This window comes from Euphorbia lathyris, chromosome 9 (assembly GCF_963576675.1).
Source record: "Euphorbia lathyris chromosome 9, ddEupLath1.1, whole genome shotgun sequence".
Taxonomy (NCBI): domain Eukaryota; kingdom Viridiplantae; phylum Streptophyta; class Magnoliopsida; order Malpighiales; family Euphorbiaceae; genus Euphorbia; species Euphorbia lathyris.
The window spans coordinates 11,062,252-11,134,340 of NC_088918.1; the positions used below are offsets into that span (position 1 = coordinate 11,062,252).

General features: G+C 35.0%; 1 protein-coding gene and 1 non-coding gene across 4 annotated transcripts; both read left to right on the plus strand.

The window, feature by feature from the left end:
- Window positions 1–8,447: 8,447 nt before the first annotated feature.
- Window positions 8,448–35,177, plus strand: LOC136206678 (uncharacterized). 3 transcript variants are annotated; one of them, XM_065997822.1, is made up of 15 exons: window positions 8,448–8,661; window positions 9,095–10,065; window positions 10,342–10,715; window positions 10,812–10,955; window positions 11,061–13,380; window positions 13,474–13,570; window positions 13,656–13,841; window positions 13,974–14,770; window positions 28,899–29,411; window positions 29,515–29,586; window positions 32,957–33,001; window positions 33,162–33,374; window positions 34,052–34,169; window positions 34,541–34,689; window positions 34,816–35,177. In XM_065997822.1, exons 3-5 carry the CDS (start codon window positions 10,564–10,566, stop codon window positions 11,086–11,088), a joined length of 324 nt encoding a protein of 107 aa, XP_065853894.1. In that variant the 5' UTR covers window positions 8,448–8,661; window positions 9,095–10,065; window positions 10,342–10,563; the 3' UTR covers window positions 11,089–13,380; window positions 13,474–13,570; window positions 13,656–13,841; window positions 13,974–14,770; window positions 28,899–29,411; window positions 29,515–29,586; window positions 32,957–33,001; window positions 33,162–33,374; window positions 34,052–34,169; window positions 34,541–34,689; window positions 34,816–35,177. The 3 variants fall into 3 exon arrangements, with proteins under 3 accessions (XP_065853894.1, XP_065853893.1, XP_065853895.1); XM_065997821.1 differs by having other exon boundaries at window positions 9,095–10,715; XM_065997823.1 differs by lacking the exons at window positions 34,052–34,169; window positions 34,541–34,689; window positions 34,816–35,177 and having other exon boundaries at window positions 9,095–10,715; window positions 33,309–33,348.
- Window positions 26,115–26,221, plus strand: LOC136207672 (small nucleolar RNA R71). The gene has a single exon (XR_010676802.1). It is a non-coding gene; the product is annotated as a small nucleolar RNA R71 (small nucleolar RNA).
- Window positions 35,178–72,089: the final 36,912 nt, after the last annotated feature.

Sequence of the window (72,089 nt, forward strand, 5' to 3'; positions counted from 1 at the left end):
CGTTTTTCAGCGACTGATAAAGATGAATTGATTGCAATATGCCCCTAAATCTCCTAAATATATGGCTGACCCCATTTGATTTTGGCCTCAATGCTTGTTAATAATTTGGTTGATTGAATCAGGGGATGAATTGATAGCAATATGCCATATAGATGGTCATGCTCATGCTATCGATCTCAACATTAATAATCATGAACTAAAGCTTAATGAGTTCAAGGCTGAAGTGGCTGAAGTGTTTGGTTGCAGTATTAGTAGAATCTCTGAGTTCAAGTACTATCTCCCAAATAATGACACTCTCATTACTATCTCTAATGACAACAAGGACTTGAAGAGGATGATCAAGTTTGGATTCGGAAAGTATAGATATTTATGTAAAATGAGAGGATAATATATTCATGTATGTATATATAATTCTGCCTCATGGGTTTAACTTTTATAGAGTATGCTGAACAAGTTTATGATATAAATAAGGCCTAATATATCCCCAATTCCCTGAACTTGTCCAAAATAGTAGATTGGCTCCCTGGACTTTGCAAGTGTTTCATCAGCTCCCTAAACTTGCTTATTTCGTATCACCAGCTCCCTAAACTTGTCCATAAAAGTAGATTAACTCCCTAAACTTTGCAAGTATCTCACAAACTCCTCAAACTTGCTTATTCTATAACAACTAAATACAAAAACCATAATAATAACTCTCGATCGCCATCCATTCAATCTCTCAAACCTACAACACTAACTCTTATAATAGGTTGAAGGTAGGAGAAGCGAAAAAATTACATCTCGAATAGATGAAGACGTATTTTTAGAATTTAGGTTTAATAAGTTTTTGTATTTAGTTGTTACATAATAAGCAAGTTTAGGGAGTTGGTGAGACACTTCTAAAGTTCAGGGAGCTAGCCTATTTTTATGGACAAGTTTAGGGAGTTGTTGATACGAAATAAGCAAGTATAGATAGCTGGTAAGACAATTGCAAAGTTTAGGGAGCCAATCTACTATTTTGGATAAGTTCAGGGAGGTGGTAAAGTATTAGGCCTATAAATAACGATTTCATGTGCCAATTGTTTTCACATGTGGTTTTCTTGATTGGGATTTAATATAATAATGACAGTGAATATTTGGCACTAACTTATTTTACTAAATTTACGAAGGAAATAAGATCAAATTTAGTTCTATATTACCGAAAATTTGGAAAGGCTGGTTTGACTGTTATTTAAATGTCAAATCTGACCGTCGATCCTAACATTATTATGTCTAAAATATTTAATGTGTTATTAAGACAATTATAAAAAACATATTAAAATACTAACTAAGTCAGCAACGTATAAGTTAAGAGCATCTCCACCAGCCCCTTAGTTAGAGCATCTCCAAGACTTTTAGTGCACTCTTTATAAATAATATAAATAATTGATTCTCAGTGGTTTAAGAGTGACTAAGACATATCATCTCCAACAATATTCCTTATATTCACTCCTTATTTATTATTTTATCATTAAATTATTAACAATTATTATATTTACCAATAGTGAGGGGAGAGTGACTCCTTAATAATAATAAAAATGAATTAAGGAGGCACTAAGAGGTGGAGAGAGGTTCTCTATTAATAGAGATGATGAAGAGGCTCTTAGTGATTTGAAGAGCCACTAATAGGCTGTTGGAGCTGATTTTTAACTCTTCCTCCTCAATCTATCTATACTATATATAATAGCGGAAACAGAGAGAAATTATGAGAAGTGTTTTAGAAGCCTTTTTTATGAGTTATCAACATAGTAAAAAATCAAAATTAAAAATAACATATTTATATTTATAATATATTAAACAATTACTATCCCATTAATGAAAACAACAAAAGAAAGTAAAAGTTACAAGAAGATAAAAAGACACAAAGCAAAAGAAATCCAAAAGTCACAAATAAACTTCTATATAAAGCATGATAGATAGTATTCCACCATTATATTCATTGGCCATGATAGATAGTGTAACCCCCTCATTTGGATCACATGATATCTCACACAATATTGTTCTCGCTCCTCCTCTATACCCACTATTAAACCGACCACCTGAAAATCTGTTACTACCCACAGATGGAGCACTACTCAAAACATCTCCAAATCCGCCCCGTGATCTAGTCCCACCACGATGGATACTACTACTACCTCTAAATTGTTGAGAATAGCCTCTAGAAGAAACTGAGAATCCACCTCTCTTTGATGGCCTGCTAGACTGGCCTTCTGTATCAAATCTAGCCCTTTTAGTTACAAAACGTTGTTCTTTATCTTTCACAATTTCCTCCGCTCTGAGTGCAGATTCTACTAACAATCTAAAGCTCGTTTCATGTGCATGAATCCCCATTCTAACATCTGGGTGTAGACCATGTTCAAACCTGCGACATTTTGCTTCTTCTGTAGCCACATTTGCAGGTGCATATTTGGCTAAAGTGTTAAACTTAAGCTCGTATTCAGCCACAGACATATCCTCCTGCATAAGGGTCAAAAACTCTGTTTGTTTCCTATCTTTGTATATCTTTGACATGTACTTATTAGTGAACAACTTCTTGAAAATATCCCATGTTATTTCAGTTCTAATTCTTGTCCTTTTTATAGATCTCCACCATTCTAAAGCTTCACCAGTGAAAAGATTAGAAACATATTTGACCATTGAGTCCAGACGACACTCTGTGTTCTCAAGTACATCTTCAATCTTGGCCCACCATTTATCAGCTATATCAGGATCTGTGCTACCCTCAAACTCTGTTGCACCCATCTTTTTAAGCCTTTCAAAATTTTTATCAAAGATTGGCGCATCTCGACGAGCTTGAACACGTGGCTGAGGCTGACCTTGAGCCAAATAGATTCCCATCATCTGTTCAAACTGGTTGTAACCTTGAGGATAACCTGCATGTTCTGAAGCTCCTATATGTTCTGAGCCCCTAGACTCATGAACACGACCAACTGAACCATGACTAGACATATGACCGAATTGTCCATTCTCACCATCAGACTCCATAACCCTACATGAAACATGACCATGTCAACATGCTTTAGCATAAGAAAATATGATTATGTGGTCTTACCCTAGGAATCCAAAACAAGTCATACACAACCAAATCCCTAGGAAAGTAGACCCGCTCTGATACCACTAAATGTAACCCCCTCATTTGGATCACATGATATCTCACACAATATCAGTCATAGACATGTTTTCAATTCTCAATCATATAAACTTCAATCTCATATAAATTTTACATATTATACATAAGAGAAAGCATTTATAATTTACAATACACGTTTAAGTCATTATCCTACACAGAGGATTTACAAAACAAAAGTACATTCACAAGACTCCAAAATGCCTAGATGAGAATGGACTGACACTGCTGGTGCGACCTTAAGCAAGAAGAACTCCACCTAACCTGTAAAATCTGTTGGCAAGGGGTGAGCTGCCTACTCAATAAACATATTACACATATATGTATATACAAGTAATGTAAAGAGCACAAACCAAAATAGGTCATCAGTACCAAGTTAGAATTTATTCATTTAGAATAGTAATACTGATTTTAGAAAGGCCTTGCTATACTTAGACAATATATATAAAATGGTCCTTGGGCCCAATCTGTATTCCGGCTCACTAAATTCGGAATACAATCATCTGTGCTACGGAGGAGTTACACTCACTCACGTACTCATATATCTCAACACATGTGCTTCCGGCTCACAATATTCGGATAGCACTCTCAACTTGGACCATTTCACATATCCATCTAAGCAAGCTCATATTCATTTATAATCCAACCATTATTCAATTCCAGTATGTGCACAAGGCTTAACATGCCGTATTTACGCATAACACTGCAACATACTCAATCATAACACTTTCTTATCAATCATGACGTATCATAAATACTCAAACATTATCCACATCATTCACATCAGATTCAACCACATCTCACACTCAACAAGTCACAAGGCACAATACATTCATACACATATATAAGCAATATGCTTACCGTCGCACTTGGTTCGATCTATTCAACACGATCGGGTGTGCGTTCAATTGCACCTTGCCCTCCTAATGTCACATAACATTGATACAATTAGACTTAACATAAACTTAATGAAAATAGAAACTAAGGAATGCTATATGATTTACAAGACACTAATGCCACAAAGTTCATGCAATCTAATCCTTTTGTCTTAGATCATCACATGACCTACTTGCACACATTCTGCCATAACTTTCTGTATATGAATCCAAATGCCCTGATTCTTGAACCTACTGAAACTAGACATATATGGGTAGAACATATCCAAAATTCACTTTAATATCACTTCTACACAATATATGGCATGCAAAATGATTCGGTCCTGTTTCCAGCCAAGAAACAGACTATTCAGATTTTCATCTACCATAATTCACTCAACCTAGCTCACAATAAACACAATGGATTGCCAAATACTTTTACAGACATATACTTCAAGTCTTTAGGAACACTTTTGTATAAAGAAACTTTCTCCAATTCGGACTTTAAGATCCTCAAAATGCTACATCAACATGGCTGCCTCACATGACATTCAATTTCGAGGCAGTCATGATCCATCTAGGTTTTCTTCCTCTATATATGGAATTAAAGTCCCATATTTTACAGAGGGTTTCATAACACATATAGGAACATATGTTATTCTTTATGTATCTTCAAATTCGAACAATATCAATATGAAAAATAGGCTCCAAAATGACTGAAAGCAGTACCCTAGATTTCTGTTTAGGGTACTTGATACATATCTTTCATTTGGACAGCCTAAAACCAATGAAAACAACACCAAAACTCAACAAGCTCAATCACAACTCATCCACAACAAATTCTATGATCATACCTAGGTTTTTTCAGAATCTCCAACTCATAGAAAACAAGCTAAAACAACATACTAACCTTCAACTTGTGTCTATCACCTAGTATGCTTCCTAACTTGACTTGTTTGGCTTGAAAATGGAAGAAATTGGAAGAGTTTTGTTTGGAGGATGTTAGGGTATATCAAAGGAAGGTTTGCTGAAGTTTTGGTCGAAATTGTGGCTGGAAATGAGGAGAAATGAGTTGTATCAATCATTGTTAAAACAAAGAGGCATACTTTGTCTTACTTGAGTGACACCTCGTGCTTGCTCACAAACCTCCAATCCAGCCCTCCACAAATGTAAGTTAATCAATTTAGGACATGAATTCATTAATTCATTCATTTAAGTCCTAACTCAATTAACCAATCGTTACATCTTAACGACACACTAATCGCCTACTAATCGCACGATAATCGCATTATGCATACAAAACTTCTACTGACAATGAGATGAATCTAAAATGTATGTATTCAATCATGAAAATATATATGAATGTGGGAAGACTCATATGTTAGGGTTTTGGGGATGTTACAGATAGTATTATATTTTTGAAGGTAATTATTCGATTTTTATTTCATATGTTGTATTTATTTTGTTCTCAATTGTATTGTTATTTTATTTTTATTAAACAATAGTTGTTATAGTTTCATTTTCAGATCCATTTCTGTCGTTACCCAGATTCTATACCTCTCGCTACCTTATTGATGTTTTCTTTTTTTATTTGTCTTTTTTTCAAACTGATATCTCCAATTGAAGAAATTCAATATAAATAGAAGATGAATAGACAACTAAAATCGGAAGACACAAAAGTGTCAAAAATTACAAGAAATTCTTATGTTTCTCAAGGTAATTATTCGATTTTTTTTCATATGTTGTAGTTATTTTTGTTCTCAATTGTGTTATTTTCTTTTTATTAAACAATAATTGTTATAGTTTCATCTTTCAGAGATGAAATTCCATTTTTGTTGTTACTCATATGTTCCATATCTATCACTACCTTATCCATGTTTTCTTTTTTATTTGCTTTTTAAATGACTAAAATAAATTTTGTATATTTGCATTCTTTTTTAGTATATTTTTTATTTTTATATATTTTGGTACAAATAGATATAAAGTTTCACACAATAGTTGTTCATTGAAGTTGGAGACAAAAATAAATTTTGTATATTTGCATTTGTTTTAGTATATTTTTTATTTTTATATATTTTGGTACAAATAGATATAAAGTTTCACACAATAGTTGTTCATTGAAGTTGGAGACATATTGAATAAAATATTAAAGAGGTATTGAAAGATTATACTTACAATGAAGTTTATTTCAATTATAAATTATGTTATATTATTATTATTATTATTATTATTATTATTATCAAGAAGTTATTTTTTCCCATTTCTCTAGACAAAGAGATCGTAAGCGTCTAATACACTTGATAAGATGTTTATTCTTGAAGAATTTGGATTATGCTAGATAGGAATTCAAAATGAAGGTAAATAAAAATAAAATTTGATGCTCAAAATCCAAAAAATGTACATTAATTATGGGATATTGAGATAATTGCTTTTGCACTATTGGCTTATATAGTTTTTAACTATTATATTGTGCTTTGTACAAAATTATTGGTATTTCAAGAGTTGTTAACAGATGAAAATGAAACATGATTATAGGACAAGTTGTTGAAAAACATTAATTAAAAATATTATTATTTGAATCTCTTCAAATTCTCAAATGTTGAGCATAATGATTCTAACTAATAGAATTAATTTCACATATTAATTATAAACGTTTTTTACTGGGTGGTTACAATTATGATTTAATTCTATTTAACTAAAATTAATTTATGGACTTAATATTTTATTAAGAAAAAATAAAAATTTTAATTAATGGGCAAAAAAATATTTCTACTCTCCTCTTTATATGCTTATATCTTGACATTCTCTCTTATTTTTTGAAAAAAAAAAATGAGAGGAAGATAGTTCTCTCTTAATTATCTTTTTTGTCCATTCATTTTTATTTTATATTCTTATGTTTATTTTTCTTGCTTACGAAATTCAAGAATATATATGGTTTCATAATATGATTAGAGCAGCACCGGAACAAATTATAAAAACATTTTTGATGCACCTCTAGAGTTTATGGCAGGCTAGAAATACCCGTCTTTGGCAGTATGAGATTCGCACAACAGATCAAATAGTGGCTCAAGCTTGCACAGTACTTAATGATTGGTCAGAAGCAAATGCCTTGAGGAATCAGACTGGTATAGGAGAACGACGGATCGGGAATACAGTAGCAGGAAATGTTTCATCTGCTGGTTGCACGGCTTGGCACCCACCATCAGAAGGATTTCTCTTGTGTTGTGTTGATGTTGCATGCTTTAATGCTGATGGTCGTCCAGGGATGGGAGCAGCAGTACGAGATGCAAATGGGCAGTTTGTAATGGGGAGATGTGCAGGTTTGTTATGTTGTCCGACAACACGAGAATGTGAGGCCGTAGCTCTATTACATGCTATGTAATGGCTAAAAGATGATGGAATAAGGAATGTGGTTTTCGAATCTGATGCTAAACAAGTGATTGACGCAATAAATTCTAGTTCTGTTGATGATTCTGAATTTGGGGATAGAATTATTCAAATACGATCGATTCTAACATCAAATGACTCTTACTCAGTCAAATGGATACGGCAGCAAGCGAATGGGATGACACATGTGTTAGCACAGTCTTCTCGTTTATCCACTTGCCCTTCTTTTTTTAATTTATTACCGAGTTATGTTTCTGATTCATTGTTACAATTTTGCCATGATTTGGCTTATTAATTCATTGTGTTTTTTATTAAAATAAAATAAAATATTAATGAAGTCAAATAAGTGATATCTGCGAGCGTGACTGATATTCTATACAGTGAAAGAATGAAAAACAAATTGATTGAATGTCTTGATGAGATATTACAAGATGAAAATAGGAGAAATCATAATCTTAAGCTAATTAAATTGGATATATTGGCTTATTGTAGCAGAATAAATAATTGAATTCGAATACTTGGTGATCATGAAATTCCATCAAGCAAAATAATTACCATCAAGATGAATTTGTGACTACTTCTTATGAATTTTATTTTTTTTATATGTAACATATTGAATTGATAAACTTTCGTCATGTGCAACATTAGAAAAATATTGATTGTAATAGTTTATAGCATAATATATTGATGTTGCTTCCATTTAACATAAATTGTAATTCTTTTGTATCGTAGATATAATATTTCATTTTAATTGTAGTTTAATTCAAGTTTTGTTTAACATAGATTGTAATTCTTTTGTATCGTAAATATAATATTTAATTATACACTACAAAAAAAACTTACTATTGGGTACAATTTTCAAGGACAATCTAAATTTATTGTCTTCAAATCTTATTTCCAAATTAATGCTGGGGACTAAGTTTTTAATTGTCTTTAATTGTTTTAATTTTAGATTTTAGGGACAGTTTTATAATAAAATTAAAATCTATTATTTAATATTAATATAGAGGGGACAACTCAAATTCCACGTTTTCAAAATTTCTCAAAACTTCAGCCGCCTAAGACTCCTTCACCAAAAATTGTCGTTCTCCTCTCAATTATAATCGGTTCATGACTCCTCTCCTTCACCCTCGGATTCACCCATCACCACCTCCAGTCCACATCTCGTCCACCACTGAAGCGTTATCCAGTTCAATTCTCATCTCTCAGTCATTATGTGGTCGCCGGAAACTACCAGTCATTTATTTATTTCTGGTAATGCAATTAGTTTAAATCTACAAGTTCTGATTTCAAATCCATTTTATTTTCTGCAATTTTGTGCGCTTTAGGTATACGACTTGCTCCTAATTACAATAGATTCTAGTTTTATTGTACAATACCCATTTTCAATTTTGCATGTATTGCTCTTTTCCTTTTCGATTCAATCTCTCTCCCACTCTTAATTTTGATTATTTGGTCTTTGTTTAGTTATGTTAAAATTGATTAGGTATTGAAACTGGGTTTTTATTGCATTTGGGAAAGTTGCAACAATCTGATTTTGGGGTTTTAATTTTTTGGGGGTTTTAATTTCAGCGTAAGTATCTAGTTGATTAATTATATATTAATAAATTTGAATGAGTGAATCATTAGGAATCAAAATTCTCGTTAAAAATTATAATGCTAACACACAATATTTATATTATGCTAGGTGTGGTCATCAAGTAAACTTGGTGATTAAGAAATAAAGGACACAACATGTGTCAACATAATAGCCTTGTGATGGATTTGATTAAATGGATGGTGATGATTTGCTGAAGCCTTGATCAAGTGGAGGTGGTCCATCATAAGGAGGTGCAACCCTTCTAGAATGTGCTAACCATGGGAAATTACCATGCCGCCCCTGTTATTGTTGTAAGGACCAAATTGCCCTTAAGCAATTTGGCTTTTATTCCGGAAGATAAGCTTTGGAAATCCAAAAGCTCTTAACCCTCCTGACACAAGACTCTTCAAACTCCTTTGGTAAACCAAAGGTCTTCTTCTTCTCCCCTTTACTTATGAATCCGAAAAGCCTCCATTTTCTCTCCATTGTTCTTGAAGCTTTTCTTGTACTGGAACTTTTCTTGGATGAGTTTGATATCCTCCCTCAAGCTAAGCTTGGTACAGATTCTTCAAGCTTAGTTTGCCAATCAAAAACCTAAGCTGCGGAGAATGTTGTGCTTTTGTAAAGAGATCCGCCACCTGCAGAGCCGAGGGTATTGGCATCAATCGGATCAAACCGGCCTGAACGCGTTCGCGGATGACGTGGCAGTCAATATCTATGTGTTTCGTCCGTTCGTGAAAAACTGGATTCTGGGTTATGTGCATGGCGGAGATATTATCACAGAACATGAGGGAAGCTGTCTCCGGTGGTGCCTTCATATCTGTTAGGAGATTCGTGAGCCAGTGAAGCTCACATGATGTGGAGGCCATGGCTCTGTATTCCGACTCCGAGGAGGACCTAGAAACGGTGTTCTGTTTCTTTGATTTCCAGGAGATGAGGGCCGATCCGAGGAAGACGGCGTACCCGGTGATTGATTTCCGAGTTTCTTGACAAGTCCCCCAGTCTGAATCCGTGAAGGCCTGTAGTTTCAAGTCGTTGCATGTGGGAAAGAAAAGCCCCAAACCTATGGTCCATTTGAGGTAACGTAGAACTCTCTCTGCTCTGTTCAAATTCTCTGTGGTTGTTTGCATGAGATGTTGGGATAGTTGATTCACAATATATGTGATGTATGGTCTGGTATGTGTGAGATATAGCAGTTTGCCGATTAACTGTCTATATGGTGTGATTTCTGGGAGTGGATTGTCGTCTTGGCTTGGTTTGTGATTTGGTAGTGCCGGAGATGAGGCTGGTTTGCAGTCGATGAATCCATGGTCTTGTAATAACTCTAATGTGTATTTTCTTTGTGACATGTGGAGTCCCTGACGGCTGCTAGAGAACTCAAAACCCAGAAAATAATGTATGGCCCCGAGATCATTGATGCTGAAGATGTTGTTTAGGTGTTGTTTGGCCTGGTTGATGGTTTGCATGTCGTTTCCTGCGAGAACTACATCATCAACATATACTAGCAATATGGTCACCTGTCCTGCATATTCCTTTGTGAATAAGGATTGGTCGGCCACTGATTGAGAAAACCCCATATGTTTGATGGTGCCGATCAACTTGGCGTTCCACTGCCTGCCTGCTTGCCTGAGCCCGTAGAGGGCTTTATTGAGCTTGCATACTTGCCGAGGTCTTTCCGGGGATACTCCCGGTGGCATTGTCATATAGACATCTTCGCTCAGCTCCCCATGTAAGTATGCGTTATAAATATCAAGTTGATGTATATGCCATTCCTTTGCAACTGCTATTGCTAATAGAGTCCTGATGGTGGTGAACTTTGCTACAGGTGCGAAGGTTGCAGTGAAGTCCACTCCCTCTTGTTGGGTGTAGCCCTTGGCAATCAACCTGGCTTTGAACCTGGCAATGCTTCCATCGGATTTGTGTTTGATTTTGTAGACCCATCGACAGCCTATGGGTCTTTTGCCCTTTGGTAAGTCAACTAAGCTCCATGTTTGGTTAGCTTCTAGTGCAGCCAGTTCCTTGTTCATTGCCTCCACCCATCCTCTTTCTAACTTGGCTTCTTCATATGTTGCAGGCTCCCGATGGCAGGAAAGATTAATTGAGAAAGTTCTCTTGGCTGGAGAAAAACCCTCATAAGACAAGTGTTTCCATAAAGCATGCGGGGAATTAGTCAAGCATGGCAGTGTGGAGCCTTGGACCAATGCCAAGTGATAGTCTCTGAGATAGGTTGGAAGTTTCCTTGTTCTTTGTGGCCTTGTGTTGATTTGTTGGTGTTCATGTGCTAGTATCTCTGGCTGCTCGATATTGTCTTCGATTTCTTGTATTGTGTCAACATGTTGTGTTGTCTCTGTTGCGCCTTGTTCATCATCTACACTGTATGATTCATCCTCATCTTCGTTTATGCATGCTTTATGGAGTAACTCCAACTCTTCTTCACTGCAACATGATGTTTCATTTTTCTTGTGTTCTTCTGAAAAAGGGAAGAAGTTCTCATAGAACTTTACATGCCTGGAAAAGAAAACAATGTTAGCGCTTAGATTCAAAAGTTTGAATCCCTTTGTGCCGTGTCTGTATCCCAAGAAAATGCACTTTATTGCTCTTTCTGTGAATTTGCCTTTGTGTCTGTCCAAAGCTGAGGCGTATGCTAGACACCCAAAAACCTTGAGGTCGTCTACATGTGCCCCTTTGCCATACAGTCGCTCGTAAGGTGTCTGGCCCTGAATTGGTGTGGATGGTAATCTGTTTATGAGATAAACTGCATGACTAACTGCTTCTGGCCAAAAAGTGTGAGGCAGTGAACTTTGAAACATGAGTGCTCTGGTGGTATTCATTATGTCTTGGTGTTTGCGTTCTACTCTGCCGTTTTGTTGTGGTGTTTCTGGACATGATGTGTGATGTATGATTCCGTGTTCTGCATAAAAATCCTTCATGATGAACTCAGGGCCATTGTCCGTTCGGATTGTTTTCACATTCTTGCCAAATTGTCTGTTTACATATGTGCAGAATTGTTGTAGCGCTGTACTTGACTCCCCCTTTGTTTGCATTAATGTGACCCATGTATACCTGCTATGGTCATCTAATATGGTTAGGAAATATCTTTTACTAGAGTGTGACTCTTGTGTTGGGCCCCATATGTCTGCATGAATTAGATCAAAACATTCATCTGCTATATTGTGGCTTAGTGAGAAAGGCATTTTCTTTTGCTTGGCTTTTTGACAAATGTCACATGGCATTTCTTTGAAGGAATTGAAATCATTACAAGATAGATTGAGGCCTTGCAACCTCTCATGAGAGGGATGACCAAAACGTAAATGCCACAAACTGGCTTTAATAGAAAAAACAGAAATATGATTAGGCAGCGGGTATTCCAGATAATAGAGGCCTCCATGCTCTCTAGCCAAGCCAATCTTCTTCCAACTTGTTGTGTCCTGTATCACACACATTGATCCCGTTATCACAACACAGAGTCCATTAGTACTCAATAGCTTACTAGTCGATATTAGATTGTAATCAAACGCAGGTATGCACAGAACATTAAGCAAAACAAGTTCATGACTTAAGGTTACAGTGCCAATGTATTCTGCCCTGACCCTTTCTCCGTTTGGCAAGTTTACCCAACATTTTTCGATTTGTTTGTATGAGCTGTACATTTGTTTATTACAAATGATATGATCTGTAGCTCCTGTGTCAATTATCCAACATGATGAGGCAAAATTAGGGTTAGGACCGTTACCAGAACTGTCTCCCTTGACAAAGGTATTGACGCTGTTGCCCGAGGCCGGGGTCTTTCCTTGATTCATGGGCAGTAGGGCCACCAGCGATTGGTACTGGTCTTTGGTCAGAGTGAATGGTTCTGGGTTGGTCTGCTTGCTGTCTTCTTCTCCTGAGTTTTCCTCATTGCCCTGATTAACTGCTGAGTTTGCCCTGGGTTGATTTGTTCTGAAAGGATTCTTGGTTCTGTTGCCATAATTTGGGGGATATCCATGTTTCTTGAAACATATTTCTTCTGTGTGTCCAGTGTTACCACAATAAGTGCATAAGGATGAGCTTTTATCGTTGTTCCTGCGATTGTTGTTCTGATTTCTGGTGTTGTTTGATTTGTTCTGTCTGCCGTTGGTGTTAGTGAATCCTGCAAACATGTTGCTTTCACCTCCTTCATTTCCTTTTGCAGGTGCAAGACCAAGTTGTCTTTCATGCTGAATGGCCAGCGCATAGGTCTTCTTCAATGAGGGGATTGGCTCGATCAGTAGTATCTGCGAACAGATGGTTGAGTAGGATTCATTTAACCCTTGGAGAAAGGTGATAACCTGGTCCGCGTCTTGTTGATCCCTCAGGATTTTGAAAGCAGTGCAGCTACACACCTGCCGTCAAATGCATTGGGGCATTGGTCTCAGGTTTGTTAACTCATCCTGCAACACTTTCAAGTTGGTATAGTACTCAGTGACACTTCCGTTTCCCTGCTTCATACTGTGTATTTCCCTTCGCAGCTCGAGTATCCGCAGTGAATCCGCTTGTGCAAACCTTTCCTTTAAGTCTGCCCAGATCTGATGTGCCTTATCGAGCCACATCACGCTTCTCGCAATGGTAGGTGAAACAGCATGATTTAGCCATGATATAACCATGTTATTGCACCTTTCCCATTGACTAAACATGTTATCGTCTGGTGCAGGAGCGGTGATAGTGCCATCGACAAACCCAAACTTGTTCTTCGACATTAGAGCTACCTTGACAGCTCTAGACCATTGGTGATAGTTTGGCCTGGTGAGGACCTGTGATACCAGCGACAACGCCAGAGTTTCGTTTTGGGGAAGGTGGTATGGGCTGCTGGACGTAATCATCGGTCCGGCCATAATAGGTAAGAAAAAAAGATAGCCTTTTATCTTAATGTTGCTCTGATACCATAATAAATTTGAATGAGTGAATCATTAGGAATCAAAATTCTCATTAAAAATTATAATGCTAACACACAATATTTATATTATGCTAGGTGTGGTCATCAAGTAAACTTGGTGATTAAGAAATAACGGACACAACATGTGTCAACATAATAGCCTTGTGATGGATTTGATTAAATGGATGGTGATGATTTGTTGAAGCCTTGATCAAGTGGAGGTGGTCCATCATAAGGAGGTGCAACCCTTCTAGAATGTGCTAACCATGGGAAATTACCATGCCGCCCCTGTTATTGTTGTAAGGACCAAATTGCCCTTAAGCAATTTGGCTTTTATTCCGGAAGATAAGCTTTGGAAATCCAAAAGCTCTTAACCCTCCTGACACAAGACTCTTCAAACTCCTTTGGTAAACCAAAGGTCTTCTTCTTCTCCCCTTTACTTATGAATCCGAAAAGCCTCCATTTTCTCTCCATTGTTCTTGAAGCTTTTCTTGTACTGGAACTTTTCTTGGATGAGTTTGATGGGAAAGTTGCAACAATCTGATTTTGGGGGTTTAATTTTTTGGGGGTTTTAATTTCAGCGTAAGTATCTAGTTGATTAATTATATATGATTTTGGGGTTTAAAATCGAAGGTATCTGTCGAATAGGCATAAAACATCAACTTTAGTTCAAAACTTGAAGGAAATGAGATATCACGTTCCTGTTTGACATAATTGATTTGTATTTCTATTTGTGAGGCCGATCATTGTTGATTGTGTTGAATGGAAGTTATTGAGACCGAGTTGGTGATCGAGAAAGGCATTTGGGATAATTTACTTCCTTTGGAAGGAGGCAGCCATATGTATATGAAGTTGCAATTTATCCTCAACAGATCGCAAGTATTCCTCTCATGGTATTGTTTCTCCTCCCTAGTTACTTAATAATTTTATTTCTTTGAAGCCCTTTTAGTGTGCTAGATTGCATAGCTTTTCTCTTATAAACAATTTGCAGATAGCACAGCAAATTAATGTACCCTTAGGGCCTTGAGCCTTTAACAATTATGCCTACATCTCTTACTCTCACACTACTTATTTCTTTTTCCTCTCATAAACTTTCTGTTGAGCGATTTCCGCAAGTGCACGGTATACGCTTGTAGTAATAAAAGATATCGAACCCACAGGGAACACTTTTTAACTAAAACTTCATTTAATTCGGTTTTAATCACGTGTTTAGGTTTAATAAAAGAAATACGTTTAATTGATTGTATTGGTTTTGGTAAATTAGGATTAGATAGAAAGATTATATCGAGTTTAGAGAACAATTCCGTTTTGGAATTTTGATTACAAAACAGATACTTCCGTAATTGGAATGAAAAAGATCTTATTTTCATAAAGCAAAGTAAACAACTTTAACTTTGTGAGATTATGGACATGTAACAATATAGCGATTTACTTAATTAAATGGCTTCGAACTATAGAAATCCCTCTAGCATAGAGATGATTCCTACCTTAATCAAACTAGTGTTTTACTTCTGATAAGCCGCGATCAGCGATCATGTCATCCATAAAAACTAAATTTGTTAAGTGTTCAACAAAGTTCTTATAAGAATAAGATGGAATAGAACGTTTTAATAAAAACACCAATATATCATTTTGAAAATCATTTTGTCAGAACAATATCAAAATAACAACAGTAAGAATATATTGAATAAAGAAGTATATCATTAATGAAATGTGAATTTTCACAAGTTAACAGAGAAGTAGAAACTTGGATAGCATTGCAACGAAAACTTTGAGATCCGGGTCGTCAATCTTTCTCTCAAACTCCGTAGGCTCGTCAAACCTCATGCGCTTCAGCCGTCAATTCTTCTCGCTGGATCTTTGGAATAGAGACTAGTCTCGTCCACTATCAGAATGAAAACTAAACTAATTCTGTGTTTATAACTAATCTAAATACAATTCGTGTACAACACGATTGCTTACAGGAATGAACTCTAACTTTCTGATTCTTTTCTGAATCAGAAACTCAACATAACAACTTTCTTCTCTAATTTCTCTAACTTTTCCAACTTAACCAACCTTGATTTCTGAAATGAATCACTTATTTATAGTTGGTGAAGGGTTGTAAATGACGGGTCGTGTCTGCTGGTGAAGGGTTGCTTTTATCCGAACGAACAGACGCATTTTTCCGAATTAAACATGTGTTTTGTGTGCAGGAAGACTTGCTGTCGCGATTGAGATTCTGAAAATCTCAATCGCGACAGGGGGTATAGGGGCGAGCTTGAAAACTTTATTTTCCCCCGGTCTGGCCTCCGCAAGTCGCGACTGAGATTTTGAGAATCTCAGTTGCGACAGAGAGATTTCTCCCTGGCGTTCGACTGCTTTTCGTCCTCCTTGAGCGTTCTTCTGACTGGTATGCATTCTCGGTATATTTTTAAGGTTTTTCGTCCATTTTAGCTCCGTTTTTGCTCCTATTTGGATTTTACCAAATATTTAGGTACCTTGCATCAAAGAAGTAAATAAAGACGTAAAAGTATACCAAATGAATATAATTAGCACGATTTTAATGTAAATTTAACGTATTTATATAGGATATTTTAGGTATATTTTGGGCTTAACAAAGTCCCACACTTAAGCTTCCCACACTCAATCTCTTTATAAATAGAACATATACCCATATATTTCTTTTTGAATTAGTCAAACCGAAAGATAAACTTTTCATGGTAAATTTATACGCAAAGTATCAAACTAGCTAGTAGAAAAGAGATATATTACTCGTCTTGTATCTCAATTTTTATATTGAAGTATTCGGGACGGTGTAAGCACGCATGTTTTTGAATCTTTCGTCTCAGGGCATTTCCAAGCACAAAATTTCCTTTCCCAAACCTAAACTATTATAAATATAGATTTATTAAGGACTTAGGTTTAATATATTTGCTTAGTTACGCCCAAGATAAGGGTGGTCTCGATCGTAACTTTATACGCATTTTATTTACTTTCGTGTTCGTTTAAGAGGTACCGACCATGCCATGGGTGGACGCAATCGATACTTAAAACTTTAAACACGTTTAATTTTTGCTTTAATTTTTAACGTTCCTTTCATACCTCGACCGTGATAAGGGTGGTTGCAATCGTGGCCAAAAGTAAACGATACTTAATGTTCTTCCCTTTCATATCTCGATTGTGATAAGGTTGGTCTCAATTGTGGCCAAAAGTTAAGAATACGACTACTTGATTAAATTAACATGAAAATAAAATTGGGAAAGAAAAATAGCACAATCATCCTATATTGACTTGAAATTCAACATGTATTATGGCTAAAGTTTCCTTAAAAACTTCAATTTGGTTTTTAATGTAAGACGAAAAATCATATCGAGCTAAAAAGCTAAAGTTGTTAGTTTGATTTATGTCTATAAACCTAATTCAAAATTGAAAATCAGATTTATATTTATCATGAATTCATGATATAAGGTAGAGATTTGAAACTAAAGAAATTTTACTTATATACATTCACTCGAGACGTTTTTTGATAAAATCGTATCGGAGATTTGTAAAAATATTTGTAAAAATATTGCCCGTATAGAAATATTATTTCTATCAATAATGATAACCTTAAAATATGCTTAACATTATTTTTGAAAGTTAAATTGTTTGAAACATATAAAAAATTTTCTTTAACAAAAATTTATCCTTTATGAAAAATTTCTATTATTTTTGAAAAAGTGTTGCAAAAATGTTGCATTTTGTTTTGAAAATGTTGCATATTATACTTTACTTAAAATTGAATAACAACATGCATGTATACTTAAAATAAATAGCATTCATTCTCATTCGTTGCATTAATTCGTACTTAAAAATAAAATGGATATGAAATACCTCCTCCCACACTTAATTTGGACCATGTCCTCATTGGTGCAAAAAGTGATAAAACACGAAAAATAGTACGAAATAAATCATACGAATTAGAAATGAAAAATTTAGTACCATAACATTCAAACATTAATAATAATAATTGTACCAAACATAATTAAAAATATTGTACCAAACCGAATAAATGATAATAATAATAACGAAAATGAGTGAAAGAGAGAAAAGATAAAACCTATCAAGGTGATGGTGGTGGAGAAGGCGTAGTCTCAACTCCTTGGCGTCGGAAGAAAGAGAGCATCCGGCGACGAGTAGACTTGTGCTCACAACTCAACGTAGTGATCCTTGAACTCATTTTGACATTATTGGCAACGACTTCATCTAACCGCAAATTCATGTGACGGTTATGCTCGTTCATTTGTGTCAAAACACGTTGCCATCCAACTTGTTCTTCTTCATTCGGTTCCACATTTGCTTGCTCGGTGGCATTAACATCAACATGCTCCTCCTCCTCTTCTTCTTCATCAAATTCCTCTTCATCTTCCGCATCATCATCTTGGGCACCTAAACCTTGTGAACCCGATGCTTCACTACCCATGGTAGCAAAAACACGCCTTGTGCGATCCGCAAAAGATATAAAAGCGGGTGGCCCCATTTTCTTCAATAAATTGGCCCTTTGAAGTGCCGTGAGATCCAATGAAGGTAAACCAACATGAGACATATTTTGATAATCCGCTAATTCACCTCGAGCGCCCAAAACAATGCCGGTAATTAAATTACCCATAGGCACTTGCTTATTGCGGGACTTGGAAGCTCGAACTAAATTAGTGAATATCATCTCAATAATATCAATTGTCAAACCCTTAAAAATAGCATCAAACACAACCAAATCACGAAGTTGCACTTTTGAACTTTCAACCCGACCAAATAAGGAAAATGATAAAAACTTGTGAAAGAAGAATACACAATCATCCTTAATTAGCTTACTAGATGTATTCTTTGGACTAAAAACATCTAAACCGGTTAAAGAATTCCAAACCGTGTGTGAATCAAAAGGTTTTGGCTTTGAATAAAAATTCCGAGTAGGAAAACCAAACCAACGGTTCATGGCCGCATACCCAACATCATAACGGACTCCATCACTCCGAAAAGAGATAACTCCTTTCTTCTTGTCATAGGTTAGAGTAACCAAAAACTCAATAATATGCGATTTAAGACTAGGAAAACGCATACTAGAAAATCGTTTCCAACCAAGAACGGTAAGAAATTCATCAATACGCTCGGTAAAAGAAAGAGTATTTACCGTGTCGGTGTCAAGAAAAAGCATGTCTATGAACTCGACGAGGACATCAGAAAATCGGCGATATTTGCGTCCTTCGGCTTCCGACGTGATATCGAACGGTGCATCATATTGAACTAATCTATTGATCTCGGTGGCCTTGGCTTTGTTTGCAACGGTCTTTTGTCTAGGCATATTGTTTTGGTTTGTGAATTTTGGGTGAAAATAGATGAAATTTGGGTGAAAATAGGTGAAGAAAATTTGAAAGGATGAAAGTTAGAATGAAAGATAATGGTGGTGAATTGGGGAAGAAGAAAATGAATAGGGTAAAAATTTATGGGGAAGAGTAGTGAATCTTGTTATTGGGAAGAGAAAAGATGGTTGATTGGTGTAAAAATAGGTGATAGAAATCGGTGTAAGTAATAGGTATTGATTAGAATAGTTGAATAGGCAGTAATTAGAGTAGGAATAGGAAAAAATGGCCAAATTTCGCCCAATCCCGCACCTACACGTCGCAAGTTGCGACTGAGATTTTCAAAATCTCAGTCGCGACAGCAAGTAGGGAAGGGGCGAAATTTTTGCCTAAAAATTTTCCTTCGCTGTCTCAACTGAGAATTCGAAATCTCAACTGAGATTCTGTAAAATCTGGGTAAAATTGGGACTGTAGTTTGATGATTTTAACACTTCTAAACCAATTCCTCTTAAAATTAAGTACCAAAATGTGAACATTAATCCCTGAAACTGAGATAAACAAAACTAAAACATTAAATTAAAGGAAAACCAAAGGTTGTTCCTTAAATAAAAGAAATAAATTAAGGAATCAATGCACTTTTATTTATTATTATAAAAAATATAAACAATACCATATTATATATTACATAAAAACATCTTACTCATATAAACAAAACACTCATATATAATAAAACAACAGACAGAAACACATAAAATATATATATCCCTAACTAGATGACAGACGACGCGCATTGGCCCTGTTAATCTTCGTTTGAACGAAGACTTGCCTCTCTGGTGCAGAAAGGAATGTTGGACCAGAACGGAAAACTCGTTTAACAAGTCCCTCGTTCTCCAAGAACTCGTAGTCTAAAATAGGGTATGGTTCTGTATCAGTCCAAGGAACAGAAATGGTTCCCTTGGCTCCTAAAATTATTCCACAAATGATGTTGGCGAAACCAATCTTCCGTTTCTTCGAACGGGAAGCAGCAACTAACCCCTCCATTAAAATCTTTTAGGAGTTCACTGAGTTGCCTTGGAAAATGTCGCCTAACACATAAAGATCAGTATCTTTCACAACATTGCTACTGACTCGACCAAAAAGGCTGTGAGAGAGGAACTTATGCAGATACATCATGGAATTAGAATTAATGGATTTGTTGAAGGCAAGACGTGGATTGAATCGCCAAAATCCAGTTAGCATTCTCCATATGTCTCTAGAAGTCATATCCCTTCCAGGATGGTGTTGAGTTGTGTCTCGGGGTGGAAATCCAAACCAATTGTGAAGTTCTGGATAGCCAAAAGTAAATACCTTCCCCTCACAACGAAAATTGAGACGAACACGTCTCTTGTTGACGAATCGAACTGTGGAATAAAATTCCAGAACCCAATCTCCAATAATAGGAAATTTCATATGAACAAATTTGGTCCAACCCAAATTAGTCAGATAGCGATCAATGTCTTCGCTTATCCCGAGTTCCTCGTTCAGAAACTCATCCAGATACATCATGCCAAAGAACTGAGCATATCTGAATTGCATAAAACGTTTCCCTTCGTCATGGTTATAAATGGGAAACCATGCACCATAACGATCAGAGATATCAACTTTCCCCTTTTGAGAAGAATTGTGTTTTTGAACGTTCTTCAAAGACTTAGTCATGTCTGTGATAGAAAAGAAAAAATGAAGTCTGTAGGATTTGAGAATTTGAGAAAGAAATTTAGAAAGACGAAGTAAAATGGAAGAAGTCTGATCCTACAGGAATATATAAGAACTATAAGTGAAAGGTTATGTCTGTTAGAAAGAAATAGGTGTCAAAGTGATACCTCTTCAATTCAACTGACAGAAAATTTTAAAGAAAGAAGACTGTAATCACTTACAGTTATTTCAAATGTAAAAAGACAGAAAATTTCTCAACTGAGATTTTCGGAATCTCAACTGAGATTTCCAAATCCTGGGACATAGAAAATCTCAACTGAGATTTCTGCATATATAATTTCTCAATAACACTTAACACTTAATGAAAATTTTCAAAACGTGACTAAATTAAAATTTTAATGTGAATAAAACTCATTTGTACTTAATGATAAATATATAAAAATAAAAATTAAAGTAAATAAATTAAAAATAAAAATAAATAAATTAAAAAGAAAACAAATAAATTAAACAGAAAAGAATAAATTAAAAAGAAAAAGAATGAAAAGAAGAAAAGCTATAAATTAAAAACAGGAAAATCAAAGAAATTAATTTTTATAAAATTTATCCACGGATTCAATTGCTTGAATAGGAGCTCCGTCGAAATAAATTTTGCAACGATTACCATTGACCTTAAATCGGTCGCCATTAGACTTTTCTAGCTCCAATGTTCCGTAATCAAATGTTTGAACAACCAAAAATGGTCCAGCCCATCTAGATTTTAGCTTACCTAGAAATAATTTTAATCTAGAATTAAAAAGTAAGACCTTATCTCCAACATTAAAGTTTTTAATTTTAATTTTGGTATCATGCCACTTTTTAATTTTCTCCTTATAAATGCTCGCATTTTCGTAGGACAAATAGCGTAATTCATCCAACTCGTTTAAGTCAAACAAACGCTTTTTCCCTGCGCTTTGCAAATCATAATTAAGAGTTTTTATAGCCCAATATGCTTTATGTTCTAATTCAACCGGCAAATGACAAGCTTTACAATAGACTAATCTATAAGGTGTCATCCCGATAGGTGTTTTAAATGCAGTACGGTATGCCCATAGTGCATCGTCAAGTTTATGTGCCCAGTCTCTTCTAGAAGACGAAACTGTTTTCTCAAGTATCCATTTGAGTTCTCTATTTGAAATTTCTGCTTGACCATTTGTTTGAGGATGGTACGGTGTAGAGATAAGATGGTGCACTCCGTATTTTTTCATAAGTAATTCAAAAGCTCTATTTACGAAGTGAGTACCACCGTCGCTTACCATAACTCTAGGAACTCCAAATCGACAGAATATTGAATTTAAAAACTTAACAACTACTTTAGAATCATTTGTCAGGGTTGCAATTGCTTCAACCCACTTTGAAACATAATCTACGGCTACTAATATATAATTTTTGCCAAAAGAAAGAAGAAAAGGACCCATGAAATCAATTCCCCATACGTCGAAGATTTCAACTTCCAATATGTTCGTAAGAGGCATCTCATTTTCCTTCCTATATTCCATGTTCTTTGACATTTATCACAGCGGATAATAAATGAACGGACATCTTTAAACAGAGTAGGCCAAAAGAATCCGCATTCAAGTATTCTAGCTGCTGTTTTGCTTACGCTATTATGACCTCCGTAAGCGCTAGCATGACATTCTATCATTATAGAGTCATGTTCAAACACACTAACACATCTCCTAAATATTCCATCACCGCATGTTTTGAACAAGAATGGATCTTCCCAAAAATATTTCTTAACTTCTGAAAAGAATTTCTTCTTTTGCTGAGAAGTCAATCCATCTGGCACAACATGTGCAGCTAAGTAATTGGCTATATCCGCATACCATGGAGTTATGACACTTTGTAATTGCATGAGATGTTCATCTGGGAAATCATCTCGAATGCCTGATGTTTCACCGATGGGACCGTTTTCATCCTCAAGTCTTGATAGATGATCGGCGACCAGGTTTTCAACTCCCTTTTTGTGTTTAATCTCAATGTCAAATTCTTGCAATAGTAAAACCCATCTAATAAGACGTGGTTTTGCATCTTTCTTAGCAAATAAATATCGTAAAGCTGCATGATCAGTATAAATGATAACTTTAGATCCTAACAAATAAGATCAGAACGTATCACATGCAAAAACTACTGCTAACATTTCTTTTTCAGTTGTGGTGTAATTTAGTTGTGCACCGGACAAAGTGTGACTCGCATAATATATAACATGAAGTTTCTTATCCTTCCTTTGACCTAATACACATCCTACAGCTAAGTCACTCGCATCGCACATAATTTCGAAAGGTAGATTCCAATCGGGTTTCGATATTATAGGTGTACTGACCAAAGCCGTTTTCAAGGTATTGAAAGCTTGTAAACAATCTTTATTAAAATCAAAAGTTGAATCCTTTATAAGCAAATTAGTAAGTGGTTTGGAAATTACAGAAAAGTTCTTTATAAACCGTCTGTAAAAACCTGCATGACCTAAAAATGATCTTATTCCCTTAACAGTGGTTGGTGGGGGTAATTTTTCTATAACTGAAGTCTTTGCTCTGTCCACTTCTAAACCTTTTTCAGAAATTTTATGACCTAAAACAATTCCTTCGTCTACCATGAAATGACATTTTTCCCAATTTAATACTAAATTCGTTTCCTCACATCTAGACAATACTTTATCTAAGTTCTGTAAACATGCATCGAAAGAATCTCCATAAACTGAAAAATCATCCATGAAAACTTCCATTATGTCTTCAATGAAGTCATTAAATATTGCTGTCATACATCATTGAAAAGTTGCTGGTGCATTACATAGACCAAAAGGCATTCTCCTATATGCAAATGTTCCGTAAGGACATATGAAGGTTGTTTTATCTTAGTCATCCGGGTAAATGTAAATTTGAAAGAATCCGGAATAACGGTCTAAGAAACAATAAAATGCATGACCGGCTATCCTTTCGATCATTTGATCAATGAAAGGTAGAGGAAAATGATCTTTCCTAGTTGCTTTATTTAGGTTCCTATAGTCTATACAAACCCTCCAACCGGTGGTGGTTCGTGTAGGTATCAGTTCACCTTCATCATTTCTTACAACAGTTATGCCTCCCTTTTTAGGTACACAATGGATTGGACTAACCCATTCACTATCCGAGATCGGATAAATGATTCCATTGTCTAAAAGTTTAGTAATCTCATTTTTGACTACTTCTTTCATGTTCGGATTTAAGCGTCTTTGCCTATCCGCTTTAGGTGGCTTATCCTCTTCTAGATGAATTCTATGCATTACTATACTAGGATTAATTCCTTTTAAGTCTGAAATTTGCCATCCCATACTTCCTATCCTATTTCTAACAACTTCTTTCAATTTTTCTTCTTGATCGCTTGTTAATTTGTTACAAATAATTATAGGTAGAGAATCGCCTTCGCCTAAGAAAGCGTACCTCAAATGACTGGGTAACTCTTTAAGTTCTAATTTAGGGGGTGTTACAATTGAAGGCGGAACTTGTCCATCTTCTCGAATCAAAGGCTCTGGGTCTTTATCGTCTAATTCCTCATCTATTATGGGTTCAATTATTTCTACACTTTGAATTACATCATTGACACACTCTTCGACTAAATCAAGTTTCATACAAGCGAATTCCTCCATAGGGTATTTCATCGCTTTGTTCATGTTAAACTCGACCTTGTCTTCTTCTATCCTTAAAACTACTTTCCCTTCCGACACATCTACTAGAGCGCGTCCCGTGTTCATAAATGGTCTACCAAAAATTAAAGGGCAATTTACATCATATGCAAAGTCTAATATAACAAAATCGGTAGGAAAAATAAATTTATCGACTTTGACTAAAACATCTTCAATTATACCATACGGCCTTTTAGTGGTTTGATCCGCTAATTGCAAAACCATATTGGTACGCTTGATATCTTATTCTAAACCTAACTTGTTAAAAATAGACAATGACATTAAGTTTATACTTGCTCCTAAATCACAAAGACAACTTGGGAATTCAATATCTCCCAACTTACACGGAATAGTAAAACATCCGGGATCTTTGAGTTTAGTGGGCAAATTACTTGATACTATTGAACTACAGTCTTCAGTTAACGAAATGGATGAAATTCCTTCCCAACTGATTTTCTTTGAAATCAAATCCTTTAAAAACTTACCATAGTTAGGAATTTGTGTGATTGCATCCATAAATGTCAAATTGAAATGCAAATTTTTAAGTTATCCAAAAACGTTAGAAGTTGTTTGTCATAGTCCTTATTTCGGACTTTGTGCGGAAAAGGTGGCTTGGGTACAAAAGTTTTGGTACCTGCGTCAAATGGTGAATTATTTGTGTTTAAGATATCTTCTTTGGACTTTGGTAAATCAGTTCCTTGTAATGTTGCATCTTTGGGCATTTCAGGCCCTTGATAATTTTTTCCTGAACGAAGAGTAATAGCCTTCACCTGCTCTTTCGGATTTTCTTCTGTATGGCTGGGAAGACTTCCCTCTTTTCGGGATGGAATTGATTTAGCAAGTTGACCAATTTGAACCTCCAAATTATGGATGCTAGATGAGTGGTTTTTAATAAGCTGATCGAATTTATTTTCGATCCGTTTAAAACCATCGTCGTGATTACTTATTTTTCCACTGATAGCATCTATAAACTTGTCGATTTTAGAAGATAAAGTGCTAATCGTATCCCTTGACTGATTTTGATAATTAGTGGTACGATTTTGATTAGCACTAATATTATTGTTACTGTTATCTTTCCAGTTAAAGTTAGGATGATTCCTCCATCCAGAATTATAAGTATTAGAATAAGGATTATTAGTTTGGTTTTTCCCTTGGACAAAATTTACTTGTTCGATCTCACTCATATTTTCGTAATCCATATCCGTTTGGATCGGATTACCATTGGTATCGCGTGGTGCCATAAACTTGTCAATTTTGTGCGATAAAGCAGAAAATTGGGCTTGTAGCATTGCGACTGGATCAAGTTCAACTATACCTTTAACTGATGATGTGGTTGAGGATGATGGTTTTGCCACCGGCATATGTCCTCGTTCCGCGGGCCACATACTACTGTTGATTGCCATTTCCTCCAAAAGTTCTCTCGCTTGGGCTGATGTTTTCTTCATAAATAGCCCTCCCGACATAGCATCTAATGAACCCCTAGTTGTAGGATTTAGTCCATTGTAAAATGTTTGCATTAAAAGTTCAGCGGGTAATTGGTGGTGTGGGCATAAACGTTGAAGTTCTTTAAAATGTTCCCAAGTTTCATAAAGGGTCTCATTATCATTTTGAGAAAAAGATGTTAACTCCTTTATGACTCTTGTGGTTTTTGCTAAAGGAAAATATTTAGATAAAAACGCTTGGGCTAATTATTCCCAAGTGGCAAAAGTTGCGGCTGGCATAGAAGTTAACCATTCTTTGGCTCTATCCTTCAAAGTGAAAGGAAAGAGGCGAAGTTTGATTGCTTCTGCAGTCACATCTGGAATTTTAAAAGTGTCACAAATTTCTAGGAAATTTGTTAAATGGGTGTTAGGATTTTCGTTAGGTAACCCGTAAAATGTTACATTATTTTGCAACATATTAAGCAAAGCTGGCTTAATTTCAAATTGATTTGCGGTGATTCTAGGTCTAACGATACTATTGGTTACTCCGGCAACACCTGGCCTAGCGTATTCCATAAGTGTTGGTGGGTCTGCCATTTTTTCTGGCTCGGTATATGTTTTTACTAGGGTCTTATTTTTGTTTTTCTTATTTTTCTTGTTCTTCCTAATGGTTTTCTCAATTTCTGGGTCTATAGGGTCTGGTAGAATGCCTGAATTTCGAGAACTGCGCATGAACCTGAAATCTTGCACGAACCGAAACTACCTACAAAGCAGAATTTGAAAAATAAATAAATCAGTAAATGAAAATTATTAAATTATAAAAGTTAAAATAAATATATTTAAACCTAGATTCGAAATAAAACACGAAAAATTTAAAATTTTGTTAAAAATTTTGGCGTTTCCCGGCAACGGCGCCAAAAACTTGTTGAGCGATTTCCGCAAGTGCACGGTATACGCTTGTAGTAATAAAAGATATCGAACCCACAGGGAACGCTTTTTAACTAAAACTTCATTTAATTCGGTTTTAATCACGTGTTTAGGTTTAATAAAAGAAATACGTTTAATTGATTGTATTGGTTTTGGTAAATTAGGATTAGATAGAAAGATTATATCGAGTTTAGAGAACAATTCCGTTTTGGAATTTTGATTACAAAACAGATACTTCCGTAATTGGAATGAAAAAGATCTTATTTTCATAAAGCAAAGTAAACAACTTTAACTTTGTGAGATTATGGACATGTAACAATATAGCGATTTACTCAATTAAATGGCTTCGAACTATAGAAATCCCTCTAGCGTAGAGATGATTCATACCTTAATCAAACTAGTGTTTTACTTCTGATAAGCCGCGATCAGCGATCATGTCATCCATAAAAACTAAATTTGTTAAGTGTTCAACAAAGTTCTTATACGAATAAGATGGAATAGAACGTTTTAATAAAAACACCAATATATCATTTTAAAAATCATTTTGTCAGAACAATATCAAAATAACAACAGTAAGAATATATTGAATAAAGAAGTATATCATTAATGAAATGTGAATTTTCACAAGTTAACAGAGAAGTAGAAACTTGGATAGCATTGCAACGAAAACTTTGAGATCCGGGTCGTCAATCTTTCTCTCAAACTCCGTAGGCTCGTCAAACCTCATGCGCTTCAGCCGTCAATTCTTCTCGCTGGATCTTTGGAATAGAGACTGGTCTCGTCCACTATCAGAATGAAAACTAAACTAATTCTGTGTTTATAACTAATCTAAATACAATTCGTGTACAACACGATTGCTTACAGGAATGAACTCTAACTTTCTGATTCTTTTCTGAATCAGAAACTCAACATAACAACTTTCTTCTCTAATTTCTCTAACTTTTCCAACTTAACCAACCTTGATTTCTGAAATGAATCACTTATTTATAGTTGGTGAAGGGTTGTAAATGACGGGTCGTGTCTGCTAGTGAAGGGTTGCTTTTATCCGAACGAACAGACGCGTTTTTCCGAATTAAACATGTGTTTTGGGTACAGGAAGACTTGCTGTCACGACTGAGATTCTGAAAATCTCAGTCGCGACAGAGAGATTTCTCCCTGGCGTTCGACTGCTTTTCGTCCTCCTTGAGCGTTCTTCTGACTGGTATGCATTCTCGGTATGTTTTTAAGGTTTTTCGTCCATTTTAGCTCCGTTTTTGCTCCTATTTGGATTTTACCAAATATTTAGGTACCTTGCATCAAAGAAGTAAATAAAGACGTAAAAGTATACCAAATGAATATAATTAGCACGATTTTAATGTAAATTTAACGTATTTATATAGGATATTTTAGGTATATTTTGGGCTTAACACTTTCCAAACCTGGTATTGGTCTTCTCTCTGCTGCAACCATTTTGCAGAGCGGATGGCTGAGAGGAAAACCTGGATGCATAGTAAGTTGATAAGTAGCTTTGGTGAGGATGGAAAAGTAATTCATGCATAGTTTTACAAACCACTAAATCTCATAAAATTATTGTCAGTTGAAAATTTGGATTGTCACTGGAACAACATCTTTTATTCAATATAATGGAAGGAAATAAACATAAAGATAAAGAAAGAAGCTGAATATTTTGGTGCTATTATTATAGACTTATAGTTCCATACATGGATAATTATGACCTTGTTGTGTTATAGACAGTTTCTGTTTGTGAATATGTTGGTGCTATTATTTAGTTCCATGCGTGGATAATTATCACCAAAAGTTGGAATTTGAACATGTCTTCTTATTTCTATCTCTGCCACCTAGTTCTCTAAAATATTATTTGAAATGATATTCTTTAACTTGAACTTTATGAATATTTGTTATTTATTATGCTCTCAGTTCAGTAATATTACTTTCAATAATTTTACCATGTCAATTTTATAAATTGCAGTCACAATTCATGTCAAGTGGTTCTCCTGGAAAAGAGCACTGGATTGTCCTGTCCCAATAACTTTATGCTATGGCTCATATGATACACACAAGAACTTCTTGTTGCAAACAAAATTTGAAACTCTTGAGGCTAAGGAATTCGGCCTTGGGGACTCCGGAAGTGCTTGGTTAAAACTCAAATCAGACTGGTTTCTATAGGGTGAAATATGATGATGATGTTGCAGCTAGACTAAGATATGCCATAGAGAAGAAGTACCTGACTAAAACATATAGATTTGGAAATTTGGACATCTCACTTGCACTCACTTCGCTTTTTGATTTTTGAAAAAGAAGTTGACTTTTAGATGTATCTTCAACAGGAGTTTTGGATGACTCTTTTGCTCTTTGTATGGATTTTCACCAGTCTTTGACATCTTTGCTCACATTGATGGGTGTTTAGAGGGAAAAAGTTGACTACACTGTGCTGTCAAACTTGATTAGTGTAAAAATGAGGATCAAGGCACTAGAGCTTCAGGTTTTTTTCTTTCTCCAACTTTGTACAGGAATATCATTATGAGTTCTTGTTTTCCTTCATTGGCGAATTTCATAAAAAGAATTAACAGACTTATCTGCTGCAGATAGTAAACCAGCTTTCTCAGCTTTGCTCAGATGTTTCAATTGCTCCACCCTTGTTAGGAGCTTTATTGGAGGTGAGTTCTGCAATAAAGTTTTGTTCTTTAGAATAAGAAAGAAAAATACTCCATATGTCTCTTGCATAATAGTAATTAGAAATTAGGGAGAGTAAAAATAGACCTTTTTGGAGCAAGTAGTTTTGGCACTAGATGGTAATGGCTTCTGGGTAGCCATGGATTTGATGAGAAGAGGTGCATAATCGGAATAGTTATTATATAGAATTGCAGGATTCATTTTAGGAGATGAATACAGAAAAGGAATGGCTCTGCTACCATAAACTGATGTGCTTTCCATCTTTTTACAGTATAAAAAAATGAAGGAATGAATGAGTGATTGAGAAATGAAGGCATCTGAGTGATTGATTGGCATTGGGTTGTCCACCTGGTATATTCTGTAAAATCTGTTATTCAGTTTTCCATCTGCATGATAAATTTAGGCTGGTAGATTACTCCCTTGCATTTTGGAAAAGACATAGAGTGATTTTATGAGTGAAGTAAGACCAACTTCGGGTGAGAGAGAGCAAAAGTAATATGTATGAGCTAGTGCATTGTTATTTTTCCAGTTCATTGAACACATTTGTTAGATAGACTAGTTCATTGTTGATATATCTTTATAACAGATGCATAACTCTGTAGCAGACCGTTGTGACATATCTAATCTGCTTTGTTGATATGGATATAGATTCTATTAGTTTAAGCAAAGAATTGGGATGTCGGCAACAACCATTTGGTATGTACTATAAAAGAATTGATATGTTTTGAAGGTTGCTTCCCTGCACTTCGCAACCTGTATGTCACGTCCGTGTCTAAAATTTCTAATTTTTATTTTCGAAATAGATAGTGTTAATTAATTATAAAATTTAAGTATATTATTAAGTTCAATTTAATGTTATTAGGTGTAAATAAAAAGCTTTGGGCAAGTTTTATAAAAATTATAAACTCAAAGGACCAAAATGTATATTTTCCAATTAACTATATATATGTTTAAACTTGTGTATCTTATTATTATTATTATTAAAACTAAAGTGGCATATACCATATAATAATTATTAATTTAATATATATATATATATATTATAAAGACAAGTGTCCTATTACATGTCTTAATATTAAGGAATTAGATCACACTTGTCTTTCTTTAAAACATATTAGAATTCACATGTCAATTTTTTAAAACTATAAAAAAGGGTCTGTGTAGGAAAGTTTTGAGATGTTAAATAGAAAATGAATTTCATTATAAAGCTGTGAATAGATCACACATATTAACTTCTGGTGACCGACGATGACGTTTTGGATTAGCTGTCAGTGGATCGATTAATTTTTGGTGACCAACGACGATATTTTGGTAACTGTATTAAAAATGTTCTATGTATGATTTTGAGTAAGTTATGTTCCGTTTCGTCAAAATTTAACGTCAAATTTTAACATGTTATGAGTGTGATTTATCAAGTCATAAGAATATGAAATTTAGACAGTTGTCATTTAGATTTGTTACCGTATTAATAGGTTTTTAGCAGCGTCACGAGTTTAAATGTATAATCGGTCGAAAATAATTACGTCAGTTTAAAAGTACTATCTCAGTGACCGAAAATAATCGAATAAAAATATTTCGATTATTTTAAACTTTGTTAATACAATCTTTTGAGCAACTTTAATTTGTCAAATTAAATAGAAGAATTAATATCGATAATTGTCAATTAGAATTTGTACAAAAGTTTGGAATATAAAATTTGTACGGATAAACTCCTAACAATGTTACGAGTCTAACTGAACCTTCGGTCAGAATTGACGATACCAGTTTAGTGTTAAAGATTACAATTTCAGTGACGAACATAAATAGTCTAATAAAAATGTTCGGTTTAAACTTTAATTTTATATAATAATTAAGTGACGCTAATTTATCGAATTAAAATACCTTGAAAATAGAAGGACTCATACTAATATTTATCAGTAGAGTCGGTATAAAGTCGAATATAAAATTAGTAGAAGAAATTGAATTTAAAACTAGTTCAAATAAACTTATGACAATATAACGAGTCTAACGGTGTATTCGGTCTAAATTAATTATATCGGTTTAATGTTAATACGTAACTATTCCAATGACAGATAAAAATAAGTTTTAGTCTTAAATTATTTAAATGGCTTTGAATACGTTTTATTAAATTGTTTAAAATATTCGTATACTTCTAATTTTGATTATTATTGTGGTATTTCGAAAATTTGGTCGAAAGAAATGAATTTGACAATCTTATACGAAGTGTTTTTGGATTGAGAAAGCTGATTTGGTGGTTGTTAATATTTATGTGATTTGGATCGAAGTCCAGATATGATTTTTGGATGTTCTAATATTTTGAACGATATATAAAAATGGTTTTGTCCATCTAGGATTGCCCGGGGTAGGAGTTGTAAGAATTGTAAGACCATACCTAAGAGCGGTATGGCCAGAGTGCACGGCTGGTAGTCCTAACGTTAGGCAAGGCGAGATATGAATGAGATATCTCGATTATTGATATGATTGATGTTATGATAAGCTACACGGGTGGAATTCGAGGATGGACACGCAAATTTTGTATTACGAGTTTGTTTGATAAAATGCTTATTTCATTACGAGTTGGTTTGATAAACAGTTTCTTTGATTACGAATTGGTTTGATAAAACGGTTTATTTGTTTTGATTTAGTTTGATAAGACGGTTATTTAATTTGATTCATTTTGATAAAATGATTTATATATATATATATAAAGATTATAACAAAGTGAAATATGAAATATCCAACTACAGTATTAGCGTGTCATTCAACGTGTCAACAAGTTAAAACGAGTTAATAAGTTAAGAGAACTATCTATTAGAACTACCTAAAATAGGTAGAACTACGTGACTTTGATTCCCGGTTTAAATATTAAAGACGTTCGGGATACGTAGGAAGCTTGATAGAATTATCGAGTCCAAGCCAAATAATTAATAAAACTTTAGGTAGTCCAAATAAATTTTTATCTATTAGAAAATAGATTCATGTTTCAGACCGATAGGTGTTCGCTATCCTATCTTCCTTTCATACCCGATGCCGTTTTGGGTCGGGTGTGACACTGTAAGTTTCATTCATTCAGCGTATTTGGAGTTGATCTATGACCACTTGATCGAGAACTCGAAGTCGATATTGGAAGCTCATGAAGTTTTTGAATCAAAGTAAGCAGGGATGTTTGTTGCACTGGATAAGCTACCGTTGCATAATGCTTTGTTACTCGAATCGCATGAGCTTTCTTCATTTATTCTATGTCAATATTTATCATCTACATGTTCACTGGCACAAATTATGATTGGTTTTAGCACTAATTTGAGGCTTAATTAGGCATATTAATTCCATCTTATATTTTCTGTTGGTTTTCAGTTGTGTTTCTGCAGGAAACGTTCTGATTATCTTGCTTCCGATAAGGTAAATGACATGATCCGGGGCCTAAACGTTCTGATTAATTGCTTTATATTGTCTTTTCTCATAAAACACACCATTCTTTGATAACATTATAGGTGAGAAATTTAGGTTCTACCGTAAATTTAGGTTCTCAAATACGATTGCTTGGTCAAAAATCTTTCAGGTATGAATTCATCAGGATTGGACCAAATATTGGGGTCTCTGTGCAATTTCCAAAAATTTGTCAAGAGACGAGTTCCTTTGGGAATAAAGTATTCAGATATGTAGCAACCTTCAGCTGCCTGACGTGGAACTCCTAATGGAGTAGCAGGGTATAATCGCAGAGTTTCCTTAATCACAGTCCTCCGATACTTCAGTTTCTCAATATCATCAACTTGTACGGATTGATTCTTTCCAATTTTCTGGTTTAGTTCTTCTTGAGCTCTCTCCATTGCATTTTTGTTGTTCCAGAAGTTGCATAATGCCCATATTATAGTGATTGCTGTGGTGTCTGAGGCTGCAATAACAATTTCCTGCAATAATGATAATATGGGGTTTAAAATATATGTATATATTTTGCTTAATCAAGTCAAGTCTTTCTTACAAAAAATGATATTTGTTACCGTAATTGTTGCTTTGATTATGGTTTCTTGTTTAAGCCCCAAGGAATCATCATCCTCGATCACAAATAGCATAACATCGATGAAGTCTTTTCTATCTTCATTTTCATTTTCATTTTTCTTCAACTTATGCTCTTCTATCCAACTCTCTACTATTGAATCCACTTCCTCTGTTACTCGCTTCATTATCTTCACCACTCCTTTGACATCCAACCATCCAATAAATGGAATTAAATCCCCAGGAACAAACACAAAGTCTCTCATAATTTGTTTAAGAGGACGCACCTTTTCATCTTCTCCGCCACAATCGATGAATCTCTTACTTGCTACCATTCTCGTAACCATATTAAGAACCATGTTTTCAATACGTTCACTCATGTTAATCTTTTCACTAGTAGCTTTGTTCACTCATGTTTTTTGCTATTGATGCTGAAACTGGGATGTTCTTTGCTAGTGCTTCTAAAGCAGTTGACATTCTGAAGGCATATGAAGGGGCATTAGGAGATGGCTATCCTCACCAAAATGCTCTAGATAATGAACGATGTGAGCATGGAGAAATGCTTTTATACAAGGTATTATTGTAAACTTTAAACATGTAGCTCATTTTCTCTGATACATCCTTTCAGTTTTGTATTTTGGATTCTTACACTCTGTTTGTTCGTTTCCTCTATTAGACCTTATCAAAAGCTCATATTGACTAGGAAATCTTTATGTGCATGGTGTTTCACATTGGACTTCTTTTATTCATTTCCTCTGCCACAACTTGTCAATTATAGAACATATGATCTTTTTGGCTGTAACTGCAGCTTGCTTAATAGCCTTTGGATTGCGATAAGTTTTGAGTCCTGAGGATAAATTTTGAGTTTTGAGTCTTGATATGTGTATTGTTTGTATCTATACGTGACAAGTGTATTGCTTGTGATTTTCTTATGTGTGCTTGCAGGACTTGCGATCATAGACCAATGGTAGGAGTTAGAATGATGTCTATAATACATAGAGTGCATTTTGCTTCAAGTATTCAAAAGGAAGCACAATATTGGCTGCTAGAGAAAATAGTGAGAAGAATATAGAGGTGCATTGAGCTATCATTTTGTAAGTTATACCAATGTTGCTTTTCATCTAATGCCCTTTTTTAGTCAATGTTGTTTATGTTGGCTTACTTATCATTTTGGGAGTTCTTTTGCCCTTCTAAATTTGGTGAAAAATGTTATTTTTCAGAAGTGAGGATTTTGAATCAGAAAGATCTTGTGCCTGTCTCTGACGAAATGGAATGTTGGGTAAGTGTGTATTATATTATTATTTTCTGAAGAAATGGAATGTTGAGTAAGTGTGTATTATATTATTATTTTGTAGTATTTAGCATTTACTTGCTTACATATTTTGTAGTAGCTCCCTTCAATCCAAAAAATCATATTTTACTTTTAGTTTCTGTTAACTTTATGACAGAATTATTAAGAAAAATAGGCTTTTTGTTTATTGGGAGGACAATAAATTTAGCTCTGATGCTTATTGTTGGGTGCTGGAAAGCCGCCAATTACATTTGTAATGTTGGGTTCTTCAGGGCAGCAGGGCCACTGGCTGATGAGGTATGAAGTTCTAAACTTCATGCATGTATTATTAAAAGTTAATTATGTTGATAAATTTGGGTTTGTATCTAGTCTTTGGTTAATAACTTATGCATCATGTGACATTGATCTTTCCTTGTACGTTATGGATTTATACTTGTTTATGTTGATGATTTTTGTCATTGTGCAGTTTGCCTTATTACTTGGGAATTAGGACTTAAGTGTGCTAAAGTCTTACACTATAATCTTATAGTGCTCATAGGTCACAACATAAATTTTGGACATACAATTGTCACTTCCTTTGCTTCGAGTGACATATTCGGGCTTCAAACTGCTTATGTTTTTTATACTTTATGCTTAACCCTTTATAATAATTCTATTATCTTTTTTTATTGCTTTTGGAGACAGAAACTGGTCCCTTGAGAATAGAGATAAAAATCGTCTCTTATGCAGGGAGACAACAATCGTCCTTTTATTTGGAGATAGAAAAACGTCCCTAAGAATAGGGACATAAGACGTCTCCTTTGCATAGGGATGACAATTGTCCCTTTTTTCGAAGACAAAAATATGTCCGTTAAGAATAGGGACAAAAGTCGTCTCCTTTGCATAAGGACGAAAATTGTCCATTTCTTCGGAGACAAAAAAACGTCCTTTAAGAATAAGGACAAAAGTCGTCTCTTTTGGATAGGAACAACAATCGTCCTTCAATATGGGGACGACAATCGTCCATTGAAACGAGGACGACATTTGTCTCTCTTGTTTGGGACGACAATCGTCCCACAAAATAGGGACGACATCAACTTTTTTGTCCCCTATAGCATCGGGTACGCTCGCATAAGGGACAGAACAAAGGGACGAAATTTTTTGTCCCCAAAAGCATAGGGGACAATTTTTCTTATTTTTGGGGACAATTTTAACCGTCCTCAATAGTAATTTTTTTTTGTAGTGATAATTGCAGTTTAATTCAATTTCTGGTTTTTCATTATATTCTAAAATATTTCTTAATTAATATCCTATTTTATTATTATTGTTTCACAGAATTCCAGGTATAAAAACATATGAAAATGTATTAAAATTACTAAAAGATAAAAGTCATTGAATTTTATAAAAATAAATAAATCATTCACCTTTAATTAAAATGCTATAAGAAAATTAATCAATTAATTTAAATTTAATTTGAATTATCAATAAAAATATATATATATTAATTTCAAATATATATAAAATAAAAAAATCTCATAGCATGATATAAAATTACTTAAAAGTAAGTATGTCAATTTATTTATTTATCTAAATTATATAAAAGTTTCATATCCCGTGCATCGCACGGGTTTTCGACTAGTTTTAACTTAAGAGCCAAATCAAGAGGTTGTTAGAGCTGATATTTAACTTCACTTCCTCAAATTTTAACTTAAGAGTCAAACTAAGTTGGGAGTTCCCTAAGGGTGAGTTGGTGAAGGTCAACACTGACGGGGCAAGTAGAGGGAATCCGGGAATTGATGCTACTGTTGGACTTATTCGGGAAGCATCCGATCTTTAGTTAGATGGCTTTGTAGTCAATCTAGGCGTCTATACATCGCCTTTGCCAGAGCTCCAGGGACTGTAATTTGGGCTTCGGCTGGCTTGGGATAGAGGCTATAAATGGATGATTATGGAATTGGATTCAATGTCTGTTCTTTCATTTATGCAAATTCAGGTGGGTAATCATCATCCTTTGGGTTGGCTGATTCGAGAATGTAGGAGGATTCGAAATAGAGATTGGAAAGTGAAGCTCAAACTTGTGTTTCGAGAAGGGAATCAGGTTGCTGACTGGTTGACAAGTTTCACATGCACTTATCATTAGTGTGGTGAGCCTCCCGCAGACCTCCAAAATATTCTCCTTGAAGATCGACAAGGCCGAACTTCATCTCAAATGCGTGCTGCTCCATGAACTTTTTCTGAAGATTAGGAACCATGGTACCCCTCATAATGCATGACACATCTCTCTCAGCACATATTCCTTCGACTCGTGTCTAAGAACTATTTGCAAGTTCATGGACCAGTCAAGGAAATTAGTCCCTGAAAGCTTTTCCTTTTCCAGGAGTGGTCTGAGTGAGTTGTTGCTTGTTGTAGCCATTTAAGCCAAAGATCAAATTAATAATCCATTTTAATTCATTATTGGTGATATTTATTTGGTTGTCTTGACCAAGATCCACAATCCATCAGCAATCGACCGAGCTAGGGATCCGCCGTCGACCATTGACGATTTGGTAGGATAGACTATCCAATCCTCCGCAAGGACTCTTGGTTTGATGGGCTTTGTGACACTTAGCCCATTTGTGCTTAGGGCCCGCTCTGAGCTAATACTACCCACGTTGAGTCCAACCACCATACACGGGTTAGCCATACCAAAGTATCCTAACACTCGACGGTCCACTAATTACTACAGCATACCTGCTAGGGCACGTCATACACTGTAGCACTACCTGTGAGGAAGAGGTGTTAATCTGGAAAGTACTTTTAAACGACTCAATATTTCATTATCCGGATTAATTAAGTGATACGACTTTAACATATAATTATCGTGGGTGATGATCTAGTGATCGTTGCTACTTATATTTCATGTTATACTGAGCAATTGTATAACCAAAATAAACATAGAGACTCTATGGGCCTTATAATACATCCTAGTGAAACTAGATATACTATCTAATCTTCACGGGCTTGCTTCAAGTCTCCTTGCGCTCCCACCATTGGCTTGGACCATCTGGGCTTCTTCACGATCAATTACAATTTTATAAATCGAACCTATTCTAAAATTACATTAATAAAAGAATGGCACACATGCCATATTTCTAAAAATAATTAAATTACAAATCGACTTTAATTTAGGGCTCATAGAACTCTATAACACATTGCTGCATGGTAAGACATACAAATATAATGCATGAACATGGCATTCCAAAAACATCAAATAAAGTTAAGCCGAGTTACTTAGAGTGAAATCGCCAATTTTACCATATGTGACTAAGGTCCATAAAGGCCCAAATGGTTAACATCAATTTAAATGCAAAATTACAATTTCACTTCCACTAGATTTTTAGGGTCGTCACATATCTAAAATTTAGCCCTCCCAATTTAAACCGGTGTCACGGTCTATTGGGCCAATTTCACAAATTAACCATATTCAATTTTATACAAATTATCAATTCGATTAAAATTAAATATGCATGCCAAATAAAACATTTTAATACAAATTAATTTTTATTCAAAACACGTTTAACAAATTAAACGGTATTAGGGCCCTGATTTTATTAAATTACCCGTGAAAAATTTTAAAGATTAAAACCAGTCTCGTTAAATCCAAAATTAGACTAATTCTGAATTTTTTTTACGGACCCAGGACAGCGACAGGGCTACTGTCTGGCGGACAACATCAGTGCTATTGTCCACCCAACAGCAGCCGCGGGGCTGCTTTTCGCGGACAGCAGTCCCGCGACTGCTGTTCCGTGTCCGAAACTATTTTTTTAATGTTTAAATAAAAGTTGCTGCTGTATTTTTTTTTAAATTTATTATTCTAAAAAAATATCAGAACCGAGCAAAACAAAATACATACAGAAATAAAATAGAAAACTTCCTAGAACATTTCCTACACGAGGAATTAATAGGAAATTTCAAAACATGATTTGAAAAAATAATAAAACCAAATCATATTAATTCTTCAATCAATCAAAACGAACTAAACCATGACTCTAACACCACTGATAGGGATTATAGCCAGTTAATCAACTGTAGCGCAGCGGAATTGCGGTTTAAAATTTATTTCTAATTCCTTTTGGTTTGATATTTGTCCGTTAACGATTGATTGAATAAAACCTTTTGGATAAATTTTAGGGTAAAAACTTACGCAGACTGTCTCTTCTAGAGACGACTGAAGAATCCACAAAGTAGTAAGATCTCCGTAGTCAGGTGCACGAACAGCTATCGAGCTAGTAGTTCTTGATTCAACTTTACAAGGTTCATGTTAAGATCCAATGTTGCAATTTCTTCTAAATCTTGTATTGCAGCTATTATAGTGATTGATTTTTCACTGTTTAGTGTTATCCTTAACAAGCTGACCACTTGTTTCACTCTTGATTGAAAAATTTCAAATTTTTCCTTAAAATTGACTCATGTCGTGTTCATGTCTGTATAATTGTGAATTTGATTGTCTTTAAGAACATCCCTACCTCAGTTGAAGATGGTTGTTATGATGGTTTTTATGAACATCAGTTTTCAGCACTCACTATGCATTTCCCTATCTTTAAGTGAATTGCTTCACTTTTGGTAATAGTATATAGCATTTACTTGAATATATTCATTAATCCTTTAGCTTATGCAATATGAGAGTCTTTCATTCTCAATTCACTAATCAGCTCGATCCTTTGATTCTTAAAATATGTACCAACAACTACTAAATAGGAATTCTTGAGCATAATTGGTTGCCAAGGAATTCTTAAAAGCATAATTGGTTGCCAAAGAGAAATGGCAAGATGTTTAAACTGAGTTTAGACTCAGCAACTGAAGAGAAATGGCAAGAGTCACAAAAGGTCATTGACTGATTATTTAGAGACATAAAGAAAACTATGTAATTTTTCTTGGGTAATTACAATATATTGAGAATTTATAACTGATTTAGTATTAGTGATCAAGGGGCAATCCTTTATGTTGTATTAGTTAATAATGGCAAGTTTTAGTTACTATTTAGCAAAAGGAATTAGCATATGAGATAGTTGATTACATGTTTTCATGGAATTTGTTTTCAAGCCTTCTCTTTGTTACCTATTATAAATTGGCGACTGATGATTTAGATTTCTTGTTGAAATATGTTTATAAGAAAGAGTAGGTATTTTGTTATATCACTTATTACTATACTATATATATTGAATTAATCTGATTTGTTAAGACCCATGATCTGACTATACTACTTTCATATTGCAGAGTTTTCCTTTTCTATTTTGAAGGATATATTGAATTAATCTTGCAGAGTTTGCTTGATATCAATTCTCAGTTCCTTTTTAGCTACCATGTAGGCTTCTATAGAAGCATAACTTTATCTGGATTATTATGAACATAGGTTGCTTTATTTTCATTATAAATATTTTACCATTGGATTATGTAGGCAAATAAAAATGGTAGAGATCCTACATTACATGAGATATTCGTAAAGACCCACACACGAAAGCATGATGGCCAAACGTTTGTGGATCCGAAAGCACGTGAAATTAATGTGAGTAATCTCACAAACATTGATATTGTTATGATATATTTGTGTATTTATTTTTGTATGATAAATTAACTAATGGAACTTCAATGTGTGTAGGAACGTGTCATTAATTTACGTCAAGAACGTTTGGAGCATCAAGAGGACAATCCAGAGGTGATAGATGAGAACCAAATTTTTACAGAGGCTGCAACAGGAAAAAGAAAAGACCGGATTTATGGAATTGGGTCAGTAAGTAATTTATATGGAAGTAACAAGAACACTACTTCTACACCTCCACCATCTACTGCATATACTGCTCAACTAGAGCATGATGTTGAAATTTGCAGCAAAAATATGACACCTTACAGGAAAAATATGGAACCCTACAAGAACAATATGACACCCTGCACCAAGAAGTAACTGACATACGTCCAGACTTAACTCACTGGAATGAGGAACAACTTAGAGCATTGATTCGGGAGATGTTTCCCAATATGTCAGCAAATCAAGATGCATAGAGTTCTAACAGCAGGCCACCGTTTCCTCAATCTAAGTAACCTAATATTTCTTGTCATTTTTTTTGGCTTATCCAGAGATGCCTAGTTGTTTGTCTTATCCTTTTGGGGTCTTAGGATTGTGATTTTGAAAGTTCCAAACTTACTAGCTGATTTATGAAACTTATGTTTGGGATACATTGTAATGTTTGCTTACTTGATGTAAAACTTTTAACAATCCTTCACATCAAGTTTATTTTGATAAATATAATTAATCAATATGTTTAGTATTTTTTTTTTTTGCATGTGATCTTATTTTATTATGTATCACTTATAATATTGTTTGAAAATAATTAGAATATAAAAGTTTATATATATATATATATATATATATATATATATAATGCAATATAATAGTTTATTAATGATTAATTTAGTTACGACATCATACCAACGACTTACCAACTATACATGTTAGCAACAGCATACCAACGACTTAATTATCAACGACCTACCAACGATACATGTTAGCAACAACATACCAACAACATAATTTCCAACGATCTACCAACGGTATATATTAGCAACAACATACCAACGACATAATTACCAACGATCTACCAACGACATATATTAGCAACAACATACCAACAACATATTTACCAATGACTTACCCACGATACATATTTTTACGACGACATACCAACAATATTGTGGACGTTATTTTTCGCGCCAATAGATTTGATACCAAATTTAATATGGGAATCACCAACCACATACCAACGACTTTCACTTTACCAACAACACTCCAACGACATTGTTGATGTTCTTTTTCGCACCAAAAAATTGGCACCAAATTTAGTGTGGAATATGGCATCGACATACCAACGACATAAAAATTACCAACAACTTAACAACGACACCGTTGGTTGCTATTAACAAAGACTACTATTTCTATTGGATGGTCACCTAGAAATTACCATGAATCGAGGCGTTGCAAATGGCAACGACATGGATTTTATCATTGGGATATATTTTACCATGAAGCAATTTGGCTTCGACATACATTTCGTTGGTATGTCATTGCTAATAGAGATTCGCAACGAAAATCAGACATTTACCAACGACATGTTGTCGTTGGTAAGCGATTATTTTCTTGTAGTGCGGTGCTAGCCGAAGAACGGAGGAAGAACAAGAGAGATAATGTAATTAGCACAATTTCTTCTTCCACTTTTCAAGTGGTGGCTGCCGAAAATCTAATTGTTTTCTTATGCAAACATAGGTTGGCCGAATATCATTAGTAATTAATTAGGTTTAGAGTGTTTCAATTTATATATATAGTGTATTCCTAAACCTAATTGGTTAATTACAAAACTAATCCAATTCTAATCTAATTATATAAATAAATACCAATAATATTTATTCTATACAATTAATTATGATTAGATTAAATTTAATTACCCCAATTAAATAAATAATACTAATTAATAAACTGACGTATTAATTTAATTAATTATTCACCGAATGCAATTTGATTAATTTATAAATTGATTAATTACATCTCGCAAGCTAATTAATCAATTAAATACTCAACACTTAAGATCATTAAGTATCAATTAATTAATTAAATAACCACCAATTAATCTTATTGAATAATTCACATTAATGATATGTTAAACTAGTGTAACCACCAAAATGTTTTATATAATTAATAATGTTGACTTCAATTAATAAGAATTTTATTAGGGAGGAAATAGTGGAAAAATAGTGAAAAATCTTAGTTATATATACGTAGATAGATTGATCTCTTCTTATTGTTATTTCGATCCGAAACTCCAATTGGTATCTGGGAATTCTTTATACTGTGTTATTTTTTACTAATTAAGAACAAAGGTACATCTTTGCCGTATGTGTTCTCTTACTTCGATTCATCTAGGGTTTTTACTTGAATTTAAGAGTTTTTTCAGGATTTTTGTTTGTGCCATTGATGAAACTCATGTAGAATGGTTTCTGGATTGGGATGAGATTTTATGAAATTATGGCCTTTTTATTTTCAAGCATTATTTATGCTTTTCCTTTATATTTTCGGTTGACAAATTTATTGTTTAGTGAGAAAAACTGATTTCTTTAAGCTCATTTTTTGTGTTGAAATTTTGAAATATGAGAGATTATTATCTTCTAAATGCAATAATGTGATTATATTGCACGGAAACTACTCTTCACTAGCGTTTTTGCATTTCATGTTTTTTTACTACACGTTCTCCTCTTGTTTCTGTAAATATTGAAAATATAAAATGTGTTTCTGGATTAGAAAAACATTTGCATTGTGACTATAATTCTTGCTAATTGAAACTTACAATTTAGCAACATGCCACGTGTGCAGGTGATGGGTATGTTAGCAATATGCCATATAGGAGGAAAATTCAAGACTGCTAGTGATGGCACAATGATCTATGAAGGCGAGAAAGTTCATCATGTCTTAATCGACAAATATGGTGATCTAAAGCTTAATGACTTAAAGAAAAAAGTGGCTACAATGGTGATGATGTATGATAATTCGAGGACTATCGCTATATATATATATATATATATATATGTGTGTGTGTGTGTGTGTGTGTTAGTTAGAGGATGATTTTGTAGGGATTGATTGTTTAATTTGATTGAGATTTTCAATGATGTAATCAAACATTATGTTATAGCAACGATAAATTTGTGTTCCGATTGTTTGGATTTTTTAGATAATATATGTTATTTTAAGAATTAAGATGTCTAGTTTATAATTTGGAATGACATGTAACCTCAAAATTGAATAGTCATAGTTGTATTCTACCATCGTGAGATTTTTAAGGCCTAAAGACGAAGCAGTAAATCATCGTTGTAATTAGGGATGGCAACGGGTACTGTACCCACGGGTACCTGACACAAATGGGACTACCCGTACCCTGTATAAAGGGGTATGTGACGAATATACGATCAAAACCATTACTTGTTAAGATAATGGGACAGGTATGGAAATTCCCCTTAAGGTACCCATTACCCGTCATAATTTTTTTATATATTAATAAATATCATTGTTTTTTTTATGTAAGCCATTGGATTTGAACCCCAACCTTTTATTTTTCAACCATTGAGGGATACCACTACGCTAATTCATTATTATTAATTAAGGTTCAACTTGTTCAATTTTTAGATAGATGATTTATTAAAGGGTAAATTCTAAAAAAAAAACCCTGTGGTTTCATGGATTTCAAAAAAAAACCCTTTGGTTTGTTTTTACAAAAAAAAAGGAGCGTGTTATACGCCGTTACCCAAAAAGCGAAAAATGGCTTAACAGTGTTAAAAGTGATGATGTGGCAAAGGGTAAAATGAGAGAAATGGATGTTAACCGTTTGGGCCTTTACGGGCCTTAGTCACAAATGGTAAAATTGTCGATTTCAATCTAAGTAACTCGGCTTAACTTAATTAGATGTTTTTGGAATGTCATGATCATGCATTATATTTGTATGTCTTACCATGCAGCAATGTGTTATATTCTATGAGCCCTAAATTAAAGTCGGTTTGTAATTTAATTATTTTGGGAAATATGGCATGTGTGCCATTCTTTTATTAATGTAATTTTAGAATAGGTTCTATTTATAAAATTGTAATTGATCGTGAAGAGGCCCAGATGGTCCAAACCCATGGTGGGAGCCCAAGGAGACTTGAAGCAAGCCCGTGAAGATTAGACAGTATATCTAGTTTCACTAGGATGTATTATAAGGCCCATAGAGTCTCTATGTTTATTTTGATTATACAATTGCTTAGTATAACATGAAATATAAGTAGCAATGATCACCAGATCATCACCCGCGATAATTATATGTTAAAGTCGTATCACTTAATTAATCTGGATAATGAAATATTGAGTCATTTAAAAGTGCTTTCCAGATTCACGCATCTTCCTCCCATGTAGTGCTACAGTGTATGACGTGCCCTAGAAAGTATGCTGTAGTAATTAGTGGGTCATCGAGGGTTAGGATACTTCGGTATGGCTAACGCGTGTATGGTGGTTGGACTCAACGTGGGTAGTATTAGCTCAAAGCGGGCCCTAAGAACAAATGGGCTAAGTGTCACAAAGTCCATCAAACCAAGAGTCCTTACGGATGATTAGATAGTTTATCCTACCAAATCATCAATGGTCGAAGGTGGAGCCCTAGCTCGGTCGATTGTTGATGGATTGTGGATCTTGGTCAAGACAGCTAAGTAAATATCACCAATAACGAATTAAAATGGATTATTAATTTGATCTTTGACTGAAGCCCTTTATTCTAACTCTAATGTAATTTTTCCATGTAGATTAAACTCCACACCAAAATTACACAAAAAGAAAATTAAATGGTTGTAACAAGCAACAACTCACTCAGACCACTCCTGGAAAAGGAAAAGCTTTCAGGGACTAATTTCCTTGACTGGTCCAGGAACTTGAAAATAGTTCTTAGACACGAGTCGAAGGAATATGTGTTGATTGCTGCCTTACCAGCAGCTCGTCCTATAGGTCGGGGCGTAACTGCTGATGAAATGGCGGAGTACGAACGACATGTTAAGGATGACAGAGATGTGTCATGCATTATGCTAGGTACCATGGTTCCTGATCTTCAAAAACAATTCATGGATCAGCATGCCTTTGAGACCATGGATCAACTCAAAAGGATGTTCTAAGATCAAGCTCGTCAGGAAATATACTTGACAACAAAGGCGCTATGCAGCACTACAATGCAAGCTAGGACTTCTGTTAGCACACACGTGCTAAAGTTGAAGGGTTTTATTGACACATTGTCAAGGCTTGGCTCACCAGTGTCTGCCCAACTAGCAGTCAACATCATTCTTGGATCACTTTTGGCATCCTATAATCAGTCCATCATGCACTACCACATGCAGGGCGTTGATAAGTCTATAGTATAATTGCATGGCATGCTAAAGCTTGCAGAGCAATCCTACAAGAGGACTCCAGAAGTGTTGCTGGTCAACAAAGGGAACGTGCCTAAGGGAAAGGCCAAGTCCAAGTCCAAAGCGAAGGCCCAAAAGGCCAAGCCCAAGGCTAGGAAGGTGGCAGCTTCTAAAGGTAGGTTGGCCTCAGCAGATGATATCTGCCATGAGTGTAATGTTGAGCGATTTCCGCAAGTGCATGGTTTCGCTTGTAGTAATAAAAAGATATCGATCCCACAGGGAACGTTTTTCAACAAAAACTTATTTAAGTGTAGTTTAAATACGACTTAAGGTTTATAGAAATAGATAATCGTTATTTGAAATTGGTTTTGATATTGATAGAATAAGAATTAGGCTAGAATATGTATAATGTTAGAAATCAATTCTGTTTTGAACATGAATTACAAAACAGAAACGTTTAGTGTTTAGAATAAGAGATTTATTGTGTTCGTTTGCATTAAGCAAAGAAAATAACTTTAAACTTTGTATAAACTATAAAAGTGTAATAACGTAAACTCCTTCAATTAAAAGGCTTTGAACCGCAGACAATCTTCCTACGGTCGGGATAGATTTCTACCTTAACCAAATTAATTCTCGAAGAATAAATTTGCCTAAGTGTTCAACAAAGTTTCCTTGTAAAGATATTGAATTTAACTATGTTTTAATGAAAACACCAGAACTTACTTCCAATCGTTTACAGAAGTGCTACATAAAAATTTATTGAATTGCATGAACTTTATTAGATGAAGTATGAATTTGATACAAGTTTACAGAGAATAAAAAGCATGGAAGCATTCAAAACGACATGAGAGTTTCGGGTCGTCAATCCTTTCCTCAAACCTCGTTAGAGTTTGTCAGGCTCCGGGGTCGAATCCGCTACTTGATCTTCTCACTGAATCTTTGGAATAGAGATGGTTCTTCTACTACCAAAATGTAAACTAATATAAACAGATCTTAATCTAAATCTAAATGCTACTGTGTATGTAATTATTTGATAAACAATGTGTGTACATCATATCGTTTTTACAAAATCGAACTTTCTAACTCTAAATCGTTTGACTCAGAATTTCTGCATAAATTCTGTACTAAATCTTAACTCTCCATTATATCTCAACTCTGAAATCAACTCTCTATTTATAGATGTTGAAGAGTCGAGTCTAGGGGACGTGTCTGCTGCAAAGAGACGTTTCTATCCAATCGAACAGACGCATATTTTTGAAATCGAACATGTGTAAATTGTGCTGCCTAAAAATCTGATGTTACCGAGATTAATTAAATCTCTACCGAGAATGGGGAAGTGAAATTTCAGCCTTCGGACGAAAGGGAGGAGGTGACTGGCGACGCGTGTCGCGATTGAGAATGAGGAATCTCGGTCGCGACACGGGAGGTTTTTCCCATCTCCGGCTTCGTTCCTTGTCTTCGTTTTGGTGCGTTTGATTTTTGTCGTCTTTGACTCTTTTCGTAGGGTTTTTCCTTCGTTTCTAACCTCTTTTCGTTCCTATTTAGATTTTACCAAATATTTAGGTACCTTGCATGAAAGAAACATATTCGGACTAAAAGTACTCTAAATAGATATAAACAACACAAATTCGTAGCAGAACTGATGTAAATAATGATGATATTTTAGGTATATTTTGTGCTTAACATGTAATGAGAAAGGACTTTGGAAAAATGCATGTCCAAAGCTAAGGGAGAAACAGAAGAACGAAGCTTCTGGTTCAGGTATTTATGTTGTTGAAATTAATCTGGCTATTTCTACATCTTGGGTTGTAAACACTAGATGTCGTGCTCACATTTGTTCAAATGTGCAGGGACTTGCAAATAGTTCTTAGACACGAGTCGAAGGAATATGTGCTGACTGCTGCCTTACTAGCAGCTCGTCCTATAGGTCGGAGCGTAACCGCTGATCAAATGGCGGAGTACGGCCAACATGTTAAGAATGAGAGAGATGTGTCATGCATTATGAGGGGTACCATGGTTCCTGATCTTCAGAAACAGTTCATGGAGCAGCACGTCTTTGAGATCATGGATCACTCAAAAGGATGTTCCAAGATCAAGCTCGTTAGGAAATATACTTGACAACAAAGGTGCTATGCAGCACTACGATGCAAGCCGGTACTTTTGTTAGCACACACGTGCTAAAGTTGAAGGGTTTTATTGACACATTATCAAGGCTTGGCTCACCAGTGCCTTCCCAACTGGCAATCGATGTCATTCTTGGATCACTTCCGGCATCCTACAATACGTTTATCATGCACTACCACATGCAGGGCATTGATAAGTCTATAGTATAATTGCATGGCATGCTAAAGCTTGCTGAGCAATCCTACAAGAGGACTCCAGAAATGTTGCTAGTCAACAAAGGGAACGTGCCTAAGGGAAATGCCAAGTCCAAGTCCAAAGCGAAGGCCTAAAAGTCCAAGCCCAAGGCTAGGAAGGCGGTAGCTTCTAAAGGTAGGTTGGTCTCAGCAGATGATATCTGCCATGAGTGTAATGAGAAGGGACACTGGAAAAATGTGTGTCCAAAGGTAAGGGAGAAACAGAAGAATGAAGCTTCTGGTTCAGGTATTTATGTTGTTGAAATTAATTTAGCTATTTCTACATCTTGGGTTGTAAACACTAGATCACATTTGTTCAAATGTGCAGGGACAAAGAAATATGAGGTTGCTAGGATCTGGTGAAGTGGATCTTCGAGTCGGAAATGGTGCTCGTGTAGAGGCATTAGAGATCAGAGATTACACTTTAGAGATGCCTACTGGTTTAGTTTTAGAACTTAAAGATTGTTGTTTTGTACCTGCAATGCGCATGAATATTATCTCAGTTTCTATGATGGATAATCCCGGTTTTAATTTTAATATTGGACGTGGTAGGATTTTTATACATCGTGGCAATATTGTTTATGGAACCCATTTCTAGAAAATGGTTTCTATATCCTTGATCTAAAACGTAGTGGATCAATCTATAACATAAATGCTAAAAGGATTAAGACTAATGAACTAAATCCCACATATATCTGGCATTATCGTCTTGGCCACATAAATGAGAAACGCATAACTAGGCTTTATTTTAGTGGAGTGCTAGGGTCATTTGACATGCAATCTTATGACACGTGTGAATCTTGTTTAAGAGGGAAGATGACAAAGGCGCCTTTCACCAAAACTGGTGTAAGGGCCACTGTGCTACTAGAGCTGATACACTCAGATGTATGTGGTCCAATGAGCACCAGTGCTAGATCTGGTTTTCTATACTTTGTTACCTTCACAGATGACTATAGCCGATACGGGTATGTGTATCTGATGAAACATAAATCTGAAACTCTTATGAGATTCAAAGATTTAAAAATAAAGTAGAAAATCTACTTGGCAGGAAAGTAAAAGCACTCCAGACTGATAGAGGGGGCGAATACTTGAGCAAATGGTTTATCTCATTCTTGAGAGAGTGTGGGATTGTATCCCAACTCACTCCTCCTGGTACACCCTAATGGAATGGAGTGTCAGAAAGGAGGAATAGGACTCTGCTCGACATGGTCCACTTAATGATGAGTCAAGCTTCTGCTTTGGAAACTGTTGCTCATATATTAACAATACACCAAGCAAGGCAGTTGAAGGAACACCATATGAATTATGGACAGGACGAAAGCCCAACGTTTCCTTCATGAAGATTTAGGGCTGTGATGCACATGTCAAGAAATTGATAAGTGGCAAACTAGAGTCTAAATCTGTTAAATACCAGTTTGTGGGTAACAATAAGGAAACTAAGGGTTATTATTTCTACAACCCAGCCGAGAATAAGACATTTGTGGCTAGGTTTGTAGTCTTTTTGGAAAAGGAATTCCTTTCCAAAGTAGACAGTGGGAGCAATATTGATCTCACTGAGATTCAAGACTCACCAACTCCTACAGCAGATGCTGAGGATGCTCAGGTAACTGATTTAGGTCCTCAAGAAATTGAGGAGGCTGAAACAGTTACACAGGAACCTAGAAGTTCTGATAGGACACGTCATCAGCCCAAAAGGTACGGCTTTGTCATCACTGATGATGGGGATATAATGGTCGATGACCAGGATGAGCCCATGACTTATCAAGAGGCTATTGAAAGCCCATAATCAGATCAATGGCGTAAAGCTATGGAGGCTGAAATGCAGTCTATGCGTGATAACCAAGTGTTGAACTTGGTGGATCCACCTCCGGGTGTTAAAACGATTGGCTGCAAGTGGTATTTCAAATTAAAAGCCGATAGCACCTTCAAGGGGCGACTGGTGGCAAAAGGTTATAGACAAATCCAAAGAATTGACTATGATGAAACCTTTTCACCAGTTGCTATATTCAAATCCATTAGTATAGTACTGACCATAGATGCATAGTATAACTATGAGATATGGAAGATGGATGTTAGAACCGCTTTCCTGAATAGGAAGTTACTCGAGGATGTCTACATGACATAACTAGAGGGTTTTATCGATCCGAAGTATCCTAACCGAGTATGTAAGCTTCAAAGATCCATTTATGGATTGAAGCAAGCATCTAGGTCTTGGAATCAGAGATTCAATGAAGCCATAACTGAATATGGTTTTGTGCAGAATCCTGATGAACCCTGTGTGTATATGAAATTCAGTGGGAGCATATCCACTTTCCCAATGTTATATGTCGATGACATACTGGTCATTGGATTCAATATATTAACACTGCAAGCTCAAGCAGTGGTTGAGTAAATGCTTCACATTGAAAGACTTAGGAGAAGCCGATTAGGATCTACAAGGTTAGATCCAACCGACTTCAAATCTTGAGTCAGGCATCGTACATAGACAATGATCCATCATGTACTCGATGTTATGTACAAGGCCAGATGTTGCATGTTGCATCAATCATGACTAGTCGGTGCCAGTTAGATATTGACAAGGAACACTGGAAGATAGTCCAGACGGTCCTAAAGTACCTTAACCGTACCAAGGATGTTTTTCTTAGTATTTGATGGGTAGGAGGAATGGAAATATCGGGTTACAATGATTGAGGTTTTAAGGATGATAACCAGTCACATACTGGTTATGAATTTCTCTTAAATGGCGGTGCCATTAGTTGGATATCCTTAAAGCAACCAACCATTGCCGATTCTATTATGGAAGTTGAGTCCATCGTTGCATGCGGTGCTGCAGAGGAAGCAGTTTGGATGAAGAAGTTCATAACTGATTTAGGAGTAGGTCAAACTCTCTTAAGATCAGTTGATGTTTTCTGTGACGATAATGAGGCCATAGCACAAGGACTGGAGCCCATGTCACATAAGAGATCCAAATGTGTACTTAGATAGTAACACCTTACCCGGTGACATTACATTATAGAGGGTTGCACCGAGAACAATGGAATTGATCAGTTTACCAAGGCACTTGGTAGTACTATATCTATAGTGTTTAGGGCAATACCTACTTGGAACTAGTTCAAGTGGGAGACTGTTGGTGTGCCCTAGTTCATATGCATTGGTTCTTATAAAAAATGTATTTGTGTCACATTAATAAAGGCATTAATCTAGTTCATTTATATCTTGTGCTATAATATGAATAGAGAATCCATTGATTGACAATCGTAAAACCATATCTCGAGTCTATTCTATCATGGGAATGATTAGGACCACAGACTTGTATATTCGATGATTGTATGATAGTAAATAATACTAGCCATATCACTTGTTAAGTCAGCTGTGAATATGGGTACATGTTGTATACATGTGACTCTATTGATCCGCTTGAGAAAACTACATGGTGGTTGTGTCATTAGTTTTCTTAAGTAGGTCTCTAACTGTCTTCAGACCAGATTTCATTATAATATCAATGTGGGATCCGGTTCACTTTGACATATTCCTAACAGGTCTATAACAAGATGCCACATACGGGTATGATTGGGTGAACAAGTGAACACATTGGTATTGATACTGAAGTGATGGAATTACCACTCACATAATATTGAGATGATATCACAGGCCACTTGATAAGTGAGATTGATAAGTGTGTGGGCACACCCTGATAGGTAGTTTACTTATCTGATTCATTAATCTACTTAAGAACAAGAAATATCATAAACATCAGAGAGGATGACAGCCGCCATGCCTCTAGTTTATAATATCAATATCAAATGGTAAAAGACATTAAGAGATAACTACCGGGTCTCTACATCTTTAGACTACGGAAATTCTGTCTTAGTTAGGGGCAGTCATGATTTGCTAGAATCCACTTACTATCTGTGGACCATGATCCCACTGCTAGCTAAGGACAGTCCCATAGGATCGTGCACATTAAACATCTAAGTTAGAACTTATAGAACAATACATTGGAGAGATGAAATTAATTAATTGATTGACGGTAAAATATCAAGGTAATTAATTCTTGGTTAATTAATTAATTAATTGATACTTTGTATCAAGGTAATTGATTAATGATCTTAAGTGTTGAGTATTTAATTGATTAATTAGTTTGCGGGATGTAATTAATCAATTTGTAAATTAATGAAATTGCATTCGGTGAATAACTAATTAAATTAATACGTCAGTTTATTAATTAGTGTTATTTATTTAATTGGGGTAATTAAATTTAATCTAATCATAATTAATTGCATAGAATAAATATTATTGGTGTTTATTTATATAATTAGATTAGAATTGGATTAGTTTTGTAATTAACCAATTAGGTTTAGGAATACACTATATATATAAATTGAAACACTCTCAACCTAATTAACTACTAATGATATTCGGCCAACCTATGTTTGCATAAGAAAACAATTAGATTTTCGGTAGCCACCACTTGAAAAGTGGAAGAAGAAATTTGGCTAATTACATTATCTCTCACATTCTTCCTCCGTTCTTCGGCTAGCACTGGTTCTGGCTTGATAGCTGTTCGTGCACCTGACTACGGAGATCTTACTACTTTGTGGATTCTTCAGCCGTCTCTAGAAGAGACAGTCCGGGTAAGTTCTTACCCTAAAACGGATCCAAAAGATTTTATTCAATCAATGGTTAACGGACAAAGATCAAACCAAAAGAGATTAGAAATAAATTTTAAACCGCAATTTCGCTGCGCTACATTTGATTAACTGGCAATAATCACTAACAATCGCCTTATTGCAACAGAAGAAAAATGTCACGGGTTTATACTATGGTCCTTTCATCACGAAAATTGCTCAAAACCTTGGGTTCTTTGACCCCAAAGTTACTACACTAACAATTGGTCCCTTTAAGCAGCCTTTGAATTTACAGGTCATGAAGCGCATTGAAATCTGCTGTGATATCAAGGGTATTTGGTACCTATGGAGAGAGGTTGAGCACCACAAGAAGAAGGACAAGGACCCAACTCGCACTTCCAAAAGAAGGAGGTCCGAGGACGGAATGCCCCAGCCTGTGCATGTGTCACCAATCCGAGCATTCCAGGAGACAATAACCAGTGATGGCGAGTTTTTCGCACAGCGGCCAAAATGAGTATGGAGATAGTTCTTATCAATATGAGAGTCCTGGAGCAGCGAATAAACACCTATGAGCAAGAAATGCAGGCCCTACGCGCTCGAATAGACATTTTAGAAGGCAACAACAACATTGCCCTTGAAACAACAGTCTTGGATGATTCACATAAGAGCCTAGTTAAGAGGAATGATGCAATGGAAGAAGCGATCACACCTGTCACTAAAGCAAATGCTGAAGAGGAGGCTGAGTCCTCCTAATCTCCGACCGTGTAATTAGTAACTATCTCTCTCATTTGCTCAACTTGCTGCTGCTGTTGTTTTGTTTGTTTTGTTGGCGTTTGTTCTTTCTACCCATTTTGTCTCTCATTGAGGACAATGTTTTGATTAAGTTGGGGGTAGGAGAACAACGTCTTAGCAATCTGAATAGTTGTTCGTGTAAACCTTGTTCACCCCACTAACCCTGTTTTTCCTCCGCATCACATTACTAGACATTCCACACAAAAACAAAGCACATCATAACCACCACCCTGTGTGCAACACCCATATCTCACTCATCCATTTTCGTATAGGCTATTTTGAATAAGCATTGATAGTTAAGTTGCCATGCACTTAGAATTGTTAACTGCTGTGATAAATTGTAGTTAGGATTGACTGGTTGAGCACTATGCATGTATGCTTCCTAAACATGGTGATCACATATTGTGTTGCAAACAACTAGTGAGACTTGTGCCTAAATTATGCATATCTTTGCAAATTTATTTATTTTTTTGGAGTGCGCTTTGCATGTGACATTTAAGTTAAATTTTGCCCTGTCTGCCTTTTAGTAGGAATAGAACAGTTGTTAGCATAAGAAGATGAACATTCCATACATCCACCATCAAACACATGTTCCACATCCAAACTATGGATGACAATGGGTAGTATACCCACGGGTACCCGGCACTACCCAACCCTAATAGGACTATCCGTACCCTGTATAAAAGGGTATGAGACGGGTATGAGATCAAAACCATTACCCATTAGGGTAATGGGACGGGTATGGGAATACCCCTAGGGTACCCGATACCCATTACCCGTCATAAGTTTTTTTATATATTAATAAATATAATTGTTTTTTAGATGTAAGACGTGAGATTTGAACTGCAATCTTTTGTTTTTTAACAATTCAATGATACCACTAAGCTATTTTATTCTTATTAATTAAGCTTCAATTTGTTTAATTTTTAAATAAATGATTTATTAAATTTATACTTTGTTAAATTTGTAATTTTTATTTATTTATTAATTCTTAATGGGTAAGGGATCCCGCGGGTACCCGCGAATTAAATGGAACGGGTATGGGATGCAAAAATTATACCCGTTAGGGTAATGGGACGTGTACAGGTAATTAAAAAATAAAAAGGTAAGGGTTTGGGATTGACATTACCCGCGGGTACCACTATGCCATTTTCCCTTTCACATGACACAAGATACATGACAGACATTTGTTTTCGTGTCGTCTAAATATTTTTCGTGATAGTATTTTAACTGTATGTCATCTTAAGGCGAAATAAAAAATGCACTCGATTCTCAGATGACATTACGATTACAGAATCCTGTCATCCAAAGAAAACGCGCGTTTTCGTTAAATTTGATGCGCTCAACAGATGACACTTCTAATAAATGAATGTCATTGTATGCCGAAAACAAAAAAGTGGCAAATGAAATTTCACTTACGCGGCCATACCAAATTTTAGGCGCTTTATATCATTTGACTGAAATTTCAGCTGATATATAAACCCTCTCTCAATCCCAAACCCCAGTTTAGGTTATGCAAGCTTCATCCCTCTCATCCCTCTCTATCTCCATGGTTGATCTGAACATGCAATCACTGGGTGAGCTCGAAACACGGTACTAGTAAGCCATATTTTCTTCGTTCTTAGATGTATCATTGTTCCTTACTCTATCTTTTCCTCTTCCGATTTACTTTTGTGTATGTCGATTTCAGCAGCTGGTATAAGGATCTTGTGATTTTCAGACCTATCATTGAAAGGTTTAGATCTTTCGCTTAGCTACACTGATTTTATTGTATTTAGATTCACTGTTGTAAAGCTTGGGTCTTTATCTTTTTTAATCTAGGGCAAGACAGTGCCTGATACAGTAGATGGTATGAACTCATCTGATTCCTTTTTATTTGAACACTATTTGCAGGGATAGTAAGAATGCTTCAGTACATGGGAAGGCTGACTGAAGAGATTGTCAATCGGTTCATGCCTTTAGCATATGGGAAGATTTCTTTAACTTACTGAATATATGTTAATGTTATGTTGGTTTGAACTGATTGGTCATGCCTTTAGAAGTGATTGTGTATGTTTGATGTACTGTTTTGGATCCTAGAACTCATTGATTTAGGAAACTAGCCTGATTTAGTATATATATTGTTATGTTGGTTTGAACTGAACGATTACATATATGTATGATGTTTTGGGTGATAATGAAATGATTGGTATGAACTGATTGGTTAGATATAACTGTTTAGAAAGCTAGGACTCATAGAGTTTATGTATGAATGATCATTAAGCATGCGGCTGATTAGGCATACTTTAAAGCTTTGAATTTTCATTGAGATTGGCACTACTCTTACACCTATGAGTTATACTCCTAGAAGTGATTGAGTATGTGTATGTGTATGAAACATGCTTATGTATGATGTTCTGTTGATGTTTATGTTTGAGGTTCTGTATGAATATGTGTACGATTGTTCATTTGGGCATGTAGCTTGTTAATCATGCATCAAGTATTAGAGGAACATTGTAAAATGGTCATTAAGCATGTGGCTGATTAGGCATACTCTAAAGCTTTGAATGTTCATTAAGATTGCCACTACTCTTACACCTATGAGTTATACTGCTAGAAGTGATTGAGTATGTGTATGTGTATGAAACATGTTTATGTATGATGTTCTGTTGATGTTTATGTTTGAGGTTCTGTATGAGTATGTGTACGAGGAACATTGTAAAAGGGTCATTGAGCATGTATGAAGCATGTATTAAAAGGTAAATTTAGGCTAATTGCATGTACTGATATGGCTTGCAAATGATAAGATATCACCATACTCTTTTTGAAATTGAACATGACCTATGATGATAAGTAAGGAATAAGTTGTCTTGAATAAGTAAGGAATAGACATGCACGAATAAGTTGTCTACTTGTTATAGCATGTTCACTTGAATATACATGTCTACTTGAATAAGTTGTCTACTTGTTATAGCAGGTTAGGCATACTCTTAAAGCTGAAAATGTTATGAACTCAACTGGCTCATTTTTATTTGAAATGATAAGTAAGGATTCTGAATGCAATTCGTTTATGAAGCATGTATGAAGCATGTATTAAAGGGTAAATTTAGGCTAATTGCATGTACTGATATGGCTTGCAAATGATAAGATATATTTTGATTAGATAGAATATACATATACATACGAACTGAATAACAAGCTCTACATAAAGGGTTATGTATGTGCATTGGACATACTCTTACTATGTTCCTTTCCACTCGGTTTGATATCGTAACAACAACATTAAACATGGTGATAGGCTTATGATGCATTCAGCACAAACAGAGTCCCTTGTTTTGACAGCATCATAAACCTCATTACCAAGTTTAGAGTACCACGAGTACAACCCAATTGGAAGGAGCATTGTAAAAGGGTTAGTTTAGTCTACTTACATATACATACAAACTGAATATCAAAGCTCTACGTTATATTACAAAAGGGGGGGATGAGTGTTGCCTTTCGGTTGTAATTGACAGTCCAAAGTTCCTTAGCTGTTTTGACTAGTGAAAGGAAATTTGGAATTGGAATGAGAACCACATTTGGATATCACATTGCCTTTCAATTCTCCTTTCACTTAGTCAAGACAGCTTAGGAGGTTTGAACACCCTTCATATCCAGCACAAACAAAGTCCCTTGTGGTGATAGCATCATAACCCTCTGGAAGAAGCATTATAAAAGGGTCAGTTTAGGAGCACAAAGCTCTACGTTATATATTACAAAAGGGGGGGGGGGGGAATTAAAGGTCCAAAGCCCCTTAACTATTTTGACTACAGAAAGGAAATTTGGAATTGGAATGAGAACCACATTTGGAGCTCACATTGCCTTCCGATTCTCCTTTCTCTCAGCCAAGATAGTTTAAGAGATTTGGACACCCTCATATACACTTTGCATACTCCTCAGTCCATATCAGGGCGATCCCCTCATACTCTTCCCTGTTGCTGCGATATTGCTCAGCAACTGCTTCTTGCCCAGGAAATGGCTCCTCACTGTGGGGCTGTAGAAGTAGATCATATATGTGCCACAGACACTACAAAATGCATAGAATAATTAGAACAAAAATATGATGTTGTATGTTTATCAAATGAAATAGATAAATGGTTGCATTATACCGTGGCAGTGGAAAAGCGATGGTTATTAAGGATACGGGGAAGATGAATCGACCCCTGAGGAGCCACGTTAGGATGATATATCCTATTCCGGAACCAAAACTGAGAATAAGAGGAGAGATGTATTAGTGTATGTTTCATATAGGTGATTATATCTTACTGATCTGAGTTAATATTACTCTTGCAGGTCTGTTTGGGAAATCCGGATGGTAGCTGATTCTGATTTCAAATACACCCCTTTCATATGGGGTGTATTGGGGGCCTTTTATTTTGATCGACCATTTGAAGAAGTTACCATCGAGAGGACCTGTACGTTATCATCCAAGAACAATCATTAGAAATACATAGAAGAAACCAGGAAGGGTTACAGAACAACTATGGATTGACATACGTACCATTGATGGTCAGAAGCCACTCTGGGTTCTCCATGTACAACTTATTCAAGTCAGCAATTATTTCTCCTGGAGTTTCAACAAGGGGATCCATTGTTGGTAAGTTTTCTGGCTGTTGAAGGTATGATTCTGAATTATGATGCATATATTTATAGTGATATGATTGTGGTAAGTGAAAGGCCGTGTTAGGGGAAGGGTCACGTAATTACTACTGAGTTTAGGGTTGTGTGTAATATTAATGACCTGCTTGGATTTTGCAGATAGCAAGACCTTTGGGATTATAGGCCTAATTATTACTCCAAGATATGGATTGACTTATGGAAGATATTGGTTATTATTTTTGTGTTTTAATTCAGAAATGTATTGGTTATTCAAGATATGGATTGACGTTAGGCACAAATGTAAACATATTATGAGTATTGGTCTCTAATAAAATTGAAACCATTGTTATACAGAATTTAATCTTCATATTTTATAATGTTTATGTATTCAGGTATAAAAACCAGAAATTCAAACGAAGAAGAAGGCATAAAGTGACATTTTAATTTTTAAAAATGTCATCTAAACAGCAATAAAAAGACATTAAAAAATGTTTGTCATATGAAAAAAACTCCTTTGACATGGTTGATTAAGACCTGTGCCATCTAAACAGGCTATAACGGCAGAATTTATTATACAAACTGTCATCTCAAATTAAATATGCCAATTTCCCACACGCTAACCTGACGGTTTTAATTGTCAGAATGTCGTGTGATGACATTAAAGGTGACGATAGTAATAAATAAGCTGCATCGTAACAAGGGAAAGATGACAGTAAGAAAATAGGCTAATGTCATGTGTGATGACGAAACATGACAGAACCTGACCATCGTCTGAAGGTGCAATAGACGGCAACGAGCCCCGTGACAGATTTATATCTCGCGGGACGACGGTTTTTAATCGTCGTCTGAAGAGGGTTTTGGCATAGTGTACCCTACCCGTTGCCATCCCTAATCCAAACATCCATCTCCAAAACACCCAAATTCAAAACCCATGGCTGAACTACAAATGCCTCAAAATGCCAGCACCATGAAAACCCTGTTTCCAAAATATATCGAACCAGAGGGGATTTCTTTTCTATAAAAAAACACAAATAATATATATATAATAAATAACACATTCTCCTCTAGGAGAAAACAGAAAAGGAAACAGGAGTCCAGAAAGTCACTGGCAAAACAACCAAGAACCACAAACATCACCGAACACCCTCTCTAAACACCCAAAAACAGTTTGAATTCCCTGTTAGACAGGAGGGCAAAGTCTTATACTATTCTCACATTGTTATCGAGAGACTTAAACCACCCAAAATCAAGAGCCAAACACTGTGAGCAAAGAGCAAAATAGAAGCAACCTCAAGTGATCGCAATATAGATCAGGGAAATTACATGCTTAGTTAAGCTCAACTTGTAATTTCTACTACATGTAAATTATAACATTAGTTGAGAATTTTATTGTGCATCTACTCAGCTGTTATTGTTTGTTTAAACGGCCTATTTCTTCACCTCTTATTATGATGTGTTGTTTGATGATAAGCAAGAGCTCAAGTTGGGGGTAAATTGATACGAGTAAAATGAACAAGTTTACGAGGCTGAACATTCATGGGAAAGAGCTTCAAAGTCATAGTTTTCAACCAAAAATGGAAGAAACATGTAGAAATTACAGTTCAAGAAGGATCCCTCTCGAACATCTATGAAGAAGAACAAAACAGTATAAACAACAGCATAAACGGGTCAGCCTGGCGGGATACAGATATATTCACGGGTCGAGCAAGATAAAGGAGAAAGCAAAATGTGGATGGCAAGGCAGCATCCATCTTATGCCAAGTGGAGGGTGATAGTTTAGTTGTCCTTTGTAATATGCTTTAAGTACTATTTTGCCCTTGTTTTTAGGGTTTGTTTTGTGTCTTATAAATACTTTAATAGTAGCTAGAAAGAGGGCACCTCATTTTCAGCCACCTTTCTTTTCATTCTCTATTTTTATCTTTGTCGGAAGGAACATTTTGGGAAGAACAATTTGTTCACTCATAGGAATGAGTGAGTAGTTCAGCTTGCAGGCCTAGCCAGCCATATACGGCGACTGTAACTAACTATTTTGATTAATGAAGTATTTCCATCCATGAATGATTTTCCATAGTATGCAAAATGTGTAGATTAGGATCCAATCTATATGCTAGTTATCGAAGATGGTACGACGATGCTTCGACGTATCTGAACTAACTATGTGATTTATATCGTAGTGGATGAACAACCATATATTGAGGTTTCAATCATGAATGTTTTCTATTTCATAATGCTTGCTGGTGCTTAACACAAGGAGACTTGGTTAATGTTACTTGCTTAGAATCTTTGGAAATGGGAGACCGAACCTTAGTGAATATTGAGAAAGAAACTCAAATCAAGAATATGGATTACTTCAATGATTGGAATAGTCTGTTTATAGTCGAGCGTAGGGGTAGTGTTAGGCCTGTGCTTGTTTAGCCTGAGATTTATCTTTTATTTTATCGCATTCATTTCTGCCTATTCATATTAGTTAATATACCCAAATCAACCAACTGTTTAGCTCTAACACTTAAGGTAACTCATTTAACGAACTTGACGGTGGAATACGACACTTGGTCTTACCAAATACTCCACATGACCTAGTACACTTGCTAGCGTCCATATTTAATACACCAGTGGTCGAATGTCGGAGATGAGAAGTGAACTGGTGAATGATGGCCAGAGATAGTAGAGATAGTCGGAGATAACTGAAGGATAAAGAAAATGAGATCTAGAGAAGAGGGTGGTAGAATAGATGAAGAGGAGAGGGGCTAGTATTCATGGAGTATAAGGGAGAGTTAGAGAAGGGTTTTCTTCTGTTACCCAAAAAAGAAGAAGCTTTTATTCGTAATAATTTCATGTTTTAAACTATTTTTTATTATTTTTTTATTAAGGGTCCTGATATATACATCCCTAATAAAAACCCATAAATTACTATTATTAGTGTTAATTTGGTTTTTTAAGATAATCTTATAATAAAATTTATTGATACTTTATTAAATACTCATAAAAACTAGTAAATTAATTATATTTCCAATGCAAATAAATGCTTTAGAGTTAAGATTTTTATTTTATTTTATTGAAAACATATGGAGAATTAATGCTTATAACCCTTAGGGTGTGTTTGGTATGACGTAATGCAATGTAATGTAATCAAACTTGTAATGGAATGGAATGGAATAGTGATTCCATTACCATGTTTACTTGATAAATTAAATTTTAAAAAAAATTGATGAAATGTAATTACCATTATAATACTTATATTTGCTTAGTTAAATGTAATCATAAAATATTATTTACACAATTAAAATCAACAAAAAAACATGAAAAATATGAATTGCAAGCTCTGTTTTTTCTCGTTATTCGTGTTTTTGTGTTCTTTCCGTTTTTCGGATTTTTTTTTTTTTCGTGTTTTTTAATTTTCATGTTTTTTCTAGTTTTTTTGCTTTATCATTTAATAAGAATTGTACATAATAAATATTAATAATAAAATTACAAATGTGTAATAGGGATTTATATATATTCTTTATGTAATGGTCATTACATCAATTTGTAAAGATAAATTAAATAATATATTTGTGATTCTATTACAATAAAAATAATATCGTAATCCAAACATGGTAATGAGCCTCCATTGTAATGAGCATTTCGTTATGACATTCATTACGGTGTACCAAACGGGACCTTAGGTTTTATATATCATTTGCCTTTTAAAGGTTCGAGAATTATAAAGACTTAAACCTTAAATTGGCCCTAACATATTCCCTAAAACTCAATTAGATCCCTATACTTCATAAATCATCAACTAAGCCCTTAAAATATTATGAAATTGTTAATCAATTGATAATTTTATAATAGTTGAGGGACTTAATTGATGATTTCTAAAGTTTAAGGATCTAATTGAGTTTTGGGAATAGGTTAGGGATTAATTTGAGCTTTAAGTAATTATAAATATATTTTTTATTAATTTATTCTCCAAGAATTTTTCAGTAGGTGACTAAAATAGATGTGTAGGTGACATCACCCACATAATTCAACAACGACTAATTACGTCAGTAATGAGGGTGATAATTATTGTGTTATATATCTTTGATACATTATTGGTTTGTGTAGGAGAATATGTTGGTGATTTTCAGTGGAATATATACATTGGTGTTCCGTCGGTATCTTCGACATATAAAATTGTGTCGGTCCATTCCATTGGGGATACTGATTTTACTTGTACAAACTGAAAGTAATAATATATATATATATATATATATATATATATGGAAGAGTTCTCAATGGTGAGTCTCCATAATATATTCTTATTAAGTGACCTGCTATAGCAGGTTACCAATAAGTTATCAGGTTATCTAAAAGCATATTTCTCTCTCTATAATAAATTATTATCCATTTTTTTTAAAAATACTCTCTCTATAATAAATCCATAAAAATGATTGGTACATAAATCATACTGAAAATCATTAAAAAAACAAACTAAAATCATCCAAAGAAGAAGAGAAGAAGAAGAAGAGAAGAAGAAGAAGAAGAAGAGGAAGAAGAAAAGAAAGGAGGGGGAAGAGGAAGAAGAAGAAAAGAAGAAGAAGAAGAGAATAGAGGAGGAAGATGAAGATGAAGAAAAAAGGAAGAAGAAGAAGAGAAGAGGAAGAAGAAGAAGAAGAAAAAAGAAAGAAAAAGAAGAGAGAAGAAGAAGAATCTATTTTAAAAAGAAGAAGAAGAATCTATTTTAAGAAGAAGAAGTCTAGGAAGAGAGAAGAAGAAGAAGAAGAAGAAGAAGAAGAAGAAGAAGAAGAGAGAATAGAAAAGAAGAAAAATCTATTTTAAGAAGAAGAAGAAGAAGAAGTAGTCCAGGAAGAGAGAAGAAGAAGAAGAAAATGGTGGGTTTTTTATATATTTTAATTTTCTTTTTATTATTTTTTTATTTTTTTCGAACCATTTTACCCTTTGCCACGTCATCACTTTTAACACTGTTAAGCCATTTTTCGGTTTTCGGGTAACGGCGTATAACACGCTCTTTTTTTTTTGTAAAAACAAACCACATAGGTTTTTTTTAAATCCATGAAACCACAGGGTTTTTTTTGGAATTTACCCTTTAATAAATCATCTATCTAAAAATTGAACAAGTTGAATCTTAATTAATAATAATAGATTAGCGTAGTGGTATCCCTCAATGGTTCAATTTTGAGGTTACATGTTATTCCAAATTATAAACTAGACATCTTAATTCTTAAAATAACATATATTATCTAAAAAATCCAAACAATCGGAACACAAATTTATCGTTTCTATAAGATAATGTTTGATTACATCATTGACAATCTCAATCAAATTAAACAATCAATCCCTACAAAATCATCCTCTAACTAACACACATATATATATTGATAGTCCTCGAATTATCATATATCATCACCATTGTCTTGTATGAGTTGTCATTATATACATCAAGGAGATACTTCCTATCACTTGGGAAGAAGAAATTGACCTTAGAGATGAACCAAATAGGAATATTAAACATTGTAACCACTTTTTTCTTTAAGTCGTTAAGCTTTAGATCACCACATTTGTCGATTAAGACATGATGAACTTTCCCACCTTCATAGATCATTGTGCCATCACTAGCAGTCTTGAATTTTCCTTTCATATGGCATATTGCTAACAGACCCATCACCTGCACACGTGGCATGTTGCTAAATTGTAAGTTTCAATTAGCAAGAATTATAGTCACAATGCAAATGTTTTTCTAAGTCAGAAACACGTTTTATATTTTCAATATTTACAGAAACAAGAGGAGAACGTGTAGTAAACAAACATGAAATGCAAAAACGCTAGTGAAGAGTAGTTTCCGTGCAATATAATCACATTATTGCATTTAGAAGATAATAATCTCTCATATTTCAAAATTTCAACACAAAAAACGAGCTTAAAGAAATCAGCTTTTCTCACTAAACAATAAATTTTTCAACCGAAAATATAAAGGAAAAGCAAAAATAATGCTTGAAAATAAAAAGGTCATAATTTCATAAAATCTCATCCCAATCCAGAAACCATTCTGCATGAGTTTCATCAATGGCACAAACAAAAATCCTAAAAAACTCTTAAATTCAAGTAAAAACCCTAGATGAATCGAAGTAAGAGAACACATAAGGCAAAGATGTACCTTTGTTCTTAATTAGTAAAAAATAACACAGTATAAAGAATTCCCAGACACCAATTGGAGTTTCGGATCGAAATAACAATAAGAAGAGATCAATCTATCTACGTATATATAACTATGATTTTTCACTATTTTTTCACTATTTCCTCCCTAATAAAAGTCTTATTAATTGAAGTCAACATTATTAATTATATAAAACATTTTGGTGGTTACACTAGTTTAACATATCATTAATGTGAATTATTCAATAAGATTAATTGGTGGTTATTTAATTAATTAATTGATACTTAATGATCTTAAATGTTGATTATTTAATTGATTAATTAGTTTGCGAGATGTAATTAATCAATTTGTAAATTAATGAAATTGCATTCGGTGATTAATTAATTAAATTAATACACCAGTTTATTAATTAGTGTTATTTATTTAATTGGGGTAATTAAATTTAATCTAATCATAATTAATTGCATAAAATAGATATTATTGGTATTTATTTATATAATTAGATTAGAATTGGATTAGTTTTGTAATTAACCAATTAGGTTTAGGAATACACTATATATATATATATATGAATTGAAACACTCTAAACCTAATTAACTACTAATGATATTCGGCCAACCTATGTTTGCATAAGAAAACAATTAGATTTTCTGCTAATTACATTATCTCTCTTGTTCTTCCTCCGTTCTTCGGCTAGCACCGGTTCTAGCTCGATAGCCGTTCGTGCACCTGGCTACGGAGATCTTACTACTTTATGGATTCTTCAGCCGTCTCTAAAAGAGACAGTCCGCGTAAGTTTTTACCCTAAAATGGATCTAAAAGGTTTTATGCAATCAATAGTTAACGGACAAAGATCAAACCAAAAGGGATTAGAAATTAATTTTAAACCGCAATTCTGTTGCGCTATAATTGATTAACTGGCTATAATCCCTAACAGTGGTGTTAGAGTCATGGTTTAGTTCGTTTTGATTGATTGAAAAATTAATATGATTTGGTTTTACTATTTTTTCAAATCAAGTTTTGAAATTTCCTATTAATTCCTCGTGTAGTAATTGTTCTAGGAATTTTTATATTTTATTTCTGTATGTATTTTGTTTTGCTCGGTTCTGATATTTTTTTTAGAATAATAAATTTTTAAAAAAAAATACAACATCAGCTTTTATTTAAACAGTAAAAAAAAATAATTTCGGACAAGGAACAGCAATCGCGGGACTGCTGTCCACGAACAGCAGCCCCACGGCTTCTATTGGGTGGACAACAGCACTGATGCTGTCCGCCAGACAGCAGCCCCGTCGCTCTCTCGGGTCCGTAATTTTTTTTTCAGAATTAGTCTAATTTTGGATTTAACGACACTGGTTTTAATCTTTAAAATTTTTCACGGGTAATTTAATAAAATCAGGGTCCTAATACCGCTTAATTTATTAAACGTGTTTTGAATAAAAATTAATTGGTATTAAAATGTTTTGTTTGGCATGCATATTTAATTTTAATCGAATTTATAATTTGTATAAAATTGAATATGGTTAATTTGTGAAATTGGCCCAATAGACTGTGACACTGGTTTAAATTGGGAGGGCTAAATTTTAGATATGTGACGACCCTAAAAATCTAGTGGAAGTGAAATTGTAATTTTGCATTTAAATGGATGTTAACCATTTGGGCCTTTATGGGCCTTAGTCACATATGGTAAAATTAGCGATTTCACTCTAAGTAACTCGGCTTAACTTTATTAGATGTTTTTGGAATTCCATATTCATGTATTATATTTGTATGTCGTACCATGCAGCAATGTGTTATAGAGTTCTATGAGCCCTAAATTAAAGTCGATTTGTAATTTAATTATTTTTAGAAATATGGCATGCGTGCCATTCTTTTATTAATGTAATTTTAGAATAGGTTCGATTTATAAAATTGTAATTGATCGTGAAGAAGCCCAGACGGTCCAAGCCAATGGTGCGAGCGCAAGGAGACTTGAAGCAAGCCCGTGAAGATTAGATAGTATATCTAGTTTCACTAGGATGTATTATAAGGCCCATAGAGTCTCTATGTTTATTTTGGTTATACAATTGCTTAGTATAACATGAAATATAAGTAGCAACGATCACCAGATCATCACCCGTGATAATTATATGTTATAGCCGTATCACTTAATTAATCCGGATAATGAAATATTGAGTCGTTTAAAAGTGCTTTCCAGATTCACACCTCTTCCTCACAGGTAACCTCTTCCTCACAGGTAGTGCTACAGTGTATGACGTGCCCTAGTAGGTATTAGTGGACCGTCGAGCGTTAGGATACTTTGGTATGCCTAATGCATGTATGGTGGTTGGACTCAACGTGGATAGTATTAGCTCAGAGCGGGCCCTAAGCACAGATGGGCTAAGTGTCACAAAGCCCATTAAACCAAGAGTCCTTACGGAGGATTTGACAATTTATCCTACCAAATCGTCAATGGTCGACGACGGAGCCCTAGCTCGGTCGATTGTTGATGGATTGTGGATCTTGGCCAAGACAACCAAATAAATATCACCAATAATGAATTAAAATGAATTATTAATTTGATATTTGGCTTAAGCCCTTTATCCTAACTCTAATGTAATTTTTCCACGTAGATTAAACTCCACATCAAAATAACATGAAAAGAAAATTAAATGGCTACAACAAGCAACAACTCACTCAGACCACTCCTAGAAAAGGAAAAGCTTTTAGGGACTAATTTCCTTGACTTGTCCAGGAACTTGCAAATAGTTCTTAGACATGAGTCGAATGAATATGGGCTGACTGTTGCCTTACCAGCAGCTCGTCCTACAGGTCGGGGCGTAACCGCTGATCAAATGGTGGAGTACGACCGACATGTTAAGGATGAGAGAGATGTGTCATGCATTATGAGGGGTACCATGGTTCCTGATCTTCAGAAACAGTTCATGGAGCAGCACGCCTTTGAGATCATGGATCACTCAAAAGGATGTTCCAAGATCAAGCTCCTCAGGAAATATACTTGACAACAAAGGCGCTATGCAGCACTACGATGCAAGCCGAGACTTCTGTTAGCACACACGTGCTAAAGTTGAAGGGTTTTATTGACATATTACCAAGGCTTGGCTCACCAGTGCTTGCCCAACTGGCAGTCGACGTCATTCTTGGATCACTTACAATAAGTTTATCATGCACTACCACATGCAGGGAATTGATAAGTCTGTAGTATAATTGCATGGCATGCTAAAGCTTGTTGAGCAATCCTACAAGAGGACTCCAGAAATGTTGCTGGTCAACAAAGGGAACGTGCCTAAAGTAAAGGCCAAGTCCAAGTCCAAAGAGAAGGCCCAAAAGGCCAAGCCCAAGGCTAGGAAGGCGGTAGCTTCTAAAGGTAGGTTGGCCTCAGCATATGATATCTGCCATGAGTGTAATAAGAAGGGACACTGGAAAAATGCATGTCCAAAGCTAAGGGAGAAACAGAAGAATGAAGCTTCTGGTTCAGTCAGGTATTTATGTTGTTGAAATTAATCTGGCTATTTCTACATCTTGGGTTGTAAACACTACACCAAGCAAGGCAGTTGAAGGAACACCATATGAATTATGGACGGGACGAAAGCCCAACGTTTCCTTCATGAAGATTTGGGGCTATCATGCACATGTCAAGAAATTGATAAGTGACAAACTAGAGTCCAGGTCTGTTAAATGCCAGTTTGTTGGTTACTCTAAGGAAACTAAGGGTTATTACTTCTACAACCCAGCTGAGAATAAGACATTCGTGGCTAGGTTTGCAGTCTTTTTGGAAAAGGAATCCCTTTCCAAAGTAGATAGTGGGAGAAATATTGATCTCTCTGAGATTCAAGACTCACGAACTCCTACAGTAGATGCTGAGGATGCTCACGTAACTGGTTTAGGTCCTCAAGAAATTGAGGAGGCTAAACTAGTTACACAGGAACCTAGAATGTCTCATAGGACATGTCATCAGCCCGAAAGGTACGGCTTTGTCATGACTGATGATGGGGACATAATGGTCGATGACCAGGATGAGCCCAAGACTTATCAAGAGGCTATTGAAAGCCTATAATCAGATCAATGGCGTAAAGCTATAGAGGCTGAAATGCAGTCTATGCGTGATAACCAGGTGTGGAACTTGGTGGATCCACCTTCGGGTGTTAAAACGATTGGCTGTAAGTGGTGTTTCAAATTAAAAGCCGATAACACCTTCAAGGGGTGGCTGGTGGTAAAAAGGTTATAGACAAATCCAAGGAATTGACTATGATGAAACCTTTTCACCAGTTGCTATATTCAAATCCATTAAGATAGTACTAGACATAGCTGCGTGGTATAACTATGAGATATGGTGGATGGATGTTCGAACCGCTTTCCTGAATGTGAAGTTACTCGAGGATGTCTACATGACACAACTAGAGGGTTTTATCGATCCGAAGTATCCTAACCGAGTATGTAAGCTTCAAAGATCCATTTATGGATTGAAGCAAGCATCTAGGTCTTGGAATCAGAGATTGAGTGAAGCCATAACTGAATATGGTTTCATGAAGAATCCTTATGAACCCTGTGTGTATATGAAATTTGGTGGGAGCATATCCAATTTCTCAATATTATATGTCGATGACATACTACTCATTGGAGGCAATATATTAACACTGCAAGTTCAAGCAGTGGTTGAGTAAATGCTTCACATTGGCAGACTTAAGTCGGTCGATTGTTGATGGATTATGGATCTTGGTCAAGACAGCCAAATAAATACCACCAATAATGAATTAAAATGGATTATTAATTTGATTTTTGGCTTAAGCCCTTTATCCTAACTCTAATGTAATTTTTCCACATAGATTAGACTCCACATCAAAATAACATGAAAAGAAAATTAAATGGCCACTCCTGGAGAAGGAAAAGCTTTCAGGGACTAATTTTCTTGACTGGTCCAGGAACTTGCAAATAGTTCTTAGACACGAGTCGAAGGAATATGTGCTGACTGTTGCCTTACCAGCAGCTCGTCCTACAGGTCGGGGCGTAACCGCTGATCAAATGTACTGCCATGGCCTATATTGTGAACATAACCACCTCTTACTATCTTAGAAGAGGCGATTATTAAGTATAATAAAAAAAGGTGCAATTTTAGCTGATTTTTCTTTTATCTAATTAATTTTTCTATTCAATTTTTTAATTGTACTTATTTATTACAACTAGGGATGGCAACGGACAGGGTACCCGCGGGTAATGTCAATCCCAATCCCAAACCCTTACCATTTTATCTTTTAATTACTCGTACTCGTCCCATTACCCTAACAGATATATTTTTTGCATCCCATACCCATCCCATTTAATTTACGGGTACCCGCGGGTACCTTTACCCATTAAGAATCAATAAATACAATAAAAAGTATTACAAATTTAACAAAGTATAAATTTAATAAAGGGTAAATTCCAAAAAAACCCATGTGGTTTCATGGATTTCAGAAAAAAAAACCCATGTGGTTTGTTTTTACAAAAAAAAGGAGCATGTTATACGCCGTTACCCGAAAAGTGGAAAATGGCTTAACACCGTTAATTTGATGACGTGGCAAAGGGGTAAAATGGTCCGAACCAATTTTTTTTATTTTTTTCTTTTCTTCTTCTTCTTCTTCTTCTTCTTTGTCACACCCGACCCTAAACGGCATCGGGTATGAAAGGAAAATAGGATAACGAACTTCGAACAACCTGAAAACCAAACCGATCTTCTGATAGATAAAAATTTAATAGACTACCTAAAGTTTTATTAATTATTTGGCTTGAACTTGATAATTCTATCAAGCTTCCTACGTATCCCGAACTTCTTTTAATATTTAAACCGGGAATCAAAGCCACGTAGTTCTACCTATTTTAGGTAGTTCTCTTAACTTAGGTAGTTCTCTTAACTTATTCACACGTTGAATGATACACTAATATTTTATTTAGATATTTTACTTTATTCACACGTTGAATGACACACTAATATTTTATTTAGATATTTTACTTTGTTATAATCTCTATATGTATGAATCATTTTATCAAAACGAATCAAATCGAACAACGTTTTATCAAACCAAGGCTTTATCAAACAAACGCTTTATCAAACCAAATTCGTAATCAATCAAACTCGTAATTAATCAAACGTAAAACCTTATATCAAAATCAACTCACAACCGATAACATAAAACCTTATATCCATTCTAGAGTTCCTCCCCTTATATATCAATCCATAACCACACATATCAAGAATCACATAGTCGAGACGTCTCTTTAACCTTGCCTAATCCCGTATTGGTCTTACCCCACACTTCGCTGCCAATACCCGACTAGGTCTTTACACTGTGTACACAGGCCACGTTCCTCACTGAACATGGTCTTCAAATATCAAACCACCTGTCCGGATCACTCTAGATGGATATAAAAATCACAATATGCGTAAGTCTCTTTTCACAATCAAACTTCCAATTTATTCCATAATCATAAAACCATTTGACTTCAAATAACTATTTTCGCAAAAATAATCACAATCGTTAAAAACAAATAATCTTTTAATATAACTAAAATTGTTAAAAATTCGTATAAAATCATCGATTCATAATTTAATCGAACTCTAAGAATTAAACAGCTCAAAATATTGTACCGATAAAATTTAATATCGATAAAAGTAATTATTCTTATCGGACTACTTTTGATCACCGAATAAAAATTCTAAACCGAATTACTATTAGAATCGTTAACTACTAGAAGTATATTCGTCCTAATTTTATATTTAAACTATTCTACTACTTTTATATTCAACTTATTCTACCGACTTTTATATGAGATTTTAACAAATATCGGTATTAATCCTTCTAATTTATAACGTATTTTAACTCGACAATTTAAAGTCACTTAATTATAAATAGCTCAAAACTAAATTTTAAACCAAACACTTTATTGACTATTATTCTCGTTTGTCACCGAAATTATTACGTGTAAACAAACTTGTATTGTTAATTCCGACCGAATGTTCAGTTAGACTCGTGACACTGCTACGAGTCTAAAAAAGGGCGGCCCGGTCGCACTACGCGTCCCCGCTGAGCGAGGGTCCGGGGAGGGGTCCCACCACAAGGGTGTACTGGGGGCAAGCCTTCCCCTGCCAATTTATTTTGGCAAGAGGCCGCTCCTAAGACTCGAACCCGTGACCTCTTGGTCACACGACAACAACGTTTACCGCTACGAGTCTATCCATACAAATTTTATCTTCCAAACGCTTGTACAATATAAAATAATCAACTATTTTTGTTTGTCTATTTTGATTTCTAAGATAGTAATTTAAACCGACATTAATTTGGACCAATATATCTCTAAACTCGCGGCGTTGCTAAAAGCCTATTATTGGCGAATTAAATTTCAGCTCAATAAATCTAAGGAAGACTGTCTAAATTTTATATTTTTATTAATGACCTGTAAACTTAATAAATTATTATAAATATAAGAATCGACTTTACTCATAGAACCGACCTTACTCATAGACATTTTAAAAATAATTTGAATCTAAAATACAGTTACCGAAATGTCGTCGTCGATCGACAAAGTCGGTGTGATCCGTTGACAGCCGCTAATTCACGTTGTTGTCAAAACTTCAATAATGATGATTTTGTCCTCTACCAGCCCTTGGCTGTGTTAGGCCAAAAGACCGAACTAAGAAAGCCTTGCCATCTCCGCCACCAAGCAAGCAACCTTTCTAGGTTGTGTTATCAGCTGGAAGTATAGGCGGCCTCCA

Excerpts from the sequence above, each read along its gene's own strand:
- LOC136206678 (XM_065997821.1), top strand. The coding sequence starts at position 10,564 with ATGTTTGATGGTGCCGATCAACTTGGCGTTCCACTGCCTGCCTGCTTG. Across the intron at positions 10,716-10,811 it reads ATCTTCGCTCAGCTCCCCAT|GTGCGAAGGTTGCAGTGAAG; the intron begins GTAAGTATGCGT and ends ACTTTGCTACAG. Across the intron at positions 10,956-11,060 it reads TATGGGTCTTTTGCCCTTTG|GCTCCCGATGGCAGGAAAGA; the intron begins GTAAGTCAACTA and ends CATATGTTGCAG.